Raw genomic sequence first — 54690 nt, forward strand, 5'->3', positions numbered from 1 at the left:
CTGCCTCCCAGAGGAAATCAGTTGACATTTTGGTGCACAGCATTTTTTTTGTTTTGTTTTCTTTATGTATGTACAAAGAAATTTACATGGGTTCTCCTAGCTGTCTAATTTTTTAAATGTTATAGCAATAATTCTCTACCTTCCTCCTTTTCTCTCTTATGTTGAAAAATATCAGTCTATAGGAACACAGAGAAAACTGTCCAGACATACCATCATTTGTTAGCAAGTTTTCTTTGTATAGTCAAGTTCCTTCCAATATCTTCACTAGGACAGTAGTATAAGCAATATCGTGTGGAGGTTGAGAACACAGACTCCGAAGCCACTTAACTAGTGTTGTGACCTCTCTGCACCTTCATTTTCTCAACAGTGAAATGGGAATAACCCTAACACCCCTGTTATGTATGGTGCCATCTTCATGATGCTATCTTATGTAAAAGATTAAAAAGGATAAAACATTTTTTATGTGTGGTACTGGGGATTGAATCTAGGGGCATTCTATCTCTGAGCCACACCCATGCCTATTTTTTATCCTTTTTTTTTTTTTTTTTTTTTGTGTGTGTGTGTGGTACTGGGGATAGAACCCAGGGGCATTCTACCTTCAAGCTACACCCCCAGCCCTATTTTTTATTCTTTATTTTGAAACAGGGTCTCACTGAGTTGCAAAGGGCCTCACTAAGTAGCTGAGGTCCACAAACCACAATCCTCCTGTCTCAGCCTCCCAGATGCTGGGATTATAAGCATGCACCACCATACCCGGCTTTATTCTTTAATTTTGAAACAGGATCTCACTAAGTAGCTGAGGCTGGTGAAGAACCTGTGATCCTCTTTTCTCAGCCTTCAAAGTACTAGGATTACAAGCATGTACCACCACACTGGCTAAAACACAATTTTTTGTTTTGTGGTACTGAGGATAGAATCCAGGGGCATTCTACCTTCGAGCTACATCACCAGCCCTATTTTTTATTCTTTATTTTGAAACAGGGTCTCACTGCGTTGCAAAGGGCCTCACTAAGTAGCTGAGGCTGTCACAAACCATGATCCTCCTGTCTCGGCCTCCCAAATGCTGGGATTACAATCATGCACCATCACGCCCAGCTCCAAACATATTTTTAAATTTATAAAATTAAAAATTATATTTAAGCAGGGTTCATGTGACATTACTTTATAATACCTGGGGATAAGAGACAATAAGATAGCCGGGCGTGGTGGCACATGCTTGTAATTCCCGCGCTTGGGAGGTTGAGACAGGAGGATCACACAGGTTTGAAGCCAGCCTCAGCTACTTAGTGAGGCTTTCAGCAACTTGGTGAGACCCTGTTTCCAAATAAAATATTAAAAAAAGGTCTGGGAGTATAGCCCGGAGGTAGAAAGCCTCTGGGTTCCACCCCCAGTACCACCAATAAAAAAAAATGAGAGAAACAATAAGATATAAAAATACAAAGAAGGCCGGGTGTGGTGGTGCATGCTTGTAATCCCTGCACTTGGGAGGCGGAGATAGGAGGCACAGGTTCAAAGCCAGCCTCCCTGGCTTAAGAGACCCTGTTTCAAAACAAACAAACAACAAACATATATATAAAGAGGTCTGGGAGTGTAGCCCCGAGGTAGAAGAGTTTCCAGGAACCCCAGTACCACCATAAAAAAAATAGAAAATAAGAATAGTAGATAAAAATATTAGCTATAAATCCAGTAATGGTGGCACATACCTGTAATCCTAGTACTTGGGAGACTGAGACAGGAGGATCACAGGTTTACAGGTTCAAGGTGAACCCAAGAAATTTAGTGAGACTTGCAGCAATCTAGGGAGACCCTGTTTCAAAACAAAAAACTAAAAAGGGCTGGAGGTGTATTTTGGAGGTAGATGCCCCTGGATTCAATCCCTAGTACCAAAAAAAAAAAAAAAACACACTCCAAAATGTTATCCATAATTATTTATAAATCATAGAACCATAGGTAATCTTTTTCTCTATTTATTCCGAACTACATCCCCAGTCCTATTTTTTTATTCTTTAATTTGAAACAGGGTCTCACTACATTGTGGAAAGCCTCACTGAGTAGCTGAGGCTGGCCGTGAACCTGCGATCCTCCTGTCTCAGCTTCCCAAGTACTGGGATTACAAGTGTGCACCACAACGCCCAGCATATATTTTTCATATCTTAATGAATATGTTTTCACTTTTGTAATTTAAAAAAGGCAACCTTTGTCTTTGTTAAATTTTTTTTTGTATTTATGTGGGAGACTATTCAGATTGGGGATCTTTGCACTTTTCATTGAATTTTACTGTGAACATAAAACTGTTGCAAAAAGGTAAAGTCTATTAAAAAAAAAAACACCCTGCATTTTCTCATTGACTCCTTCCAAGATACATATTTCTGGGTACTACATATAAAAAGCCCCACTAGAGAAGCAAATATAGCTATAAATACAAGAGCAAAAGCTGATGACAGAATGGCAAGGTTACGTAGGATTTATAAAGCTCGAAAGTGTAAAATGAGGGTGGGGTGGAATCTCAAGTGAAGAACAGATGAAAGGGAGACGCTCCTTTTCAGCTGAAGGGTTGGAGCCACAGGCAGGCACTGAAAAGAGGCGGCCACAGCTTCAGAGACGGCAGGGGTCTCCTCCCAACATGGCAGCCCTTCTCCTTGGGAGTCTGTGCCCTTCCATGGGCGATCCCTGGAGACCTCCCAGGCCTCTGCCCAAATGGGGCAAAGGGGAAGGACTGCCCATGGGACCAGCAGCTCGTGGTTGCACTCCCTCCTGTGGGGCACGTTCGTTCAGGCAACAGCAGCACACCCCAGCCAGGGCTGGAACCCAGCAAGCCAGGTGGACGGCGGGGAGTCCTTAGGTGAAACTCAAGAGATGCCAGCTCATTCCCGGCACGGTCACCGAGCCTCAGTCCAGATTTATACGAGAATATTTATTGTTATTTCCTCTATAAAGTTCCTGCCAGATTTTTGTTGGGAAAACTTAGGGCTCTTTTTTGCAGTATTTTGTTTACAGGTTTTCTAGATTCATTTGTATTCCAAACTGGACTAACCTTGTGCCTCAGAAGACACTGTCCACAGTACAGCTGGAAAAATACAGTAGAAAATGCCATTTCCTATGCAGATGACACAGTATGTAGGGGTCTTCCATTGCCAGTTCATAATAATGAACACTCAGTCACTCACATTTATATGGATACATTTTTGTCTTACCCTTAATAGTCCTAAATAGCCTCCCATCTAAATACCAGACCCAGCTCATTTTAGCTGCTAGTATATGACTTGTTTGAGGTAGCACGTCTCAAAGTCCTATAGCATTTTTAGGTTGTACTAAGGTGTTTTCATTTACAGCCTCGACTCTAGTTCATTCTGTAAGATGAGAAGCCCTCGGCATGTCCCCACTCTGCACAGGCCAAAGGCCGCCTCATCCTTCTCTGTCTGGCCCGGAGCAGCTCCTTCGGCTGCAGTGGCTGATGGTAGAAACAGGAAAAGGGTCAGACTTATAGGCTCAGGCCACAGAGTCCTGTCCATAGATAGACACAGATGCAGCTGAGTTTGAGCCCTGGTGGTCCGTGGCACTGTCAGCTGTGAACTATGGAATGATTAACTGGCTATTAACCTACATCAGAAAGACTAGCTCTTACTTGACCATGTGCAAGCAAACTGCTTCTTGACCCCCTCAGTTTCTCTGCCTGTAAAATGGGGTTGATAACAGTCTGTCTCTTAGGCTTGTGGCATCAGAGTCCATGCTGTAATACACACCAAGGGCCCTATAGTCTCCTGCACTGGTAACAGGCATTCCATCAATTGCGGTTTCCTCCCCTCCTAGGGTGGTTTTGGGGCCCAGTGGCCACAGAACTCTAGTGCTAGTAGGGGCACAGACAGCTCTACCACAGAAGGTGGTTTCCAGGCTTTTAGATTTTAACCATTAATAAAATGGAAAGAAAAAGAAAAAACACCTGGACAATTACTGATATTTGTAGGTAAGAGCACAAAAAATTTTCTTAAAAAAGATTGCAATAGCCAGGCGTGGTGGCACATACTCGTGATCCCAATACTCGAGAGGCTGAGACAGGAGGATCTGAAGGATCTCAGATTCAAAGCAAGCCTCACCTACTTAGTGAGGCCCTCCGCAACTTGGTGAGATTCTATTTCAAAATAAAGAATAAAAAATGGGGCTGAAGGTATAGCTTGGAGGTAGAATGCCCCTGAGTTCAATCCCCAGTAATGCAAAAAGAGAGAGAAAAAAGAGACTGAAATATTCTGTCATTTATATTTTATAAAAGAAAAGAATCTTAACCATCATGCTTTTAGAGGAACTGGGCGTGGTGGTGCACACCTGTAATACCAGTACTTGGGAGTCTCAGACAGGAGGATAGCAGGTTTGAGGCCAGCCTCAGCAACTTAGTGAGACACTGTTTCAAAATAAAAAAATCAAGTCAAGTATGGTGACTCACACCTGTAATCCCAGTACTTGGGAGGCCAAGACAGAAGGATCGCAGGTTCAAGGGCAGCCTCAGCAATGGAGCAAGCTTCTTATCAACCTAGCGAGACCCTATTTCCAAATAAGAAATAAAATTGGGCTGGGAGTATAGCTCAAAGGAAGAATGCCTCTGGATCCAATCCCCAGTACCACAAAAATAAATAAACAAAATTAAAATTAAAATAGGGTCGGGGATAGAGCTCAGAGGTAGAATGCCTCTGAGTTCAACCTCCATTACTAAAAGAGAAAAAAAAAAAAAGGACTCCAGAAATTCATATTTCATCCTGGGTATTACAGAATGAGGTTTTAGGGAATGAAATATATCCATGTAGCTGGGCGTGGTGGCACACGCTTGGCATCCCAGTACTTGGGAGGCTAAGACAGGAAGATCACAGGTTCATGGCCAGCCTCAGCTACTTAGTGAGGCCCTCTGCAACTTAGTGAGACCCTGTTTCAAAATAAAGAATAAAAAACTGGAGGTAGAATGCCTCTGGGTTCCATCCCCAGCAACACACACACACACACACACACACACACACACACACACACACAGTCTCCATGTCTGGAATTAAAAGCATTTCAGCCAACAGAAATAGATAAAACAAATATGGCAGCATATTAACCATAGTTCAATACTTGAAAACTTTCATAATAAACATTCCATCCTAATAACAATCATAAAGGTCTCTGGCAAGGCAGATGAAAGGATGGTGTAACTCACGGAGAAGAGTCCTGGGGGAGGTCTGAGAGTGGACAGCCCGGTCTTCACAGGTGTGGGGCGGACAAGCCAGACAAGCCAGGGTCAGGAAGTGTTTCTGGTTTCCCTGCTTCCTCCCCAGACAGGCTAGGTGGCCGGCTGAGGGGACCCTCCTGTCCCTTCTCAGCTCAAGACACCATCTGACAGATGTAACCCTGCTGGAGACAGTGGGGGCAGCTAGGCACAGCCGACCAGCAGGGGGCTTATGAATATGCAAATAGAGGCGGGAGCTGGTTGGCTGGCCCCTGTCATTTCCTACCCCTAACCCAACACAGGTGTCCCTGGAAAGCTAGCTCAGAGGACCGTCCTGAGAAAGCCATCTCTTCTCTCCTTACGCAGGACCCACAGCACCCTTTCGACATTGGGAGACTGCCAAGCATCTCCCACTGCCACGAGGCAGCTCCAGCGTCATCATCCTTCTTGTCCCTGGAGCATCCTGAGGAGACTGCATTCTGCCCAGCACCAAAACGGCATCTCAGCCCTGCAGAAAGGAGAGGCTGTGTGGCCCGTGCCTACAGCAGAGGTTGGACTGCTTCTGGAGAAGATGGCTGCCGGGCCAAAAGCACCCAACCCTGACAGGGCAGGGGAGAGAGAACTCACTCTCCCAACCACCTACCCTCACCTACCTCAAGCATCATCTGAATTTTGCCATTTTCTCCGTAAGCTGGGGAAACGGAGTGAATGTTGTAAAATACAATAGTGAAAATCAATGAGCTTCATCATCAACGTGGCTATATCTTGGAAACTTAATGTTCAGAAGATAAGCTGCCAGGCGGATGGTTGTAATCCCTGAACTTGGGAGGCTGAGACAGGAGGATCACACAGGTTCGAAGCCAGCCTCAGCTACTGAGTGAGGCTCTCAGCAACTTAGTGAGACCCAGTTCTAATATAAAGAATAAAAAGTAGGGCTGGGGGTGTAGCTCAGAGGTAGAATTGCCCTAGGTTCAATCAAAATACCACAAAAAATATTAGGCAGCCCCCCCAAAATATATTTTTACTGTATATTCCTCTACCCATTATTTTGTTTATTTACTTATTTACTTATTCATTTATTTATATTTTGCAGTACTTGGGATGGAAGCTATGCCTGGCCTCTATCATCTTTTTATTCACTTGTAATTTAAAATAATGGATAAAGCTGGGCGTGGTGGCACACGCTTGTAATCCCAGCACTGGGGAGGCTGAGACAGGAGGATCCCGATTCCCGGCCAGCCTCAGCTACTTGGTGAAGCCTTTTGCAACTCAGTGAAACCCTGTTTCAAAAATAAAGAATAAAAAAGGGGCCAGAATGTATCTCAGTGGCAAAGTGCCTGCTTTGCACGTGTGGCACTCTGGGTTTGATCCCCGGTTCCAAAAAGACAAAAGAAAGGAACCCCTTTAAAAATAAAAAATAAAAAATAGGGCTGCGGGTGTAGCTCAGAGGTACAATGCCTCTGAGTTCCATCCCAGTACTATAAGAGAGAGAGAGAGAGAGAGAGAGAGACAGAGAGAGAGAGAGACAGAGAGACAGAGGTGATAGGTAGATAGATAGAAGGACCCTAGGTGTCACAGGTAATACAGTGACTACAGGGCATAGTTCCTATTGTAAGGAGCCCAGAGAGGAAGGGTAGGCTATAGCCCCACCTGCCATCTGGTCAGTAGTATTGATAAATATATAAGCAAAGATGAGAGTGTGTGATTCTAAGCACACATACACATACTGGAGGATTTGAAGGAAAAACAATGCCATGTGTGTTAGTGAAAGGGAACTGGCCTCTGTGATGGAGTGCTTTACTAGCAGAGCCACAGAGTTCTTAGTCTTTTTTTTTTTTTTTGTACTGGGAACTGAACCCAGGGGCATTCTACCTCTGAGCTATCCTCCCAGCCCTATTATTTATTCTTTATTTTGAAACAGGGTTTCACTAAGTTGCAGAGGGCCTCACTAAGTTGCTGAGGCTGGCTGCAAACCTGTGATCCTTCTGTATCAGCCTCCCAAGTACTTGGATTACAAGCGTGCACCCCACCACGTCCGGCTTGGATTTTTCCATTTCTTAAGCAAGTGTGAATAGTTCTTTGCTTTCTTTTATTTAAACCATACACACAGCTGGGCGTGGTGGTGCACACTTGTAATCCCCGAGCTTGGGAGGCTGAGACAGGAGGATCCCACGGGTTTGAAGCCAGCCTCAGCTACTTAGTGAGGCTCTCAGCAACTTAGTGAGACCCTGTTTCCAAATAAAGTATAAAATAGGTCTGGGAGGATAGCCCAGAGGTAGAAAGCCTCTGGGTTCCACCCCCAGTACTATACACACACACACACAAAAAAAAAAAAATACACACAAATTTATATGTTCTTTTGAATATATGTTTTGCAATGAAAAAATTTTAATTCTCTTTTGAACCCTCCTTGAATTCACGAACTGTCCTGGTAGGCCCTGCTGTGCCCTGGGAAGCTCCATTTGCAGAAGAGGCTGCTCGCTTAATAGGCTGTACCTTGGATCCCAGGGAAGCTCAGAGGTCGAGTCTCAAGAAAAAAGATCTCAACCTTTTGTCTCTGAGAGGACTGCGTGTGCTACATGTGTGCTACGTGTGAGCCACGTGTGTGCGTGCGTGTGTGTGTTGTCTTGAGATTTTAAAATCTAAGGTTAACTTGGGTGACCACTAAAATGCCAGGTGAAATGCTTTACTATATTATAACCAGGTGAGAGCTTCTAAACTTTCAAGAAGAATTTTAAAATTTAATCATTAAAAACCATAAAATAATTTAGAGGCTATGGGGGTGCAGATGGGAGTGTAGCTCAGTGGTTGAGCACATGTCTGAAGCTCTGGGTTCAATTCCAAGAACATTAAAAAATTAAAGTTAAATAACTAAGAAATATTAACTGCCACTCCAGTAAGAGCTTGCCACAGTCCCTGGTTATTGTTCTTAGACTCCTCAGGTGTCCAGCAGTATTGTGGACAGGGAAATATTTAATCAGTTCACAAATACTTACTGGGTATCTACAGAGTACCAGGCACTGTGTTGTATGCAAAGGATTCAGGAAAATAGAGAACAGTCTCTTTCCCTTCTGCTGCTTGGCCAAAAGAGGAGACAGACAGGTAAAGCGAACATTACAATACAGTGCAATATAGCAATATAGGCTCACTACTTTGGAAGCATTAATTTAATTTGTTAACTCTGCCAGAGAAGATTAGGGAAGGGTTTGGAAAGCATCCTAAAGGATGATTATCATTGGCTAGGCAAATAGAAAGGAAGAGCCCGGGGAAAGGTGTGGAGCGAAAGTGCGAGCAGGGTGGTAGGACTAAAGCTCAGGGCAGAGTGGGGTGGGGTCAGAACTCAGGTGCCTGATGAGGCTGAGGAGTTTGGACTTTATCCTATAGATAGGGAGAAGCAACTGCAAGACCTGGACCAGGGGAGTGACAGGATTAAGTTTGCTTTTCAGAAGGATCTTCGACAGGTGTGAAGGACCGGCTAGAGAAAGTGAGAGGGGAGGTTCAGGTCTGCTTAGGAAGCTTTGAAATGAATCCAGATGGAGGAAGCAGAGGACTTGATTATGGGCAGCAGCTGGGCACAAATGTTCCCTCTCTCCAGTTAGAGGTTCGACCCACCACTCCAGGGCTTGGGTGAATAAGGCTCTCTGAAGGTCTTGGGGATCAGGCAAGAAGACTCAGACACCACGTGATTCATTCATTCATTCCTACATATATTGCTCTTCATTCAACCACAGGTTACGAAACATCCTTTCTATTAGGAAGGTGAGCTACAAGGGCAAATCATCATAGGCCTGAGGACTTTAAGAGGAGGGAGCAAATAAAGGGCGAGAGGGGCCGTATGCTGTCATTTCAAAGGCAGTGGGCACAAGGGTATGCCCAAAGCTGGGAGGCCCAAACTTGGCCCACAGATACTTATTGTGCATTCAATTTCTTTCCTAGGTGCAATGAACAAGACAAAATATAGGGATTTATTCTAGGAGTAGGTGACACACCAACAGCTTCCAAAATACAGGATGTATGGGGAACAATTCGTTTGGCTGGAGAGGTTGCCTAGGGACTGGGAAGCCCAGGCCCGAGTTCTCTCCCGCGGTGTCCAGACAGAAAGATCCAGCGCCGGGGGTTCGGGGAGAGAGCGGCGGCGCACCCAGAGCCCGCGCTGTGGCCCGGCGGGGCGGCCTGGCTGGGGTAGGAGGAGCCGGCGCCCCCCGCCCGGTGGTTCGGCCCGCGCCCCCCGTGCGCGCGCGCGCGGTGCCGCGGCCCGCCCCACTTCCGGTCGCCGGGGCCCTATATCCGGTGTCCGCCCGCCCTCGGCTCTCGGCCGCCGCGATGCTCGCCCGCTCCCGCTGCGTGTCCCGGGCGTTCAGCCGCTCGCTCGCGGCCTTCCAGAAGGTAGGGCGGGCGGGCCGGGGCGCCGCGGGCGAGGAGCCTGCGGGCGGCGGGCGGGCGGCTGAAGGGCAGGGCGCGGCGGCCAGGCCGGCACCAAGGGCACCGGGACGCGGAGGCCGCGGGCGCCCCCGGGAGCCTCCGGGAGCCGGCGCTGCCCGCCGCCCCGCGCCGCCCGCTTCCTGCGGCACCCCACCCTTGGCGCCCGGGCGGACCAGGACTGAGTCAGAGCTGGGGAGGAGGCGGTGCAGCCCCTCCGCCGGCGCCCTCGCCTCTCTGATGTGAGAATTAGTGGCCGTCAGTCCCGTCGGGAACTTGAGGTGGTTTGGAGGACCCAGCGTGTTGCATTTGTCTTTGGAGTTACGAGGTTCACCTGTCATCAGCTGGGGCAGCTTTGGAACGTGCACTTAAAAAACACACAACTATTTCTTCCCTCTTTTCATCTTGGGTGACGTCGATAATGTCTTCTTTCTCAACAGGGGAACTGCCCTCTAGGGAGACGTTCCCTGCCTGGTAAGTTCTGCCCTTGCTGTCACCTAAAATGCTCTCCTCCGGGGCAGAGCAGTGTGAGGAAATCTGGGTATGTGTTTCTCCTTCGGATGTTCAGAGACAGTTCAGCTCAGATAGGAGTGAAGCAAAATGCTACAGCTATCATGTATTCATTCAGCGCGTAGTTGAGGTTTTACTGTCTGCCAGGCACTGTGTTAGGCACTCAGGGAGGGCTACAGCAGTGAATAATTCTTGCTGTCCCTGGAGGTTATAGGCTAGTGAGGAAGACAAGATGTAAATTGCTAAACAAGTGAACAAATTGCAGTAAATGCTGAGAAGGGAAAGGAGAGTGGCCAGAAGAGATGTAAGTAGGTGACATTAAAGCTGTGACCTCGAGGGTGTGACGGAGTTAGTGTCGTGAGGAACAGAAGGGCTAGCATCTGCAAAGTCCTCAAAAAAGAGTTTGACGGTATTTTAGAACTGGAAAAAAGGTGATTTGGCCAGAGTGTTTTTGTTAAGGTAGGTAATGTTGTGAGATAGAAGATGGTATAGAGAACCAGGCCCTGTGGTGCACTCCTGTAATCCCAGTACTCAGGAGGCTAAGACAGGAGCATTGCAGGTTTGAGTCCAGCTTCAGCAACTTAGCAAGACCCAGTTTCAAAATAAAAAGGGTTAGAGGTTTAACTTGGAGATAGAACACCCCCTTGGTTCATTCCTTAGTACCAAAACAACAACAAAACCAAAAAACACAAGTTGGTGTAGAGCCTATTGGAAGGAGATTCGATTTTAATCTGAGTAGTGTTTTTTTGGGGGGGGGGGTATTGTTAATGATGTTACATAGCTTATTTTTTATTATGTGCCTCGCATAAATATGTCAAATGAGTCAGTCACATTGTAGGCTTTTTTTGTGCCAAGCGTTGTTCTGAGTGCTTTCCTTGCAACTTTTAGTTAATCATCACCAGATAGTAAAAGAAGTGATATTTCTGTTTTTAAAACATGGCTAATCCAAGAAAGAGGGATTAAGTAAGTGCCTTAGCCAAGGTCACTTTACCAACTATTGGTAAACTAGGTCCACCTGACTCCTTCAGCCTGAACTCTTAACCAACCATGTTCTCATTTACTCATGAACTCAACAGATCACTTATTACAATACAAAGCCACTGTGCCAGGTAAGGGGCTACAGATGGTTTCTACCCTCAGATCTTACAGGCTGGCTGGAGAGACAGAGCAAATACACATTTATGCACACGTAGGGACATAATTATATTGCGGTTACTAGGAAAGAGAAGTACAGGGTATGAAAAGACTATAACATGACGTAGCCTGGCTTGGGGAGTGGAGAATGCTGTGAAAATGTCTGTAAAGGCTTCCCAGAGGAACTGACATTTAAGTTGAGACTTGAATACCTAGGAATTAGCCAGGAAAATGATATTCCAGGCAAAGGGAACTGCATATGCAAAGGTTTCTTTGCAGGAAGGGTGGTGACCATTTGTAAAAAGAAGGGAAGCCTGTGTGGCTAGAAAGATAAGGAGGGCCGGATGGTATAGGACTGTAAAGTTGCTTGTATTTTATCTTAAGTGTCAGTGTGTAGCACAGTCTCCATAATAAACTTTCTTTTCAACTGGGAATCCTGAAAGATGTTAGAAACATTTTCTGAGCTTTAGAGATTGTCAGGAAAAGAGTCTTGCACTTAGGGTTTGCATCTGGGCTCAGGGATTCACCTTAGGCTAGTCACTTAACCTCTGGAAGCCCTGTTTATATATGAAATAGGAATAATGGCAGATGGTCATTCTACTCTAGACAGTTGTTGTGAGACTTGAAAATCAAAATTGGGTCATTATGTGAAAGCTTTTTATAACTGGAAAGCACGGCTGTAGGATGAACCCTTAATTGGATTCAGGGTTCCAAAATTTAGTATGAGCTGCTGTGTTCTAGTTTAAAGAAATGCTATGCTTAGAATTTGCATAGCATTCAGCCAGGGGTGGTGGTGCACACTTGTAATCCCTGTGCTTGGGAGGCTGAGACAGGAGGATCACACAGGTTTGAAGCCAGCCTCAGCTACTTAGGCTCTCAGCAACTTAGTGAGACCCTGTTTCTAAATAAAATAGGTCTGGGAGTATAGTCTGGAGGTAAAAAGCCTCTGGGTTCCACCCCTAGTACCACCAAAAAAAAATTTTTTTTTTTTGTACAGCATTTGGCTGCTGGACACAGAAGTGATTTACTAACTTGACTCTGGAAATGTTTGTGAGGAGGTAGGGATAAGGGGGAGCTCGCTCTCATTTGGTGTCTTCTGAGCCTATGGTTCAGGAGGAATTGCTCATAGATCTGGGGACTCACCCCAACACACACAGGACATAAGAATGAATATATTCAGGGGAAATAGCTATAGTTATCAGTTTGGGGTTTGCATTTGTTTATAGTAAGGACAGTTGGTGAGCAAAAAGCTATTTTATTTATTTATTTTTTGGTACTGGGGTGGAGCCCAGGGGCTTTCTATCTCCGGGCTACACTCCCAGACCTATTTTATATTTTATTTGGAAACAGGGTCTCACTAAGTCGCTGAGAGCCTCACTAAGTAGCTGAGGCTGGCTTCGAACCTGTGCGGTCCCCCTGTCTCAGCCTCCCAAGCACGGGGATTACAAGCGTGCACCACCACGCCTGGCTAAAAAGCTACTTTTTTGAGAGTACCTAAGGTAGAAGACTTCAGAAAGAGCACAGGAAGACAAGTTGGAAGGTGGGGAAATGATTTGCTCATTCCTAGAACACGTTGGGGACTGTAGGCCTAAAGTAGTTGAGGGTTGTTAGTTTATTTACTTATTTTTACCATGCAGTCTTCATGTGAGGGGAGGGTTCAGTCAGGTTTCCAACCCAATTCAGTCAAACCCAGACCAAACACCCATCCACTCTCTCTGGTTAGGTTATATAGTCACAGGATAAGTCATCACATGTCTTTTCAATCTTTGATTATATTTGAATAAATGGGGAGTAAAGACATTATGAAAACAATGATAAAATTTGACAAAAACTTAAGGTAGATAAGATTATGTCTTTGTGTTTCTGCCATCAGATATTTCCCCTTTCCTTCCCAAACACCTGTTCTCAGTCTCCCTGCCTCCATACCCATTGCTCTCTGCCATTAAGGCTACTTTGGTGGAAAAGCTGGGGAAGCAGGACTCTGTGATAACGATTATATTGCTGCCTCCAGTTGGTCCTGCTCTGTCTTGGGGATAGGGGGTGAACAGACCTCTTTTCCATTTCCATCTCGTATCCTATATAAGATAAGAGTTGTTGGTTAAGAGTTGTTTTGTTTTTTGCAGGGGTCTCCTTATGTCAGGGACCAAGTTCCCCTGACAGCAGGAAGATTGTGTAAGTATCACCGGGGAGTACAGATATTTGGCCATGGGTATTTAGGCACCAGTTTTAAATTTGACCATATGATTTCTCACTGGCCTCAAGACCTAGAAATCGAGGTGGTTGAGTTCCTAGACCTCATCTTGATAATCATTGCTTATTTATGATGTACCTTGGGCATCATCCCCATGTCAAGTGTTGGACTGAGTGTATGTACCTGTCTTCCGCAGGTTGTTAGGTTATATGGAACTAGATATGGAAGAGTAGATATTCTACTTGGTTGCAAGTACAGCTGAAGAGTTGGAGGTCGTATTTATTGTGGAGATTGAGAATATCTCTTGGTAGCACAGTTACTTGTTTTAGAAGCAATAAAAGCAAAAAGACTGGTTGAATCTTGAGACTTTGGTTCAGAGGGACTACTATAATTGCATAATTCAGAGACTGGAGAAAGGCCACCCATGTGTAGATTAACTAATGTTTATGAATGTTGCTTAAAAGCTACTTTGCATTCCATGCTGGTGGTAGTAAAAGGATGCCCTCCAGTAACCTGTTCAAGACCTATGGGCTACTTCCTTTGCAGGGAGAATGTCTAATGTGAAGAGTCAGCAGATTAGCTTCTTTACTGTGCATCAGGATGAGATTCCTTCTCCCCTTAATTCAGAAATTGTTATATTCAGTACTAGGAATATGAATTCCTATATTTTTGGAGGCCAATGTGGCAGTGTAAGTCTTTGAATCACATGTACTTGTTATAGCAATTTTATCTCTAGGAATCTATAATGAAGAACTCCTAGTATACTCAGATTTCTCTCAAAATGGAAGATAGCAAAGGATTGGTTAAGCTATAACACATGTCCACACTGTAAGTGGAAAAAAGCAGCCGGGCGTGGTGGCGCACGCTTGTAATCCCTGCGCTTGGGAGGCTGAGACAGGAGGATTACGCAGGTTCGAAGCCAGCCTCAGCTACTTAGTGAGACCCTGTTTACAAATAAAATATAAAATAGGTCTGGGAGTATAGCCCGGAGGTAGAAAACCCCTGGGTTCCACCCCCAGTACCACATACATACACACACACACACACACACACACACACACACACACAAGCATATTACAAATGATTTCGTTCTCTACTGTATGATACATTCCCATTATAAACATTCTTTTTGATGTTTCTAGTATTTTTAATGAGCATCTAATGCTTTTGTAATTTTAATATTACCCACCTGTAACTTAAGTGAACATTGGGGCAATAATTAATCTCTACATAATAAATACAGCAAGTATTTGAAAATAGGAAAAAGGCTGGGTGTGTTGGTGCACACTTGTAATCCCAGTACTTAAAATCCTGAGACAGGAGAATGTCAGGTTCACAGCCAGTCTCAGCTACTCAAAATACAGAATAAAAAATAGGCATGGGGATGTAGCTCAGAGGTAGAATGCTCCTGGATTCGATCCCCAGTACCACAAAAATAAAAAGAAAATAGAAAAAAAAAAAAAACCCAGAACTTTGGGTTAGAGCCCTTAATTGTGTCATCATATTTGAATACCTGTTTTTGTGGGTTTTTTTTTTCCTTCCCATGAATGGCTACGTGTGTGTGTGTGTGTGTGTGTGTGTGTGTGTGTGTGTGTATGTGTGTGTAGGTGCCACTAAGAAATCCAGGACCTTGAGAACTCCAGGCAAGGTCATTAAGCTACATCCACAGTCTCTACTTTGTTTTAAGAAATCTCTTATTATAAAACTATTTTTCATTTGTGTTTTTACTTAATAGGTTCAAGAAAAATTTTTTTAATTTGGAAACAGTGTCTCTTAAGCAATAGGTTCAAATTTTGAAAGGCCAAAAGTAGGGTACTAATAAAGACTTTTTACCCTTTTTTGGTAGCCCCACTGAATGCCTCTTTCCAGAGGCTGCTGGTACTCTGGGTTCCTGGTGTCCGGCAGAGCATTTTCTTTTGCATTTGCATGTTACCTGTTAGTTGTTGCATGCTCTTTTATGTGGTTATAAACTTGACATACAACATTTTGTATTCTGTATTTAAAGATAATTTACATTTTTCCTTTTGATTTTACACAGATCTGATAACATTGAGATTAAGAAAGTAAAAATATCACCAGGCATGGTACCACTCAACCTGTAATTCCAATATTTGGAAGGCTGAGACAGGCTGATCACAGGTTCAAGGGCAGCCTCAGCAAGTAGTGGGACTCGTCAACCTAATGAGACCCTGTTTCAAAAACAAAAATAAAATAGGTCTGGAGATGTAGCTCAGAGGTAGAGTGCCTGTGGGTTCAATCCCAGTACCACCACCCCAAAAAAATATGAAAAGGCAACTTAAATCTACTTTCCTTTCCTTTTCATAAAGTGCTTATTAAATATTCAGACAATACTGAAATGTAAAGCGTGAAAGTCTCCACTAGTCCAAATCATTTTCTCAAACTGTAACTGGTATATATGTATATATATATATGTATATATATATATATATATATATATATATATATATATATGGTGGCTAGTATTATATCTACAACTCCTACTCCCCAGAGGTAAATATTAATGGTCTTGTACATGCAAGATAATATTAGTCTTTATAATATTTAACGTAAATGCCATATAAGAAAATGCCTTGTCTTTGAGGTTCCTTTGAAATAAATCCAGAATTGATGTGCTGCCTTCTAGCAAGAAAACAAAAGATACTGTGGGTTTTTTGGCACAATATCTTGTTTTACTTCCCAGTTAAATATACTGCTAATCTGATCTGAATGTGTAATCCTGAGGGCAGAAACTGTTACCTGGCACATCAGTGTGTACCCCAAGGGTGCACCATACATCTTACTTGTATTTGGTTAGTTAAGAAATCTAACAAGGAAATTGGGTCCTTTTGGTGGATCTGCAAAAGGTCCAACATGCTTATATTCTTTTTCTTCAGAGAAGCAAATGTAGCTCTGTCTTTTGAGAACTGACATTTCATTGCAGCACAGGACAGTGTTTCAGGCATCCAGGCCATCAGGCCCTTGGACTCTACCTGCTGAGTCAGAATCTCTCTGGGCCCGGCCGGGACATGTGTACTTTGACATATCTCCCCCGGATGACACCAGTGGTCACCCTGGTCAAGAATCATTGATTTAAAGGAAAGGTGACCTGTGTTTTTTGAACTAGATTAAAATGTGAGTGTTTAACTAATTTTTGTTTCTTTTGTAGCATTAACAGTAGTGTCTTGAGTGTTCGATTCTTCAGAACGACAGCTGTGTGCAGTAAGTACCTGTCTTTTGAATGGAGTTTTACTGGAAAGAACAACCACCACATTTAATTAAAAGAGAAAAATGGGCTACTTTTGATTTTCTTTTTGCTTTTTTCCTAGAGGATGATGTGGTTACAGTCAATACTCCAGCTTTTGCAGAATCTGTCACAGAGGGAGATGTCAGGTGGGAGAAAGGTAAGAACTTCTTAAGTTAATAATGTTTGTTTATTTTGTGGAACTGAAGATTGAACCCATGGGCATTCTAACTCCAAGCTGCACCTCCAGTCCTTTGTTTTTTTTTGTTTTTTTGTTTTTTTTTTAATTTTGAAATGGTATCAGTTGCTGAGGGCCTCACTAGCTGAGGCTGGCAGCAAACCTGCAGTCCTCCTCTATCAGCCTCCCAAGTACTGGGATCACAAGCCCGAGCCACCACACCTGTCTTCAACTTAAGTTTAAATACTCCCCTTCTTCCATAATCAGTGGAATCTATAGCTCCACCCTTTTTCATGTATATATGCATACCTGCTTCCCCCTGGCCCTGTAGGAAAGCTTTCTGATTACTGGAGTCTCCCCCTGACAGCTTTTGGTTGTCTTTACAGCTGTTGGAGACACAGTTGCAGAAGATGAAGTGGTTTGTGAGATCGAAACTGACAAGGTAGGCTTGTCACTATATCTGTGACTATTTTTCTTGGTTAACCCTTGGTTTCTTAATCTAAGGAAAGAAACAGAAACTTTAAAGAATTTTTAATGAGCCCTAGCCTGAGTTATTAAAGTATTGGAGTAGCTCATTAAAAAAGCTGGGCGTGGTAGTGCATGCTAGTAACCCCAGCATTTGGGAGGCTGAGACAGGAGAATCTCCGTTCAAGGACAGCCTCAGCTACTTAGGCCCTTTGCAACTCAGTGAGACCCTGTTTTGAAATAAAGAATAAAAAATAGGGTTGGGGATGTAGCTCAGGAGTAGAATGCCCCTGGGTTTCATCCCCAGTACCACACACACAAAAAAAGCAGTTTATTAAAGCTTGATTTCAGATTTTCTGCAAGTATGTGCAATGTAACTTTTTAGTAACTTTTACTCTGGTAGCTTTTTTTTCTTTGTGGTTCCTGAGCTGTTTCCAGTTGTTTTCCCTGTGTCATTTAAAAACACATTAACAAATTTTGATTTAATGTTTCCAAGAAAAGATAGAAAGGATGGGTCTTCACAAGAGTGATGGATTGTCATTGCACCGATTCTGAAAATATGACTTTACCTGCTTCACTGTGCAGGACATCAAACAACTGTGTTGCAACTTTTTGACTCATACTGGAGATTCCATACAATTGATTTTCTAATGGTGGGTAAACATGTAGAATTTCTCTTGTCTCTCCTTTTCCAGACATCTGTGCAGGTTCCATCACCAGCAAATGGCGTGATTGAAGCTCTTTTGGTACCTGATGGGGGAAAAGTCGAAGGAGGCACTCCTCTTTTCACACTCAGGAAAACTGGTGGTAAAGAAGTTCTCCTGGTGGTCAAGGTCTCCAGTGTTCCCCCTTGGGATTGGTGCTGAGCATACTGTATTAATAATTCTTTGATAACTCAAAGACTCTTTGGCATTCCAGTTGCCCTTAGTTGAAAGGATAGAAGTAATACTTATATAGTATGAACTTTGTGTGTGTGGTACTGGGGATAAGACCCATGGGCATTCTACCTCTGAGCTACACCCCAGCCTTATTATATTATTATTATTATTATTATTATTATTATTATTATTATTGTGGTGGTGGTACTGGGGTTCCTGGAAACCCTTCTACTTCCGGGCTACACTCCCAGACCTATTTTTTTATTTTGAAACGGGGTCTCCTAAGCCAGAGAGGCTGGCTTCGAACCTGTTTGATCCTCCAGCCCCCGCCTCCCAAGTGCGGGGATTACAAGCATGCACCACCATGCCCAGCTTTTTTATTTTTTTATTTTTTATTTATTTGTTTATTTTATTTTATTTTTTTTTGTGGGTCTGGGGATGGAGGAACCCAGGGGCATTTGACCTCTGAGCTATTTTTTATTCTTTATTTTTGAAACAGGTTCTCACTAAGTTGCAGAGGGCCTCACTAAGTAGCTGAGGCTGGCTGTGAACCACGATCCTTCGGTCTCAGCCTCCCGAATGCTGGGATTACAAGCGTGCACCACCACGCCCGGGTTAGTGTGAACTTTAAAAATGAAGAGCAGTTAAAAAAACAAAGCCTCCTAATACTGTTTTTTCCACGAATATTTCTTATACCTTAAAGGTATAATAGGAAACGAAGAAGATTCTAAAGATAGTGATCTCCCTTACCCCCAACCCTGGCATCAGAATCACATGTAATAAAAATAATGACTAGAGACCATGCCTCAGAGATTGTAATTTATCTGGTACTGGCTATCTATCATAGTTGGGTTATTATTTTTTAATGTTCCACAGGTGATTCTCACATATAGCCAGGCTTGAGAGCCAATGTTCTAAAGAGATTTATTTTATGGTGTCTGTTAAGGAGAATTCAAAGTATTTGCTTTTTTCCCCCCTTGCATTGCCAAGGATGGAACCCAGGGCCCTCAGCATGCTGGACAAATGCTTTGCCACTAGCTATATCCCCACCCCTTTGTTAAAAATTGTTTATTTTTTAGTACTAGGGATTGAACTCGAGATGCTCTACCACTGAGCTACATCTACCTCCCCAGACCTTTTTTTATATTTTGAGACAGTCTTGCTAAATTGCTGAGGCTGACCTCTAACTTGCTATCCTCCTGCTTCAGCCTCCTGAGTAGCTTTGATTACAGTATGTGCTACAATGTTCAGCTGTGTGTGTGTGTGTGTGTGTGTGTGTGTGTGTGTGTGTGTATATACATTTTTTTTTTAAACATCTATTTCATACCATCTCTAGGAAGGGTTGGTATTTCTCTTGGGGAAAAAAATGAGAAATGAAGGACTTTGTACTGGACTTCACAGTTAGAGACTAGAAAGTACCTGTTTTTCTGACTCTTAGTTAAATGCTATAACTTCTAAGTATTTCTTTTTAGTTGTTAAAATAGTCATACAGAAAGATTGTATCATTGAGGTTGACCAGGCCAAGACCAGAAGCTCAAAGTGGGATAGGAAGTAAGAACAAGTTTTCCAGTTGAAGTCCCATCTTCTGATTTTCTCTGTCAAAAGAAAAGTTCTCATAATTTAAATATAAAACTTGATATAATGTCCAAGTGCTTAAAAATGAAAACATCTAATTTTAAATTGTGGATTTATTACTTGAACACCTTATTGATTTGAGAATCATCCTGGATGAAATACTTTAGAATACTTAATTTTTTTTTTTTTTTTTTTTTTTTGTGGTACTGAGGTTCCTGGAAGCCCTTCTACCTCCGGACCTTCTACACTCTACCTTCTACACTCCCAGACCTATTTTATATTTTTGAAACAGGGTCTCTTACGCCAGCGCGGCTGGCTTCGAACCTGCGCGATCCTCCTGTCTCCGCCTCCCAAGCGCGGGGATTACAAGCGTGTGCCACCACGCCCGGCTAGAATACTTAAATATTTAAACTTTTTTTTTTTTTAAATACTGAGGATTGAACCCAGGGGTACTCTACCACTGAGCTATATCCTAAGCCCTTTTTACTATTTATTTGTTTATTTGTTTATTTATTTATTGTGGTGCTAGGGGTGGAACCTAAGGGCTTTTCTATCTCCGGGCTATACTCCCAGACCTATCTTATACTTTATTTGGAAACAGGGTCTCACTAAGCTCATTAAGTAGCTGAGGCTGACTTGGAAGCTGTGTGATCCTCCTGTCTCAGCCTCCCAAGTGCTGGGATATAAGCGTGCACCTCCACGCCTGGCCTTTTACTTTTTGTTAAGAGACAGGGTCTCATTAAGTTGTTGAGGCTTTAAACTTAATCCTCCTTGCTCAGACACCCAGGTCACTGAGATTATAGATGTGCACCAGTGCACCCAACTAAACTTTTTTCCCCTTTTTCTAAAAGTGCTAGGCAGTGAGCCCAGTACTATCTCTAAGCTAAATCCCCAACTCTATTTGAAACAGGGTCTCACTAGGTTGTTGGGGCTACCTTTAAACTTGATCTCCCTTCCTCAGATACCTAGATCACTGAAATTAGATGTGCACCAGTGCACCCAAGTTTTTTTTTCCTTTTCATTTTTCTGGTGCTATAGAGTGAGCCCAGTACTGCCTCTAAGCTAAATCCCCAACTCTGTTACTTATTTTTTATTACTCTTTTTCTTTTGGTATTAGGGATTGAATCCAGGGGCGATCTACCTCCACCCTACACCCCTAGCCCTGTCCTCAAACTTGTGATTCTTCTGTTTTAGCCTCCCAAGTACTGAGATTATAAATATGAGCCACCCTGACTGGTTTATTTATTTTGAAACAAAGTTTCAAAAAAAAAAGTATTCTTTAGCTGGGCATGGTGGCACACACTTGTAATCCCAGCATTTGGGAGGCTGAGACAGGAGAATTGTGGTTTGTGGGCAGCCTCAGCTACTAAGTGAGGCCCTTTGCTACTCAGTGAGCCCCTGCTTTGAAATAAAGAATAAAAATTAGGGCTGGGAGTGTAGCTCAGGTAGAATGCTCCTGGGTTCCATCCCCAGTACTACAATAAAAAGAGAGTATTTTTTGTGTAATGCTAAAATGGTAGGTGAGTGTATCAATCTTACTACAATTAGGAACATGTTTTGTGTGTGTGTGTGTGTGTGTGTTTTAATATTTTAAATTGCCTGGGCTTTTTTTCTTGGTGATACTATGAGTCCAGCAGTGTTCTACCTCAAAGCTATATCCTCAGCCCATTTTTTTGTTTTCGAAACAGGGTCTTGCTAAGTTGAAATGACTGTCTTTGAACCTCTAATCCCCCTGTATTGACCTGCCAAGTATTGGGATTACAGGTGTGCACAACCACACACCTGACTATTTTGCTTAGAAGTTTTCATTTCCAGCCGGGTGTGGTGGCACACGCTTGTAATCCCCGCGCTTGGGAGGCTGAGAAAGGAGGATCAAAGCCAGCCTCAGCTACTTAGTGAGGCTCTCAGCAACGTATTGAGACCCTGTTTCCAAATAAAATATAAAATAGGTCTGGGAGTATAGTCCGGAGGTAGAAAGCCTCTGGGTTCCATCCCCAGTACCACCAAAAAAAAAAAGTTTTCATTTCCTTGGGCTTAGTGGATGCTTTGAAAGTACTTGATGAATTTCATGATCAGTAGATTTTTGTGAAATCGGGAAAACCAGTTAGATAAATTGAGCCAGTTAACTGATGTATGACAGTTAAGGACTCAGGTATAGAAAGTAGTGCTTTATGCTGGGCGTGATAGCACACGCTTGTAATCCCAGCATTTGGGAGGCTGAGACCAGAGGATCGCGGTTTGTGGACAGCCTCAGCTACTACTTAGTGAGGTCCTCTGCAACTTAGACCCTGTTTCAAAATAAAGAATAAAAAAATAGGGCAGGGGGTGTAGCTCGGAGGTCGAATGCCGCTGGGTTCCATCCCCAGACCCACGCACACACACAAAAATAGTGCTTTATGTTATTATGTGTGCCTGATAGTGCCTTGTATATACCAGATCCCCAGTAGACATTTGTTAATGGATTGAAGGTAGAGTTTATGCCACTAAATGCTGCTTAGTATGTGTGAATTGGTTGGTTTCCATACAGTTCCAATGGCATCTATTTTTCTTGTTTTTCAGCTGCTCCTGCTAAGGCCAAGCCAGCTGAAGCTCCTGCCGTGGCCCCAAAAGCAGAACCCGCAGTATCGGCAGTTCCTCCTCCCTCTGCAACGCCCATACCCACTCAGATGCCACCCGTGCCCTCACCCTCACAACCTCCCTCTAGCAAACCAGGTAAGCATCCAACTCCCATGTGTCTTTCAGTGGGAGAAGAACCGCCTCTAATATTCATGTTCCCTTACCAAGTACAGTCTGAGACCAAAGCATGGCTCTGAACAACCAGGTTGGCTGCTATGTAGAAATCTCTTAGATTTTATTTCTGAAGACCTGGGTTTGCATCCTGGTTTTCTTTTTGCTTTGTTACTTTAGGCTCTAGTTATTTGATTTATCTGAGCAGACTGTTCGTTCATCTGTGACGTTGGAATGACTAATATAGCTAAGACTCTCTGGAGGATTCAATGATAGTATAGTGTGAGAGCACTGGTACATAATCAGCAAATGTCTTTTCTTCTCTGATGTAGTTGTACTCTCTTTTCAGTATCTGCAATAAAACCCACTGCTGCACCTCCACTAGCCGAGCCAGGAGTTGGCAAAGGTCTGCGTTCAGAACATCGGGTAAGCCTCTGAGGAGCATTTCCAGGAACAGACAGGGCAGTGTTGAGATTAATGGAGTATGGTTGTGGTGGTGTCCATCTTTTGAATGTTTCTTGGCCTTGACAAAGAAACAGACTACAGGAAGTAACTTGTTTGTGGTCACATAGCCATCAAAGGATAGGACTAGCACCTGAGGTCTGCTGCACACTTGTGCACTGGTTTTCCGCCTTGTTATGCTGCCTGTAAAATGCCTTGGGTAAGTAAAACATCTGCAAGGAATGGTAGCTTAGTAATGAATGCACCCTCTGCCTTCCAGGGTGATGCACATTTCAGAGAAGTGGTTTAGTGTGAGCTCTATTCCTCTACTTCCAGGATACTTAGCTGTGGCTCAGGGATAGCCTACACAGTACTGATAGCTGTTGGGAGCAGACAGAAAACCTCAAGGAAGTGTGGTCAGGAGTATGGGTTTCTCTGCCTCCGAATACTTCCTAAAAATACGGTAGCCTCAAAAGTTTGTTGCTCATTAGTTTCCGCTCCACAAGTAGCTCTTCTCATGCAAGTCTTTATCAACAGATGTAATGATTCTTAAGCTGGCTAGACCTACACCGCATTCTTCCTTTTCATAAATTGGTTTTGGTTTTTAAATCACACCATTTCCTGGGCCTCCATTCTTGGTGAGGCTTCAGGCACATAGTGAGTACTTCTGGCCCATGTTTTCTCATTCTCACTTGGAGAAGGAAGGCCACCACAGGAAAGGGAGCCTGGAGCTCTGATTGTATGTGAATGCTGTAGTCCTTGTTACCCACACATGGCACGCCGACTTCTGTCTGCCTGCATGGGGACACTCAATCTTGAGACCAAATTGTCATTATTTGCTCCACTTTCTCTTTCAGGAGAAAATGAATAGGATGCGGCAGCGCATAGCCCAGCGGCTGAAGGAGGCCCAGAACACGTGTGCAATGCTGACTACTTTCAATGAGATTGACATGAGGTGGGATGTCTACTCCTAACACCCCATGCCCTTTTTCTTGGAGGACACTTGAATTTGCCCCATTCCCTATCTAGTTCTGATTCCAAAACTAGCATGTAGGGAGTACTACTTTGCTTTGACTTATACAGGGTTAGCCATTGGCTTCATCTGACTGACTTTCCTAATACTATGCCTGTTTCCTCTATGACGTAATGAACTTAAGACTTTTTACGTGATTCTTGTGATCTCTGATAAATGAGGCTAGTAGTAATAGCTTTAAACTCTGGTGCTGGTTTGCCAAGCAGAGGTAGGGCAACCACCTCAACAGGACTTACTCCGAGGCCCACCCCTTGATAGTCTGCCCAGTGCCCAAGCACTGCACCCTGCTTCTTTCTTATGGTGACTACTCCTTGTCCATATTCTGAAGGGACTCAGGCTGGAAGGCAAAAGGGTAGAGGCTTCTCCTCTCTCTGGCCTTCTCACCTTTGATAAGGAAATGGAAAGTAAGTGTGTTTTAAAATAAAAATCTTTAGCCAGGCATGGTGGTGCACACTTATAATCCCCGTACTTGGAGACTGAGATAGATCAAAGGTTCATGGCCAGCCTCAGCTACTGAGGCCATCTACAACTTGGTGAGACCCTGTTTCAGAATAAAATAGGCCTAGGGGTTTAGCTCAGAAGTAGAATACCCCAGGGTTCCATCCCTAGTAACACACATACACTCAGAACATTAACCAAAGGAACTAATTTACTTATTTCTGTAGTGAGCTAATTGTCAACTGTTTTCTTCACAATTTTGATTTGTGTATGTATCTGCACTGTAGGGAAAAGAAAGGTAAACAACATATTTTGAGTGCTTACTCTATAAGGAACTAAAATATGTAATTCAAGGAGTGTAATACAAGGACAAGTGAGAAAGAACTCTTGGCTTGAGCTTACCATCTGGTTTGGATGAACATAAAATCTAGGGAAAAAAAAGTAGCCGGGTGTGGTGGCGCACGCTTGTAATCCCAGCATTTGGGAGGCTGAAACCGGAGGATCACGGTTCGTGGACAGCCTCAGCTACTTAGGCCCTCCACAACTTAGTGAGACCCTGTTTCAAAATAAGAATAAAAATAGGGCAGGGGGTGTGACTCAGAGGTCAATGCCCCTGGGTTCCATTCCCAGACCTGCAAAAAAAAAAAAAGAAAAAAGAAAAAAAAAGAAAATCTAGAAAAGAGTCAAGGTTAAAAAAAGGTTGGAATGGAAAAAGGAGTCAGCTCATTTTTTTTTTTTTTTTTTTTTTTTTTTTTTAGGTTGGGGTAGAGGTAGCAAGGTTAGGGTTAGGGGGCATTTCCTAGAGGAAAGAGTTATAATCGACCTTCAGGAATGACTAGCATTTTGACCAGTAGCCTAGTGGAGAAAGATCACCTGGACAGTGTGAGCAGTGCAGACCGTTGGCCCAGGCAGGAGCACAGGAAATGGCCAAAGGTCATTTCTGCCATGAGGGTTATGTACAGGAGAGAATGGTGAGGAGGTTAGATTTATATTCATTCTCTCTCTCTCATTCATATTTTGTCTGTCTGTCTGTCTGTCTCTCTCTCTCTCTCTCTCTCTCTCTCTCTCTCTCATATATATATATATATATATATATATATATATATATATATATATATATAATTTTTTTTTTTTGGTGGAACCCAGAAGTTTTCTACTTCCGGGCTATACTCCCACAGACCTATTTTATATTTTATTTGAAAACAGGGTCTCACTAAGTTGCCGAGAGCTTCACTAAGTAGCTGAGGCTGGTTTCGATCCTCCTGTCTCAGCCTCCCAAGTGCGGGGATTACAAGTGTGCGCTACTATGCCCGGCCATACTTTAGAATGTTTGGATGCCAGGGTTAGAATTTATATTAAATCAGAAGGTAAATTATTTCAAGTCATCACTTTGCTTCCTTTTGTCCTGAGTGTTCACTCACCTACCTTTTCATTAGGGACATTCCATTTCCTTTAGAAGAGTTTTGAAAGTGTGTGTGTGTGTGTGTGTGTGTGTGTGTGTGTGTGTGTCTGTGTGTGTTTACTGGAGATTAAACCTAGGGATATTCGTTCTGCTTCTGAGCGCTATCCTCAGCTCTTTTTAAATTTTTTGTTTTTAAACAGGGTCTTGCTAGGTTGCTGAGAATCTTGCTACTTCGCTAAGACTTCCTTGAACCTGTGATTGTTTCAGTCAATAGGTTTCTGACAGTGGTTTATGGACAGCATGTGGGGCATGGTTGACAGAGCAGCCGGGCTCTGTGGCTAATTTCACTAGAGGTCTCCATTCTATGGAGAAACTTTCTAAAGAGGCTAGATGTCATTCCAACCAAAGACTTCTCTCCTGTCCCTAGTACTTAGGGAAGGACCTTGCCTAATGACTCAAAGCCTGCAGCTTATGTTTCAGTGCATTAAGGCCAAATTGTACACAAATTGAATTGGACTTTGAAACTCTACCCAGTTTCTTAAGACAAAACATGTAAATATTTATGGCCCTGAAAGATGCAGTTGGCCCAGCAGCCTTGATTGGAAAGCAAGCATAATAGCTAGATGTTCTTTCAGTGACTAATGGAGGTGTCCCTTAACAATGGCCTGAGGTCTCACTGCAGCTAGTAATCTGGTTTAGATCGAGTTCCTTTGGGTCTCATGCCTCTCATCTAACCCATAAGGAGCCGTTCTGAAACTTCCTCCTTCCCGTTATACCAGCTCTGCCTCCAAGGGCAGAGTCTGAAATAGAAACTACTTAATGACCAGACAATGACATTCGGGCAGGTTTGAGAGCAGAGATGTTTATCACTTCTCCTTTCCCTCTTCAGCAGCCCTTGTGTCTTGGGAACCAGTAATGTCTTTAGAGTGGTAATCCTAGCACTAAATAAGGTTAGACTCAGGGAAAATAAACATTGAAAATCCAATCAGTCCCCCTAGGAAATTTTTCTTTTTCAAAAATAAAAGGGCAGAAGAGGGCAGTTAAAATTGTACCACATCTTAGCTTTCATGCTAATGTTGAATTAGGCCACTATATATGGGGAAAGAAAGAATGGAGCATTTGGGCCTGAGATAGTCAATTTCTATCACAGAACACTATTCTGATAAATAGTTTCTGTAACAAAATGATGGGAAAGGCATTTCTTTTCTTTTTTTTTTTTTTTTTTTTTTTTTTTGGTGGTACTGAGGGTAGAACCCAGAGGCTTTCTACCTCCGGGCTATACTCCCAGACCTATTTTATATTTTATTTGGAAACAGGGTCTCACTATGTTGCTGAGAGCCTCACTAAGTAGCCGAGGCTGGCTGGAACCTGTGTGATCCTCCTGTCTCAGCCTCCCAAGCACGGGGATTACAAGCATGTGTCACCACGCCTGGCAGAAAGCCATTTCTTAATAAGCCTGCAGCAAGCCGGGCATAGTGGTGCACATATGTAGTCCCAGCATTTAGGAGGCTGAGACAAGAGGATCATGGTTCGTGGACAGCCTCAGCTACTTAGGCCCGTTGCAACTCAGTGAGACTCTGTTTCAAAATAAAGAGTAAAAACCAGGGTTAGGGTTGTAGCTCGGAGGTCGATTGCCCCTGGGTTCCATCCCCAGCACCACCACCACAACAACAAAAGCCTGCAGCATGTATGTGAAAAACTGGCTCTGAGAGTCCAAAGGCTGTTTACATTGCAAAGGCTTCTCAGAAGCAAGGCCCTGCTGCTGGATCTGAAGGAGGCAGGCTTCCTTCCACACAGGGCCACTTGGCTAAATAAGGAAACTATGTCCATTAAGCCAGTCTTAAGCACTAGGTCTTGTCTTTGCAAGCTTGGTGCCTCTCACAGGGTGCTTGTTGGCACCTGTTTGAAGGAACAGAGGGGTGGAATTGCTAACCCTGAGGAGATGAAGTGTGAATCTGCTGACTTTCCCTCGAACTTGAAAGAACACCAAGTTTATCCTTCCATGCGTGTCATTACTGCATTTGTTCGCATGGAGCCCATACTCCCATGGATGGTTTGGTTTTTCTTTTTCTCTGCTAATCAGCTAGGAGGAATGTCATAAGGAAGTCAGTTTGGTGCCTTCTTAAAAAATTATAAGAAATAAAATTGCTAGTTTTGTAGACCCTGTTTATACTTTCAAACAGTTTTTTTCCCAGGATGGATAGCTCACAATTTTAGTTTAGTTGAAATTACTTTTGCCAGGCGTGGTGGCGCACGCATGTAATCTCAGCGCTTGGGAGGCTGAGACAGGAGGATCACACAGGTTTGAAGCCAGCCTCAGCTACTGAGTAAGGCCCTCAGCAACTTAGACCGTTTCCAAATAAAGTATAAAATAGGTCTGGGAGTATAGCCCGGAGGTAGAAAAGCCCCTGGGTTCCATCCCCAGTACCAAAAAAAAAATTTCTCATCTAGGGCACAGATATTGGTGTACTGTGTGATCTCATTCATATTCTGTCACTGAAATCTGTGACTTCTAGAACATGAAGAAGACCTGTAAGGCTCAACTCACCTCAAAACATTAAGCCCTCATTTTTTATATACAATTTTTTTGTGAAAAAAAGTTATTGTATTCTAGTGGACTGTTTCAAAATGTGTGTATGTGTTATGTGTATGGGTCTGGGAATGGAACCCAGGGGCTTTTGACCTCTGAACTACGCCCCCTGCCCTATTTTGTATTCTTTATTTTGAAACAGGGTCTCACCAAGTTGCGGAGGGCCTCACTAAGTAGCCGAGGCTGTCTGCGAACCACAGTCCTCCGGTGTCAGCCTTCTGAATGCTGGGATTACAAGCGTGTACCACCACGCCTGGCTTCAAAACTTTAATTTAGGGTAGATGGTCCAGAGTAAGGGAAAAGCTCACCCAACTGTGTATTTGTGTAGAAACCTGTGTGAAAGTCAAAATCAAGCCTTCATTGTGGTTTCTTTTATATCATCTTTTTACAGTAACATCCAGGAGATGAGAGCTCGGCACAAAGATGCTTTCCTGAAGAAACATAACCTCAAACTAGGCTTCATGTCAGCGTTTGTGAAGGCCTCAGCCTTTGCTCTGCAGGAGCAGCCTATTGTAAATGCAGGTGTGTTTCTGGTGGCCAGGAAGTGGGTATAGGAACACGGATCTGCTCCCGCTTTTTTGAGGGTCAGCAGACCAGGGCTTTTTATTTCATTACTGTGGAAATAGACCATCTTCTTCAGGAATTGAATTTACCTTTCTGAAATGCCATCATGATTACTTTCTTTCCACCAAATGGGCAGAGCAGTTTCTCTTTGTAATGCACAGCCTGGCAGATGCACTGGCAACAGGAAATTCTGGGGCAGCCCAGCTTGCCAGGCTGTCCTGTGTCTGTGTGGAGGCATATGTTCTGGCTGCCCGCCCCCAACCCCCATGGATCCTGTTATCTTGGAGGCTGAGGTTGACCTCTGACCTCAGGTTGATGGGCCTCATTGGGAAGCCTGGGGCTTGGCCTCACTTTCATGGACTTGGTACTCATTTTCTCTTTTCACTGACGTCATTGAAGTATTGACCTAACAAAATTTCTCTTCCTGTTGAGACACTTCTCTGTTCCCTGATTGGAGAGCACGCAGTGACACTTTTTTGCAGTCCTCAGCAAAGATCTAGAAGTAAAAGCTGTGGTCCCTTCATAGAGTGCTGTGCTCTAGATAGGCTGTCTTTGTTTTGCCCAGAAGTACTCCTCTTTTTGTTGCTTCTGTTCTTATGCCTTCCTAACAGGCTTTCTCCATCTTTTCAGCTAGCCCTCTTTATTCTGCCTGTCCATACTTACAGCTTATTTGTCAAAGTTTGCTTGATTTCTTTTTACTTTACATGTTTTTTCTGGGTGCTTTAATAATATAACATGGAGCCTCGCATGGTGGCTCACGCTTATAATCCCAGCATTCGGGAGGTTGCGATCCTCCGAAGGATCGCAGTTCGTGGACAGCCTTAGCTACTTAGTGAGGCCCTCCGTAACTTAGTGAGACCCTGTTTCAAAATTTAAAAAATAGGTCAGGAGGTGTAGCTCAGAGGTCACATGCCCCTGGTTCCATCCCCAGACCTGCAAAATAAATAAATAAATATATTTATCATTGTCTTTTGTGGAAAAGATTCACAAACCTTTATTTTCTCATACTAGATGTAAATTTTCAGCAGCTAGTTTGATGTCTCAAACTGGCATGTGTATATATTTAATTTTTGGTACTGGGGATTGAATTGAGGGGAATTCTACCTCTGAGGTACACCCCCAGCTGTTTTTATTTTTGTTTTGAAATAGGGTCTTACTTGGTTGCTGAGTCTTGCTACTTTGAAGTCCTTGAACCTGCAATCCTCCTGTTTCAGCCTCAAGTATATAACAAGTACTGGGATTAACAGGCTTGTGCCACCACAATCAGCACCTTCAGCTCTTTTTTTATTTTGAAAGAGGATCACCCGCCAGGCATGGTGGCTCATGCTTGTAATGCCAGCATTTGGGAGGCAGAGACAGGAGGATCGTGGTTCATGGACAACCTCAGCTCCTATTAGTGAGGCCCTTTGCAACTCAGTGAAACCCTGTTTCAAAATAAAGAATAAACAATAGGGTTGGGGGTGTAGCTCGGAGGTAGGATGCCCTTGGGTTCCATCCCCAGTACCATAAAAAAAAAGAGAAAAAAAAGAGGATCTCCCTAAGTTGTTGAGGGCCTTACTAAGTTTCGTTTCGCTGGGGTTTTTTTTTTTTTTTTTTTTTTTTTTTTTTTTTGTGGTACTGGGGGTGGAACCCAGGGGCTTTCTACCTCCAGGCTATACTCCCAGGCCTATTTTTTATATTTTATTTGGAAACAGGGTCTCACTAGGTTGCTGAGAGCCTCACTAAGTTAGCTGAGGCTGGCTTCGAACCTGTGCGATCCTCCTGTGTCAGCCTCCCAAGCGCAGGGATTACAAGCGTGCGCCACCACACCTGGCTTTCAACCCTGCAATTCTCCTGTTCTCAGGAGGAGAACACCACCACACCCGGCAGATTTTTACTCTGTTAATGCAAGCATAACTTATTACCCTTGGCCTGGAGATTGTATATAACATGTGTTTTCTTTCTCATAGTGATTGATGATGCAACCAAAGAGGTGGTGTATAGGGATTATATCGACATCAGTGTTGCAGTGGCCACCCCACGGGTATGTTGGGGCAGGAGGTGGGGAGTGCTGAACTCTGCTCCTCACCTTATCTGTGTGAAGCAGGTCATGTGGGAGAGGTCATTTCTGTAACTGTTTTTAGAAGGTAGTAGTAAAAGTAATCTATTTTTTTTAATTACCATATATTTTAAACATTAAGTACCTTAGTCTTCTGTTAATCACAGTGAGTAATAAAGATATTCTGGGTAGGGGAGACCCCTGACCTAAGGAGTTGTAACTATAAGGGTACTATTAATTTGCAACTGAAAGCTTTTAACTCCTCTCAGGGTCTAGTGGTTCCTGTCATCAGGAATGTGGAAACTATGAATTATGCTGATATCGAACGAACCATCAATGAACTGGGAGAAAAGGTAAAGTGAAAAGAAGTATATGTCTGAGCTGCTCACCAGGCAAGGGAAGAGGGTCTGGGGAAGCCAGGCTTGCCAGATAGCCTTGCTCAAGCAGTGGGAGTCTCCCTTTAGTGTCTAAGAAATTCATAGCCACCAAGAAAAACAGTATCCCACAAGAGCTTGGTACAGATATCTGGCAGAGCCAAGCGTGCTCAGGTAGCTGAAATCGCATGAAAGGAGACCTAGGGGGGAAGAAAAGGTTGACTATGGAATCGTGCCTTTTCTCTGGTGGAGCACCAACTGGTCACAGTTGCTCAGCAGCCATCATTCTGTCACTGAAGTTGGTGGTACTGATCTCAGATAAGAGCTTTCTGGACTTACAGACTTCCTTTCTTTGGGTGAATGTTCACTCAGTGTTGCATATACAAAATGTCTTTTTAGGCTCGAAAGAATGAACTTGCCATTGAAGATATGGATGGTGGGACTTTCACCATTAGCAATGGAGGTGTTTTTGGCTCACTCTTTGGAACGCCCATTATCAACCCCCCTCAGTCTGCCATCCTAGGCATGCATGCCATCTTTGACAGGCCGGTGGCTATCGGAGGCAAGGTAGGAACCATCATGTCTAAGGTCCTTGGAGTTAGGTGATAATGAAAAGGAAATCTAACTAAATGCTTATTATAAAATAATTTTGGGACTAAGTTTCATAGGAAAGCCTCAGCAATTTATTAAAGCTCTCAGCAACTTGGCAAGACCCTGTTTCCAAAAAAAAGAACTGGGAGTGTAGCTCAGAGTGTAGAATGTTCCTCAATTCAATCCCTGGCAACAGACATAAAATTATTTTAAAATGCACACCAGTCTATGAGCTGCAGAGTTGTATGATAAAGCTTACAAATATTCTGGGAGTTCAAGGAATCAGAGTTGACCTAATTAGGTCAAAGAGTTGATCTTGAGTTATTCCTTGAAAGATATGTTGGTAGGAAACAAGTTTTCTGAGACTCCTATATTCAGAACTCTTTTGGGTCACTGATGTCTTTGTGAATCCAAAGCTATGGGTCTTCTCCCTGGAAAATTGCCACGTACCCAACTATAGGGCTGGAAGTGTGGGTCAGTCGTAGAGTACTTGCCTAGAATTCTTTTTTTTTTTTTTTTTTTGCAGGTCTGGGGATGGAACCCAGGGGCATTTGACCTCCGAGCTACACCCCCTGCCCTAATTTTTATTCTTTATTTTGAAACCAGGTCTCATTGAGTTGCAGAGGGCCTCACTAAGTAGCTGGAGGCTGTCCGCGAACCGCGATCCTCCGGTCTCAGCCTCCCGAATGCTGGGATTACAAGCGTGCGCCACCACGCCCGGCCTATGCCTAGCATTCTTGAAGCTCTAGATTTATCCCTAGCGTGGTGGCACACCCTTGTAATCCCAGTACATGGGAGGCTGAGGCTGGAGGATCACAGGTTAGCAGCCAGCCTTAGCTACTTAGTGAGGCCTTCTGCAACTTAGTGAAACACTGTTTCAAAATAAAGGGGGTGGCGAGGCGTGGTGGCGCACACTTATAATCCGAGCATTCGGGAGGCTGAGACCAGAGGATTGCGGTTCGCGGACAGCCTCTGCTACTTAGGCCCTTTGCAACTCAGTGAGATGAGACCTGGTTTCAAAATAAAGAATAAAAAATAGGGCAGGGGCTGTAGCTCGGAGGTCAAATGCCTCTGGGTTCCATCCCCAGACCCGCAAAAATAATAAATAAATAAAGGGCATGTAGCTAATAAGTGGCATGCCCCTGGGTTCAATCCTCAGTACCCCCCCACACACACACAAAAAACAGATTGTAACTATACCTACTAAAGGCAACCAGAACTGAAGAGAAAGCCATTTATCTCCAAGCTATACCCTGAGCCCTTTTTTTTATTATTATTTTTTTATTTTATTTTTTTTGGTGGTACTGGAGCCCTTCTACCTCTGGCCTACACTCCCAGGCCTATTTTATATATTTTTTATTTGGAAATAGGGTCTCTTAAGCCAGTGAGGCTGGCTTCAAACCTGTGCAATCCTCCTGTCTCCACCTCCCAAGCGCAGGTATTACAAGTGTGCACCACCACGCCTGGCTATTTATTATTTAACAGTTTCACTAGGTTGCCGAGTTTTGCTACACTTGAGGTTGCCCTCAGCCTGCTACCCTCCTGTCTCAGCTTCCCAAGTACTGAGATTATAGGTGTGCACTACACATCTGCTCAGATTATATTTTGTTTTAAGGGAAGTTGTGAGGAGACTGTTTTCTTGTTTAAACTTTGTTTCTGAAGGTGGAAGAGCTAAGGGCAAACCTTGGTATATGAAGGTATCATCCTAAGTGTCTGGAGGCAGCATCAGTGGGAAAGGCTCTGGAACTAGGAACTTTCCTGTGGACTGTGTTTCCTCATATACCTCCCTTGGCGGGGCGTTTTCTGACCTGCTAGAGACAGACCTGTTGATTTTTCCTCTCTGCAGGTGGAGATACGGCCAATGATGTTTGTGGCACTGACCTATGATCACCGGCTGATTGATGGCAGAGAGGCTGTGACCTTCCTCCGCAAAATCAAGGCAGCAGTAGAGGATCCCAGAATCCTCCTCTTGGATCTTTAGGAGGAAGCCACATGCCCTACAAATCAACCATGCAGGAACTGAAAAAGTCTTTTCCCTGTCCCCTCGTGGGTCCCAGGTTAGCCTGGTGACAGGCACATGCTGTTGGCCTCAAGCAAGGAAGCCAGGGCACTATGTAACCAGCAGTCACAGGTCTTTCCTTGGTTTTCCTGCCAGGCTCTCTCCCTCTCTACACCAGTCTCACCTTTGAATATCTTGTTTCCTTAGGCTAGAGAGAGAGAGAGAGAGCCTTAATGGATGCTCATTAATATTCCTGCCTTTCTTCCATTAGCCCTCTGCAAAGATAATTTTGCTTCTCCCCAGTGCCAGTACGCTATAGGGAAACCACCAGGGACCATGCGATTAAGTTTCCGTCTTTGGATAATCTGTTCTCCAGAGATGCCTAGGAAGATGCTGGGCCTCCCAGGCTCAAAACAGCCTTTGTCCCGGCTGTGCACATTCTCATTTGATGCCACCTATGTGGAGGTATTGAATATAAGCAAAGAGGTGCTGCTTTGCTTTTTAAGTGGCACCGTCATTCTCAGCTGTCAGTGACTTCAAGATGCCTCTTCTACCTCTTCCAGGAAGCACAGGCCAGGGGACCAGGGGGTGAAGGGGGAGGGCAGGGTTCCCCTGAGGTCACATGTTGTAATCATAGATGGGAGCAGAACTCAGGCCAGCCCTTATACTTGTCATAGGCTCACACCAGGATTATTTTGGCATAACACACAGCTGTGGTCATGTCAGCCCTTTCCGGGCTGCTAGGAACCCTCCTAGCATTGTTCTCCTTTAGAGCAGGGTCTAGCATATCATGGCAGTAGGACAGATCCTGGTCAGGGTGAAGGCCAGAGCCTGGAGAGGGGAGGTGCGTCTGATCTGCTCAGATTGACTTGAGCTTTTTAAATTCAAGTTGGTAATAAGCATGTGGACTGAGGAGTCTGCTTCCTTCCCATGTTGTGGTCTGTAGGGCACAGGGCCTTGGCTCTTCCCCCTGTAGGACCTTGGGTAGGATGGACTGGTGGGAACCAGCCTCATGATGTTAGTACATAGAGAAGAAATGGTTGATGTCCTCTCTAAGGTACTGCCCTTTGGGTCTGGGAATAATCATTGGAATTCCTTGGAGCATGGTTAAATGCAAGTATCTTGTGAAAGCTGTGGGCTTCATCTTTGTATCCAACTGCACCCAGTCCTGAGACTGCTGGCACTTGACAGCAGGGCCATCAGTTAAGTGCAGAGTGCGCTTTTTTATCTTGAGCCAAGAAGGAAGGCTGGGGGAGGGGGGAGGGACCAGTACTGAGTGCCTGCAGCATCTGATACTCTGTCTTCACTATTCAGAACTCATAACTAAAGTATTTAAAGAAACTGATTTTGAATGAAAATTAAAGGGCAAATGTTCACAAACAGGGTTCCTGTGTCTGTGTTCATTTTGGTTACCCAGGTTGTATAAGTCCCAGCACTGTTGCACCAATGATGGCCATTAATACTGAATCCACTTGCTGTCTGTTAGCTGTTATGTTGCGGCTCATGCTTTTGACTTAGCACGACTAATCTGACAAGTTGGAACCCTGTCTGCCTGCCAGCCAGGGAAGCCTACTGGTCTCTTAGTGCCCCAGCTTCCTTCCAGGGAGCCTGTGAACGTGGCAAACCAGATCATTGTGCTTTCCACCATTGTGAAGTGCCTTTACAACCTGTAGCTATATCTGGTATGGAGTGGGGGAGGCTCTCAGATTTTTACTTGGATTTGACCATCATGTGCACCAAGATGCTCAGGGTCAATATGAACGAATGTGGGAAGGTCTCTCCTACAAGCAGTGGCCAGTGAGTTAGTGGACAGTCCATAGCTTAAACCGACCACAGGTGTATCTTCCTATACTGATTCCCTGTCTGCTGATCCTGCTTATAGTTGGGCCATTTCTCTGTGGAGATGTCATGGGAAGGAAGTGGGTTCTAGACTAGACCTAGAGAACTTGTAGGTAGAAAAAAAAGTTGGAGCTGGATGTGATGGTGCATACCAGTAATCCTGGTGCTTGGGAGGCTGAGACAGGATCTGTTTTGAGGACAGCCTCAGCAATGCTGTGAGACTCAGCAACTGGGTCTCAAAAGTAGAGCTCAGACAGGTCCCAGGTTTAACCCCCAGTATCCCCTCTCCCCACCCAAATTGGGTTCATTGAACTTTAGAATAAATCTTGTCAAGTCTATGGTTTAGTGCCAGAAGCTTTATTTTTCTAGTAAACCTACATAGTAGCCTTTAGTTCCATTTTATTGAAAGATTTGCCATAGCCCCATCAGGGCCTGGACCATAGCATTCTAAACTGAGGGCCCAACAAAGTGTCAGATGTGTGGCTTGTGTTGACTGGACAAGGCCTAGAGGTGACTTTGCTTCATGAAGCAGTGGTCTTCCCTGACTTGGGAGTGTAATAGAAAGTTCCAGCAGGCTTTACTAGGTCCTACTGTTTTCTCAGGAGTACAGGCTTCCAAGGGGTCACCCCAAGGATTAGTGCCCCCCAACACCTTATTTCTCACAGAGCAGGTTGCCTCCCAGCTGAGGCTGCTCTGCAGGGGCACAGGCTGCTGCTTCGCAGGCCCCAGGGGAACTTTGCAGTCCACCCCTTCGACTTTCACTACATTAATGGTGCAAGGACACCATAGGGAGAATAGGCTTTATTAGGAGATGGGTCAGAAAGAATCAGGCCCTCCTCCAGTCCTCAGCCAGCCAGCCTGAGGAGCTGAGGTGGGTGGTGTCAGGCGCCACCTGGTGGCGGCGGAGACACTGGCAAGGAGGGGCTAGGGACAGAAGTCTCAGGTGCCACACCAAGTAAGCCCGGGGAGGAGTGATGGAGCCGGGGTCTGAGGTACTCACTCACCCTGGTTCAACGTCTTGCTTCTGGTTAAAAGTGAGTGATTATTCTGTGTGTTTTCTCATTCCACCGGGGAATGAAGTCACAATGGGCAGTGAGTTTGCAGATGGTAAATGGAAGCAACGCCCAAGGAGGGAATCTAATGGGCATGGCCTGCCTTAGCTGCTTCAGCCCTCTAGGCCCTGGGGCAGGTTCCCCTCACAACGGTGGCCAGCTAGGGAAGAAAGCTCTTATGTTTTCAAGTTTGATCTTGGTAGCAGACCTGTCCAAGATTCCACCATCCCATTCTGCCTCACCCCTCTTAGATCCTTCCTTCCCTTTTCTCCAAAGTATAAAACCACAAGACAGGGGGCCTGGTCAGGAGTAAGTGGACCATCCTGTCCGCCACCTCACATTAGACTTCTTTCCCGCTCTCCATCCCTCCCTCCCTCTCCTGCACGCCTAAGAAACCAGCCAGGAACAGCCCTGGTTTGGGTCCACTGAGCCAGTCCAAGATCAAGTGTGAGCAGTGCGTGTGGCAAGACCTCCCGGTAGGCTCAGCAGGTGGTGAGTACAGAGCCAGTGCCACAGAAGGCAGCTTCACTGTGGCGCTCGGCTTTAAGAGTACAAGGGATGCGCTCAACAGGAGTCTGTGGAAGGGCCCGGGCTGGGTAGCAGGGTCATCCTTTCTGCCTCTGCAGCTTCTCCAGGCACTGGCCCTTTTGGGGTGGTGGCAGTTGCTTCTGGGGCCCAAGCAGGGAGCTGAGCAGGAAAGGTAGCCACCCTCTGCTCTTCCCCTGAAGCCCAATGGCCGGAGGGGCCAGCCCTGCCTGGGGAACGGGCAGAGATGGGTGATCCAGACCTGGCCACCCTCTTACCCCACCAATCTATTCCACTGGATAGAACTGAAAAAGGGGTGGGACTTGAGCTTGCTGACGCCACCTCCCGTGGCACCCAGGCGTCGCGTGGGGTCGAACTGTAGCAGCTGCAGGGAGAGACCCAGTCAGCACATGCACCCGCCTTCCCCAACCCACCACTGAGGCTGGGCCCCCTCCAAGGTTGCCAGGGGCTCACTCCCTGGGACCCATAACCTCCCCTCCTTTGCCCTGGGGGGACACCTGTGGCAGTTGTCCACCAACATAGAAATTTGTTGCCCAGTTGCCTACCAGTGCACAGCTCACACACAGTTGTGGGGTCCTGTCCCCTCAACCCCCGCCCCCACCCGTAGGCTAAGAAGCTGCCGCCTCTAGGCCAGGCTGTACCTCACCTCAGTCAGCAGGGAGGCTGCGGGGCGACTGAGCCACTCAGGCAGCTGGAGCTGGGTGTGGGCCTGGAATCCTGAGGGGTGGCTCTGGGACAGCGCCTGGGAGGACACAGGAGGCAACCCCAGGATCATGCTCCAGTGACGGCCAGGCATGCCGCCACCCATCCCATGGCAGTGACGCTGCGTGCCAGACACTGCTATCCCAACACACCTCCGTAAGACAAAGCGGGCTTAGAGCAAGAGGGACTTGTGCCAAGTTTCAAGTTTGAACCCAAGCCCCTCTGGCTGTAAGCTTAATAGAATCATTGACCCTGGGTGCAGTCAGGGCAGGCACGCCCTTGGGATCAGCACTGGAACTTGTTTCCTTACAGAAAAGCCTGGCTACTCATCTGACAGCAGGCCACCATGTGAAGGCAGCATGTGTGACGGAAGTGAGACTGCTGCACACACACGCAGGGGTGCCGCTTTGGAGAGCCAGGCTCTGTCTGGAGGTGTGGGTGAGCTGCAAGGAGCTGCAGGAGAGCAGTGTGTGTGTGTTGGGGCGGGGACTGTACCTATATCCAGGGCTCTCAGAGGCCTTAGCTATACACAAAGCAGGGGGCCAGGAGGCCTTTCAGGTCTGCACTCAAGCTACACTACATCCCTTCCAGCTGTTTCCTGTCTGAGTGCAGTTTGGCCCCTCCCTTGCTTCCTAGCCTTGCCCCAGAACCAGCACCAAGCTCATCTGGGCAGAGGACAGAGAGCTAAGTGGCCCTCTGCAGGGGGAGCCTTGAGCTCTTGGCTGAGCCAGGCTGGATAGGGCAGCTGCTGGATGAAAAGTCCTCCTCTCTCCCATCCTCCAGTGAAAATCTGGGATTACAGCCCCGAAGCACATGCGTGGGGCGGGGGGGGGGGGAGGCAGGGAGAAGAGGATCAGGATGCTCCAGGGGCTTTCCAGGGAATGAGGGCTGTGCCAAATTCTACCTTCTCTTCAAACCCAGGCCCAAGGTTCCTCTTCCAGAGACCTTCCCTGACCATCCCAACTCAGCTCTCACTCCTAGAAGTTGACAGTCTAATTAATTATAGCTTCTAGTGGGCTGGGAGTGACAAGTTTGTCCATGGCCTGGAGGGAATGACTTCCTGTATCTGTAGTGGCCTGAGGGGGTGGCAAGCCATCCAGCCTAATGGTTAGGTCTTAGAGAAGCAGGCAGCCTCTGCCCAGACACTAACTGGACTAAGCCCTGCCTGCCCCGCACTGGGTGGTACCACCAGGGCTCTGCGCCCTGCCCAGCTACTCACCATTCCTGTCAGCAGTTCATACAGCAGGGACCCAAAGCTCCACCAATCACAGGCTTCTGTCAACTCAGAAATCCCACCCACCTCTGCGGGAACAAAAGTACACGTCCTACCTCACCCCAAAGGGCCCCTCCATTCTCCTCCTCCCTCCAGACAAGACACTGCCCATCCCAGCCCCCCAGAGTGAGCCCACATGAAGCCACCCAAGACCTAGGGACCCCCTCTTCTTGCCTGGGGCACTGTACAGGTGGTCTGCAGCCTCCCTGCAGCTCTGGGGCTCCACTTCTGACCACTGGCCAAAATACGTGAGCCTGATGTGACCTTCGTGTCCAGTATGTGTAGGGAGGGATGCCAGGGGACAAAGGTTGAGGGTAGCATCACTGAGCAGTTGGCAGGGAGGTGGTCCAGGGCTCCCCCCAACACAGTCACATGGCAGGAGCCAAAGGTCATGCCGGTTAGTCTCCCTAGGGGCTTGGTCCCTGGGCTGCTGCCCGGACTCATAGGAGAGAAAGGCCAGATGAGGCAGGGGAGTGGCCCAAACCCGAGGCCACCTTGCCTCTGGGGCCTCCCACCTGAGGGGCAGGGCGGGGCAGCATGGCTGAGCTCCTACCTGCCTGATCCAGGAGCAGGTTCTGGGGGTTGAGGTCCCGGCACAGCACCCCCTGCTCATGTAGTGCTTCCAGCGCCACCACCATCTCAGCCGCCCACTGCTTCACCTGCGGCTCCTTCACACTCCAGACAGCCCCACCACACCCTGGGCTGGCTCCGTCCCCTGACAGGCGGCTCTCACCTCTGCCTTGGCCACAGCCCCCTAGCACCCGGCCAGCCCCTTTCCGAACCCAAGCGAGGCCCCAGGGGGATCCAGAGTCCGAGCTCTGGCCAAGTTTCCTGCCTTGCAGGGACAGGTGGCTATTTGGGGTCTTTGTTAGGTCCAAGGAGCAGGAAGTGCTGGTCCTGGCTGTGGGTTCATGTTCAGCTTTTCTCTGGGGCTTGAGGGATGGAGCCTCCCTGGATGGGGGAAGGCTTAGAGAAGTCCTTGAAGGCTCCAGATGGATTCTGTCCCGCCCGGGGGCTTGGCCTGAGGGGAGCTGTGCCCGGCTCTGGAGGCTGAGGCTGGCGTTGTGCTGGGCTTTCACCTTGTCCTGGATGGAGCCAGACCTGAGCCCAGAATGCTGGGAGCCCGCCTGGGCGAGCAGGTGGGACCAGAGAGTTCCCCCTGAGCCAGGCAGAGCGGACAGTGAGCGTGGGAAGGGCGAAGACCAGGTCTGCCCCACTCCCTCCTCCCCTCCATGCTAGGCCTGGCCCTCCCCGTGGTCACCCTCCTCACCGCTGTCCCTGCCCACCCCTCAGCCTAGAAGGCCCCGCCCCACGCCGCACATCACTGATGCTCTCCCCCAGGGTAGATGTGTTTATTGGTAATGGCCTTGGTTCTGGTAGTCTGTTCACCAATCTTTTACATATCTTTTAATTTTTTATGGAGAGAATGGCCTAACAGAATTCAAAGGCCAGGCATGTATCTAGGACAACTATATGTCCTGACCCAAGGATATATCTCATTAAAAAAAAAAATCACTGTAATTGTCAATAAATATCTGCACCTGACCCACTTCCTGCCCTTAAAGCTTCAGTCGCCACCATCTGGTGTGGCCATCCTGAGGGAGGCACAACCAAGAAAATGGGAAGTGCTAAGACTAGAGGAAATGGCGACAAAGGACACAGTTGCATAAATGCCCTCTGGCCTGCCTCGGCTGTGGACATCCTCCCTGGGATGTCCTCTGCCGCCTGGGCACCACACAGAGGTCCACAACAGCCTGATCCTGCCACCAGCCTCCAGAAAGCCTGGGTCCCTCGCTGGGCTGGGCATCTGGTGTGAGCCGCAGCAGCCCTCTCGGGGTTCATTATTTCAAGGGGATAGGTGATGGCAGCAGCCCACAGGCCTGCAGGGCCGACAGGGGCCCCTGGCGCCCTTACCTTGCACATGCTCCAGGTGCAAGAAGATGGAGTCCTCACTCACGAAGTACCGTAGCAGCTTCGTCATGTAGGGGACCCCATGTGGGATGATGGTCAGCCGCTCCCGGTTCGCCGTGTGGCACCTGGGCAGGCTCTGGGGAGGGGCAGGGCGGGCGGATCATCTGGGGACAGGCTGGAGGCTGCTGCTGTTAGGAGCATCCTAGCCCTTGCTTTAGGGGCACCCAGGTGAGACGTGAGAACCACTCTGAGGAGCAACTGCTTCTGGTGTAGAGGCCCTCACCTCTACTTTCCCCACAGAATCTTCCACCCGCCAAGGGCAGTGTGGGTGTGTGTCTAGGAGGCAGAGGCAGTACTTTGGAATTTGGAGTGATCATGGGTTCCAGATGCATGTTCGGGGAGGGGTTTCAAGGGCTCTGAGAAAGTCCCAAGGGGATTGCGGCATGACACCTGCCTTCACCACGAAGGTCCCACCAGTTGCTGGGTCCTGGACCAGCTGCACCTGCCAAAGTCCAGGAGGAACTGGTCACAACACATGCCGGTCCCTGGTCTCTGAGCTCCTGAGGCTTCCCACCCACCCAGCCCACTCACTCCAGAGGCAGAGCAGAGAGGGCAGGCGTTGGTGGCACAGAGTACACCCCCGCTCCCAAACCCACATCTGCTAGGCGTGGTGGCGCACACTTGTAATTCCAGCACTTGGGAGGCTGAGACAGGAGGATCACACAGGTTTGAAGCCAGCCTCAGCTACTTAGTGAGGCTCTCAGCAACTTAGTGAGACCCTGTTTCCAAATAAAAATATAAAATAAGTCTGGGGTTGTACCCTGGAGGTAGAAGGCCCCTGGGTTCCATCCCCTGTACCACAAAAACAAAACAAACCCCTCCACATCCATTCTGTCCTCATCTGCCCTTGCTGAACCTGCAGGTCTCAGCTCTGGGGCTACTTCCTCCAGTGCCCGAGACCCCTAATCTTCCAGCAGTACCCCCAGAACACAGTGCCTAGTTCCGTCTTCCCTGGACTGTGACCTTCATGGGCACACACCGCCAAACTCTGTATTCCTGGAGCCCCGTCCCCGTCCAGCACAGATGGAGAAGGTACTTCACACATGCATGGTCCAGGGCTGGAGGACCCTCACGTGAGAAGAATGCCCTCCGTCTCCCTGCACACGCTAGGCTAGGCCCCTCCCCTCAGGCCTGGACTACAGCCCCGTCCTGCAGGGTCTGAAGGTGTCTAGCTAGAAGGGACCTCACAGCAGGTCAGTTCCTCTGATCCTTGTTTCACCGGTGAGAAAGCTGAGACTGAGTGTGCGGGCCCCATGTCACGTGGGCTGAGCCATACTCGGGTTTGGCATGCTTCTTTGGGTCTCTCCCCCTGCCCTGCTATACCTCCTTTTAAATAAATTTCTGTGTAGCTGTGCATGCTACCTATATAGGAGGCTGAGGACGGGGCAGGAGGAGCACTTGAGCCCAGGAATTTAAAGCCAGCCTGGGCAACATAGAACTTGTCTCAATAAATGAAATAATAATAAATATCCTTTCTGGAGGCTGTTTTCAGAGAGTAGCGCCTGCCTCATCTTGGTTTTGGCTAGGGGCAGTGGTCAGCCAATGGCTGGTCCAGGCCTTCTTTGGAGTTGGGCCTTTGACTCATCTTCCTGGTAGGCAGGGGTGGACCCAGCTGTAGGGGTACAGCAGGGCAGGAAGGAAGAGAATTCAGTCCAGATGAGGGCGTGTGCAGGCAAGACAACACCTGATGTGGTGACTTCTGGCTGCTGGATGCCACAGTGCTGCCAGGTAGGGCCTCAGCTGGCTGCAGTGAGGACTGGGAGCCAGATTAGGGAAAGATGCACTGCATTTATGTATTGATTTTTGCTGCAAATGAACTGATTTTCTCAACTATCGAACAGGAATTACAAATGCCCACCTTCCCTACATCACTGGCTTGTTGAGGTCATACATGGGAATACTCTGTGAAAGCAGGGGGCTGGGATGACCTTGGAGGAGGCTGGTTATCACACACACCATACCATGCTAGTGGCCACTCTGAACCTCTGACCCTCCCTCTTTTTTTTTTTTTTTTGCAGTACTAGGGATGGAACCCAGGGGCATTCTACTCTGAGCTACACATCAGCCCTATTTTCTATTCTTTATTTTGAAACAGGGTCTCACTGAGTTGTAGAGTGCCTCACCAAGTAGCTGAGGCTATCCGTGAACCATGATCCTCCTGTCTCAGCCTCCCAAATGCTGGGACTACAAGCATGCACCACCATGCTTGGCTAACCTCCTTCTTCTTAATTGCAAAGCGGGGTACAGCAGTTACCCCATCGGGAGGTCTTTAGGGAGTTTGATTAATGCAATTGATTCAAGTATAAACCCTCATAATCCACAGAAATTGTCCTCAATATTACAGGAGAAGAAACCAACATTGGCTATAAAGTGCTTACTCTGTGCTAAGCACTTTACATAGGTTATTTTAATCCCCAAACCTACCAGGTGAGAGTTATTATTATTATTATTATTATTATTATTATTATTATTTTTATTTTTATTTTTATTTTTATTTTTTGGTGGTACTGGGGGTAGAACCCAGAGGCTTTCTACCTCCGGGCTATACTCCCAGACCCATTTTATATTTTATTTGGAAACAGGTTCTCACTAAGTTGCTGAGAGCCTCACTCTAGCTGAGGCTGGCTTCAAACCTGTGCGATCCTCCTGTCTCAGCCTCCCAAGCGCAGGGATTACAAGCGTGTGCCACCACGCCTGGCAGTTATTATTTACTGGTGAAAAAATCGAGGTTCAGAAAGGTGATATTGCACACCTACAGTCCCACCGCTAAAAAGTGGCAGAGTCAGGATCTGAGTCCAGGCGGGCTGATTCCAGAGCCCTGCAGACTTCACTGCAACTGAGAGCACAACCAGGTGACCATGGCAAGTGCCTGTTTCTTGCTGCAGGTGTCCTTTCCTACCACCAGAGGTCTCCCCTTCAGCAGCTGGAGACAGCCCGGGGCTTGGCTCCCTGACCTAACTTGTGCAAGAAAGGCAGAAAACTCTGGGGTCATTTCAGAGAACGGAGTTTCCCACAAGTCCTGACGCCCTGGATAAATCCCCACCACCCCTTGCCAATTGGGATTCCCCACCACCTTGTCCTGGGCAAGGCTCTCTGAATTATAGTCCAAAATCCAACAGTGAAGGGTGTTGGAGCCAGAAATACCACTTGACCTATACATCGAAAGAATGGTGTCTAAAAAGTACATTAAAAGATGGGTGTGGTGGGACATGCTTGTAATCCAGAACTTGGGATGCTGAGATAGGAGGATACATGTTCACAGTCAGCCTCAGCTACTTAGGCCCTCTGCAACTTAGTGAGACCCTGTTTCAAAATAAGATAAAAAAATAATGGGGCTGGGGATGTAGCGTGGCAGTAAAATGCCCCTGGGTTCCATCCCCAGTACCTCAAAAAAAAAAAAGTGCATTAAAACCTAACCATTCATTGAGAAAGAATCCAATCAAAACATTAATAGTGATTATCTTGGAGTCAGAGTGGGTTTTGTTTGTTTTTTCCGGTTTTAAACGCCTTTCTCTCTCATTATATTTCAGAAGGGCAGCAGAGGAAGCACTTTCCCATTAATGCAACCAAACAAAAAGATCTTTGCTTGGTGGCTCCGGGGACAGAGCACTACCTAGAACTGACCTCCATGAACCTCCGTTTCTCTCTGTTAGACCGTTGTTAAAATACACCACTGTTCCATAGAACTTCCTGTGATGGTGGAAATACTGTGTTTCTATATTGTCCAGTGTGGAAATGATCAACCTCACATGGCTTTTTAGCCCTTGAAATGTGGCTAGTGCCATGGAGACACAGAATACTTGATTTTAATTACTATTCATGGAACTAGCCTTATGTGGTGAGTGACATTGGCACTGGACAGCACAACAGAGTGCTTTTTATCCCCAGAGTGACTGAGATTTATTTATTTATTTTATTTTTATTTATTTATTTTTGTGGTCCTGGGGATGGAACCCAGGGGCTTTCTACCTCCAGGCTATCCTCCCAGACCTACTTTATATTTTATTTGGAAACAGGGTCTAAGTTGCTGAGAGCCTCACTAAGTAGCTGAGGCTGGCTTCGAACCTGTGAGATCCTCCTGCCCCAGCCTCCCAAGCGCTGGGATTACAAGTGTGTGCCACCATGCATGGCTTGACTGTGAGATTTAATGCCACAGCTCTGCAAATGACAACGTGCAGTCCAGGCTGCCTGCTCCTACCTTTTTATTTCTATTTTTTAGGTACTGGGAATTGATCCCAGGGCATTTGCTATTTGCTAGGTTGCTGAGAGTCTTGCTATAATTGCTAAAACTGGCTGTGAACCTGCAATCCTTTGTCTCAGACTCCCAAGTACTGGGGGTTACGGGCATGAGCCACCATATTCAACTGTTCTTCTACCTTTTTAAAAAGGTGACTTTTTTTTTTTTTAAAGAAACCTATTGAGTTCTTGGGACACAGAGACAATTAAAGCTTTGATGAAACACAATAAATCCTTTCTTTAAAAATGCCCAGAGTATTTAAGTCCCAGGAGGAATCTCACATAGAGCAAACAAGTCCAAAAGAGGCAAACAGGTTCTCAGGCTTGAAGGCCCACACGGCCAGGCACGGGAGGATGGGAGGGGAGGGCGGGGGGGGGGATCAGACGCAGAGGGCTAGAGCCCCATCTACAGTGGAACGTGAGCCCTCCTCAGCTGCCTGCTGCCAGGAGCGACTGTGAGCCCTGCGTCTCCAGATCTTCTGACTTTACTAGAGAAGCCAGGAATATGAACTTTTACATGAAATCTGCACATTTTCAAATGTTGTTGACAATTAAAAACAAAAACACCCTTTTGTTTGAGCCAAATAAAGCAAGAAGTGATTTGGATGACCTCTTCCCTACGCCTGACTCAGCCTGGCTCCTGGAAAAGGCTCAGCAAAACCCAAGTAACATAGCCCCAGCCCCCAGGCTTCCCGAGGACAGACCCCTGAGTAACCTGGCCGCCCACTAGTCCCTGACCCACTCACCTCCCCACTCTCCTGCCCTGGGGGCATCTCTTCAGCCCCGGGAGACCCTACACCTGCTCAGTTAATCCCAACAGCTGGACACCCTCGGGCACCTGCACTCCCTCTTTGGGCCTGAGGGCAGCCACTGGCTGGCACTGCCCTGCACCCAGATCTGCCTGGGCAGAGCCATGGAATGGGCCCAGTGGCCCTAACATCTTTCCCTAATTTGGGGAAAGTGCTGTTCCTGGCTTGGGCATGACACAGGAAAAGGAAGCAGGATCTCAGGAGGGAGCTGGAATTCATAAATTAAGTACCCAGGAAAGGGTAAAAAAGGAAAGAGGGTGGTTTCCAGATAGAATGGTTAGGTTTGGCCTGAATTTGTGCTTTCCATCTGCACAGGCCTCAGAGCACTGGGTTTTTAAATGCCTTGCAGATGCACTAATGTCCTGGGTTTAAACAAATTTGGGGGATTCTGTGTCACAGACCTCCCTCTTGAAGACTCCAAGTACACACTTGCATCCTAAAAGGTTTGAGAAGTCAAAGTAATACACCTTTTATTTTTTAATTTTTGTGGTACTAGGGATGAAACCCAGGGGCATCTTACCTCCAAGCTACACCTCCAGCCCTGTTTTTTTATTCTTTATTTTGAAACGGTCTCACTAGGTTGCAAGTAGGCTGTGAACCACGATCCTCCTGTCTCAGCCTCCCAAATGCTGGGATTACAAGCGTGAGCCACCACACCGGCCCAGTAATGCACCTTTAACCCAGTGTTTCAAGCTTTTCAACTCAGAATCCCCCTCATCATAACTTATAGCTAAACCTATATGGTTCAGCGGGCTCTCTCTCTCTCTCTCTCTCTCTCTCTCTCTCTCTCTCTCTCTCTTTCTCTCTCTCTATGGTGATACTTAGATTATATCCAAGGACATTCTACCTCTGAGCTATAAGCCCTATTTTATTTATTATCTTGAAATAGGATCTCACTAAGTTGCAGAGGGCCACTCTAAGTTGCTGAGGCTGGCAGTGAACCTATGATCCTCCTGTCTCAGCCTCCCAAGTACTGGGATTACAAGTGTGCACCACCACGCCTTGCTTTCAGTAGGATCTCACACAGAGAAATGGTGGTTGTGCTGTGAGCTGGGTAACAGCCACTGTGACAGTGGGGTGGGGATGGGGAGACTATGGCAGATGGAAGCTGCCTAGGCCTTTGGTGACAGTCTGGAGCTTGTTCCAGGCACCCCAAGAAGCCCCTGAAGCAAGGCCTGCACCTCCCCATTCACTCTTGTCACTTGCACTGAGAGCCATCAAACGTGCACAAAATGTCAGTGTGTGCCAGGCCTTTCCCAAAAATTATTTCATTTTCCTTCCCAGATCACCCTCTGGGAGGAGAATTCCCGCCCCACTTTACAGATGAGAAAACCTAAGCTCAGAGCAGCGTGGGGCTTGGCTGTGACCACTGCCAGGCACAGGGCGGCACATCACGCTGCTGTATGGGGTACACACACAGGTCTCCTGTTGAGGGTGGTCTCCAGGCCCACCAAAACCACTGACAGATTACAGACGCCGGCTTTAACCTTGAAAATCGTAATTCCACAGTCCTGGAAGAGGTTCAGCATCTATATTTTGGGGCAGCTCCTCGGGTGATTCTGACGGATGGCTAGTTTGGGACAGCAATGTTTTAGAGGCTACTCCGTGGGCTCTGGGTGGGGAGCAGAGGAAAATCTGAACCGGGCTCAACTCTTACTCGACATGTTTGCCTTTGATTCTCCCACGGTAGTAACAAGTACCCCAAGTAAGGGCCGGGATGTCATCTCCCATCTTCCTGTTTGTCCTGAATTAAGGGGAAGGGTGCAAGATGGATCAGGATGAGGGTGGGGTGCTGGAGGAGAAAGGGCAGTCATCAAGGCCCTGGATGATGCGGGCCAGCACACTGGAGAGATCTCTGGAGAAGAGCACATTCCAGCCACAGGAAGTTCCCAGCTGTGCCGGGTGGGTGGGGAGAGTCTGGGCTACAGCCTGGGTGCAGAGTGTGGGGTGGGGGCCTGTGGGGTGGGCAGGGCGGTAAGCGCTGGTGGTGTGGTTTCTGCAGGTTTTCCTTGTCTGACTTAGAGAGCTGTGGAGAGGGGGCTATCTGCTTTTTCCCATTCCTGTTTGCGTCTCCAGGACCTGGCTGTGTGTCAGGGAGGAGCAGGAGGGGCTGCTGGACTCTTTTCTCTAACTCCCACCCTGGAGGAGTGCAGGAAGCTCTACAGACCCCTGCCACCACACGCGTGTCTCTCCTGCCACCACCCAGGATGGCACAAGAGTCCGCCTCCCACACCTGGAGCACCCGCTCACCTTGTTGATGACGCCAACCACCCTGCAGCTCCTCAGCTGCTCCAAGGCAGAGCTCAGTGTGCGGATGGGCCGGAGTCTCAGGCTGCTGAACCCCTGCGGAGGAGGGACAGGCCCCTGAGACTCAGCTGCCTCGCTGGCTGGGGGCAGGGGCCTCCAGGACCGCAGTACGCAGGGCAGGGCCAAGACAGACCTCATGTCACAGACACGCTGAATGAGAAGCCGTCCTTGGCTTGAGGGCCCACACTGGTCCAGGGAGCCAGGCTGGCCTTCAACTCAGCCCCTCCCTAGCCCTCTCAGCCCCAGAAAGTTCTATGGGGCTTAAAAAATGGGGCTTTGGAAAGAAAGCCTTATTCATAGGAGGGTCCCAGGGCGAGGGGAGGGAAATACCTTGGTACACAGGAGCTCGGGGAACCTGCCTTTGAGGAAAGGTGGCCTGCCAGATCCAGTGAGCCTAGGAGGGTGGGTGTGCACGCCTGTGGGCATGGGGAGTATACGTGCATTTTGAACCCTCCAGTGCCCACGCGGGGAGAGTCTTGGGCACTTCTGTGTGTACGCATGCTCCAAATACCTGCCAGTGTCCATTCACAACAGAAATGGATCTGAGACCACGGGGGCGAGCACAGGTCAGCACACATGTGGAGCTGCCCGCGAGCCGGGGCGGCTGCGCACGTACGCATGTGTCAAGCGCTCGCCGAGGGTGCCAGATGGGCCGTGGTGAGTCAGTGTTTGGGAATGAATGAGCCATGAGGATGTGAGAGGGGAAGCTGCAGGAGGACCCGACGGGCGGCTCTGGCGCACACTGGCCAACTTCTCCCCTCCACTGCCCGCCCTGCCCTGGGCACAGGGCCTGGGCTGGGGGCCTCGGCGCTCCCCTCAGGCCTCCTCCTGAGGTCTCGGCTGGGGGGCTCACCGTGTCAGGGCTGGCTCCGCTGCCCAGCGTCCGCTGCAGGTGGCAGTTGAAGATCTCCTCGGCCCGCCGCAGGTACTTGGTGATTTTCAGTTTCACTGCCTCGCAACGCTCCTTGTTGGGGTCGACTGTAGGGAGTGAGGGTCTCCAGGGCCTGCTCTGTCCCCCAACCCTGGGCTTGTTGGAGGGCTGTGATTCCAGCTCCCACTGCCCACCCTCTGCCTTCCACACCAGAAGGCGCCTATTCCTAAGGCAGATTCTGTCCCCAGATCTGTCCCCCAGCCGCCGCTCTAGGGTGGCAGACCCGCAGGGGAGGAGGAAGAAGGAGGATGGTAGCAGGAGCCTGGGAACCAGTCGCCCCTCAGCCAACTACACTCTACCCTTGCCAGCCACCACCTCGCTGGCCACCATCATGCTCTGGGGAGGGATGAGGTGGGGATTCCCATGGCCATTTATTCAGGGAGGAGATGGAGCCTTCTACTTCCTCCATCTCTTTTGCCCAGTGTGGGAAAGGCCAGGGTGGAGTCCAGATCAGAGGGCAAAGCGATTCCTGGTCAGGCCCCTCGCCCTCCGGGCCTTGGCTGCTCTCTCTGGCACAGTGCCGGGCCCTGCACTGAACAACACACTCCCTGCTCTTCAGCATTCATGTTAGAGCTTTTGCTTCTAGAAAATGCCCCGTGCTGGCCCACCCAGGCCTCAGTTTCCCTCTTCCCTCCTACTTCCTCACTGCTCCTCCCACCTGGGACTATAATCCGCTATCACCAACTAATCAGCCATCCCTGCTCCCCCACGACACTGCAGGCGCCCAGGGCAGCAGCCCAGTGCCAAGGGTGACCAGGAACCATGGGCCAAGCACACAGCTCAGGAGCCAAACTGCTCCCACCCCGCTGTGCCCTGGGTCGCTGTGGAGCCTGGAGCAAACTATTTAACTGCCCTGTGCCTCAGTTTCCCCATCTGGAAAATGAGTATAAAAAAAAAAGTTCCTAGCTGGGCATAGTTGTGCAGGCTTGTAATCCCAGCATTCGGGAGGCTGAGACTGGAGGATCACAACTCGCGGACAGCCTCAGCTAGTGAGGCCCTCTGCAACTCAGTGAGACCCAGTTTCAAAATAAAGAATAAAAAGTAGGGCAGGGGGTGTAGCTTGGAGGTCAAATGCCCCTGGGTTCCATCCCCAGACCTGGAAAAAAAAAAAGTTCCTGCTGGGTGTGGTTGTACCCGCCTCTAGTCTCAGCTACTTTGGAGGCTGAGGTGAGAGGATCGCTTGAGCCCAGGAGTTCAAGACAGACTGGGCAACATAGTGAGATCCTGTCTCAAAGAAACCGAAATATTCCTACATACTTGTAACTACACCCCACAACAAATATAACAATTTCTCTCTTCCTCCTTTTCTTCCTCCTCTTGCTTTTTTTTTTTTTTTTAAATTGGTACTAGGGACTGACTCTAGGGAATTCTGCCTTTAAGCTACACCTCCAGCCCTATTTATTTATCATTTATTTATTATTTATTTTGTTACTGTTTGGAAACAGGGTGTCACTAGGTTGTCTAAAGCCTCACTCTGTTGCTGAGCCTGTCCTTGAACCTGCAATCCTCATGTCTCAGCCTCTCAGGTGTGCCACCATGCCCAATCATTTCTATTTTGAAACGGGGTGTTGCTAAGCTGCTGTGTGATCATTCCATCCCAGCCTCCCAAGTATTAGGATTATAAGCATGTACCACACTTGGCCAAATACAGTATTTCCCATTACTGTGAGGCTCAACTAGTGAATACGGGTGAAGTCCTTGAAACGGTGCCTGGTAGACAGGAAGTGCTTCATAAACACTCGCTACCTCGTTCTTGTTCTCCATGGACACTGGAGTGCACCCCCGGCCATGGTGAACAGAGGACAGGATGGATGGGTGACAGGCGAGCCCTGCACTGACCCTTCCCACCCCCTTCTCCGTCCAGTTCCACCTCACCGTGCACACCGCGGAGGAGCACGTCCACACCGTTCTGGTAGTGGTTGAAGGCTGCCTCGTAGTCCTCACTGACGTCGCGCTCCAGGGCCAGCCGGATCTGCGTGGCTGCGTCCACCAGGTAGTCACGCTTGGCCATGTCAGGTGCCCCCATGGCCACCCGGTTGCGGATCTGCTCCAGGTATGTGCAGGCTTGGGATCGTGGTCGTGAGCAGGGCTCAGGCTCCAGACCCGGGCCAGGCAGGCATTCGCAGGCCACCAAGCTCATGGCTGCCTGGAAGCTGGGATCTAGAATGAGAAGCGCAGGAGGGAGGGCCTAGCTGGGAGCCACACCCCTTCTGCACCCTGGTTTCCTCTGCTGAACACTGGGGAGACTATATCCACCCGTGAGTCAGATCCTTGCTAAGAGGTGGTAACAGAGCTTGGAGTTCTGATTTCCTTTTCATTCAAATTCAGTTCAACAGATATTTCTTAAGCATGTACTATGAGTTGAACATGGAAGAGAGCTGGGTGTATCAGGAATCCAGAGCTGCCTTCCAGGGGCCTCCGCCCCGCAGTGTGTAACACGTTAGACAGAGTGACACAGTCTGCCCCATTCTGGCCCTGCCTGCTCCTCCCATGGGAACCTCTCAGGGCTCCGGGGACCTGATGGAGTGTCCCTGCTTTGCTTTGTGCCCTTGGTCCTGGGGTCTGCATGGTGGGTGAGCGGTCAGTGAGCGAGGCTCCTCCCGGGAGCCAGCAGAGCCCAGTCTCAGCTCCCAGAAGCGGATGAGATGACCAGTGGCAATTTGGGTACCAAGTGAGGTGGAGTTAGATGGGAGAGGGCAGGGCCCAGCCAACAGATCGATGGCTGTGTGCTGCCCTCGCCCTGAGAAGGCCAGGCCCTGTGGTCTCCCCACGGACAGCAGCCCCTCCCTCAGCAATGTGAGGCACACTGGCCCGGAGGATAAAAGCAGTGGCCGCGAGGGAGGCAGGGTTGGGAGAGGCCCCAGCGTCGCCCCTGCCCTGCGCTGAGGCCTGGCAGCCACGACTGCTCTCTCAGGTGCCACCGGGAAAGGGCAAGCTGGGAACTTCCTCGCCCAGGCCTCTGCGCCACAGCGCTGAGCCCGGCCTGGATGCGCTCAGAGGTGCAGCCCAGCCCGGCCCAGCCCAGGGAACAGGCTCCCAGGCCTGTGGCCTGCGGGCACCAAGGCCCGCTGGGCTGGGCTGCCGTGCCGCGCCCTGCCAGGCCCGGGCCCTGCAGTCTGAGTCTCGGTGCCGCCTGGCGAAAGCAGCGCAGCCTGCAGAGCTCCAGTGCCCGCACACAGGGCGCTCCGCCGCAGGGAACCTCGGAGGGCCGGGTGGGGGCAGTGCGAGGGCCCGGGCTCCCCGCCTGCGAGGGTGGAGGAGGAGGGGGGCAAACACCATACCTGCCGGAGCCGGGGGCTCGGTCCGCTGGGCCCGACCTCCCCGGCCGCCGCCCCTTCATTCATCCCGGAGAGGGAGCGCGCTCGGCCGGCCGCCGCCTTCTGCCCCGGGTCAGGTGCGGCGGGGAGGGGGGTCCTGCCCGGTGCGGCCCGGCCATTGGCTGCGGATGAGTTCATCCTTCTCCTGTTAGAATAAACCACCAATCAGCGCCCGGACCGGAATCCGCCAGCCCTTAAAGCCGCAGGGTCCGAGCTGCAAGGGCCTGGGGTCGCGTCCGGGAGGGGTGAGGGGGCACGAACTGAGAGGGGGTCCGGGTAAGGTGGGGGAGAGAAGGTCTGTAGTCACTCAGGGATGAGGGAGGGGCTGCTTCAGAAATCTAAGCCTACTGAAAAGGCCCAAGGCACTTTAAGGACTTAACCTTATTCATGACGTTACACATTTAATTGTAACCAGGTGTTGAGCATCTGTTTGCTCTAAAGGCTAGATGTTGAGATACCCGAAGGCACAGACAGCTCTGCGCTTGTCCTCCTGGGGCCCGCAGCCTAGTGCGGGATGCAGGGATTTGGAAGCTAGGTAGTAGAGTTGACATGTGATGTCATTGTGTTCGCTCATAGCTGCACCGGGGTCTATGAGCGAGCCTGGGGCTTTCGGGAGAAACCCGTATCTTTTTATGTGTGTGTGGTACTCGGGACTGAATCTAGGGGCATTCTACCTCTGAATTGTACCCCCAGCCCTATTTTATTTCATTCTATTTTTTTTTTTTTTTTTGCGGTAATGGGGGTGGAACCCAGGGTCATTGTACCTCAGAGCGACACCCTCAGTCCTATTTTTTAGTATTTTTTCTTTGAAACAGGGTCTCACTGAGTTGCAAAGGGCTTTGCTAAGTAGCTGAGGCTGTCCGCCAACCAAGATCCTCCCGAATGCTGGGATTACAAGTGTGCATCACCACGTCAGCCTATTTTTTATTTTGATACAGGGGCTCACTAAGTTGCTGAGTGACGTGCCTCAGCCTCGCAAGTTACTAGGATCACAGGCGTGCCCCACCTGGCTAAGAAAGCCGTATCTGATCTGACCTTCCAACTCAAGAGCGCAGGCCTCACCTGAGCCCTTGTGCCTGCAGGGCGCACTGTCCTTGCTTCCTGAGGTGCTGTTCAGTGATGTCCTTTCATACCTTTGCCTGCTCCAGACGTCCACCCTGCCTCCCCACCCTCACTCTCAGCCACAGCTGATGTTTTCTCCTCTAAGACAATGGAGCAAAGATTCCGCCTCACCCCGGCTAGGTTTGTACTGCACCACCTCTCTATGTCTGAGCTACACACCCAGCCTTTTTTTTTTTTTAAACAGGGTCTTAGCCAGGCCTGGTGGCACACACTTGTAATCCCAGCACTTGGGAGGCTGAGACAAGAGGATATTAGGTTAACAGCCAGCCTCAGCTACTTAGTGAGGCCTTCTGCAACTTAGTGAGACTCTGTTTCAAAATAAAGAATAAAAAATAGGGGTAGGGGTGTAGCTCAGAGGTACAACGTCCCTGGGCTCAACCCCTGGTACTGGAAAGAAAAAAACAAAAAGTGGTTGGAAAGGGTGGTGGAGGAGAATGTTGTGGGCAGAGACAAGATAATACAAATGCTTTGATAAATGAAGGGAGGAAGATAAGATTTGCTAATCAAACAGATGGCCAGAGAGTTTATTTGATAAAAGTTAACACCCATTCATGATAAAGACAAACTCTTGCTTAACAAATTCTAAACAAGCTCTTGAATTTA

General features: G+C 47.6%; 2 protein-coding genes across 5 annotated transcripts; one reads left to right on the forward strand and one right to left on the reverse strand.

The window, feature by feature from the left end:
- Positions 1 to 9457: 9457 nt before the first annotated feature.
- Positions 9458 to 33964, forward strand: DLST (dihydrolipoamide S-succinyltransferase; the record flags this gene model as incomplete). Its single annotated transcript, XM_080707335.1, has 15 exons — positions 9458 to 9580; positions 10054 to 10087; positions 13381 to 13429; positions 16615 to 16667; positions 16775 to 16849; positions 17254 to 17309; positions 18028 to 18139; positions 22345 to 22497; positions 22862 to 22938; positions 23811 to 23908; positions 28808 to 28938; positions 30930 to 31003; positions 31288 to 31371; positions 31792 to 31959; positions 33830 to 33964. The coding sequence occupies exons 1-15, from the start codon at positions 9518 to 9520 to the stop codon at positions 33962 to 33964; spliced, it is 1362 nt and encodes a 453-aa protein (XP_080563461.1). The 5' UTR covers positions 9458 to 9517.
- Positions 33965 to 37672: 3708 nt separating this feature from the next.
- RPS6KL1 (ribosomal protein S6 kinase like 1) lies at positions 37673 to 51788 on the reverse strand (the record flags this gene model as incomplete). 4 transcript variants are annotated; one of them, XM_080707832.1, is made up of 10 exons in its annotated part: positions 37673 to 37783; positions 38066 to 38161; positions 39341 to 39423; positions 39569 to 39658; positions 39948 to 40553; positions 41309 to 41441; positions 41760 to 41807; positions 48661 to 48753; positions 49571 to 49695; positions 51524 to 51788. In XM_080707832.1, 10 exons carry the CDS (start codon positions 51786 to 51788, stop codon positions 37673 to 37675), a joined length of 1650 nt encoding a protein of 549 aa, XP_080563958.1. The 4 variants fall into 4 exon arrangements, with proteins under 4 accessions (XP_080563958.1, XP_080563959.1, XP_080563960.1 ...); XM_080707833.1 differs by lacking the exon at positions 41760 to 41807; XM_080707834.1 differs by lacking the exons at positions 39569 to 39658; positions 39948 to 40553.
- Between the last annotated feature and the right edge of the window lie 2902 nt (positions 51789 to 54690).

The sequence above is a fragment of the Muscardinus avellanarius genome (genome assembly GCF_963383645.1).
Source record: "Muscardinus avellanarius genome assembly, chromosome: 12".
Lineage (NCBI taxonomy): Eukaryota > Metazoa > Chordata > Mammalia > Rodentia > Gliridae > Muscardinus > Muscardinus avellanarius.